Source organism: Schistocerca piceifrons, chromosome 4 (genome assembly GCF_021461385.2).
Source record: "Schistocerca piceifrons isolate TAMUIC-IGC-003096 chromosome 4, iqSchPice1.1, whole genome shotgun sequence".
NCBI classification, from domain to species: Eukaryota; Metazoa; Arthropoda; class Insecta; order Orthoptera; family Acrididae; genus Schistocerca; species Schistocerca piceifrons.
Window position 1 is genome coordinate 297,363,873 of NC_060141.1, and position 72,089 is coordinate 297,435,961.

A 72,089-nucleotide genomic window follows, 5' to 3' on the forward strand; every position below is an offset into this window, starting at 1 on the left:
TCTGAAGGGGCTGTTCTCTATTACGGTGCAACGATCAACTGTGAAGTTAACTGTGCTACCCTCCGGAAACTGAAGAAACGTCACCGTGTTCGTTGCCACAAAAATGCGAACGAACTTCTGCACGACAGTGCAAGGCCTCACACAAGAAGCTTACAAGACTTCATTGGACTCTTCTTCCTCATCCACCTTAAGCCTGTGTAAGCTTGTTTGTCCGTCGTTGACATAGAAAACTGCACACCTTCTTTCCTTCCCGTCTGAGCAAGCTGTGCAATGACTACAGTACATGTAAAGCTTAGTGGAAAAGGGTAAATGCTAGCTAAATGAAGTCGATAATTCGATTGTAATACTGGCATTTTAATTTGATATCCCCCACAATTGTCAAAGTTTACCAAAAATTGTGAATTTCCTTGTCCACCCACACACTCCTAAGAATGACACATTAACAATTTGTAATTACACGCCCTATTACGGGCAGCTACGTTGATAAACACTCGGCACCTCCCAAGGGTATATACCAGATCAAGAGTATTAGGTAAGTTGTTGGAAGTGGTTAAGCGTTGGTGAAAATCTCACTTCTGAGCACACAAAGAGCTCTAACCGCAGAACTCTGCACGGACACGCGTTGGTGCAGTGCTGCGATACAGACCGTATATCTTCCTTCGAAGACGATGGCCAATACGCCGTCTCCTAGTCCGTAGCGCTCGATGGCTGAAGGCGAAGTCCTCTCTCCCCAATTCTCCCGTCTCCGACGCGTACGAAACCGCGGCGGAAGAATACTCAGTTTCGGCCAGTGTCGAACACTTTATCAGCACGCAAATCCCTCCAATGCCATTTATGATATCTACCCAATGATCGAGTAGGTCATAACGCCCCTAGGTAAACGAAATTCGCGTCTTCGCCACGTGTTACCCAGTACAGGCGGCTCCGGATGCCGGGCTATCCCCAAAAGCGTCGTATTGTCCCGCGTTTCCGGTGACCGCTACCTGCCGCCCACGGCGGCCCGGCGAGCTACGGTGAGATGCATACTTTATTTTCCACAATTCTCAACTTCCGACACTTTTCACCAACGCTTTAAGTTAGTAACTTAATCATGCAGACATGCAGGGAATACTGCTCGAGAGTCCCTCATATTTATCATAATTCTACACAGTCATGTTCTGATGCCCTTGCCAGTCCCTTTATTATTAATACTACTGTTGGTAAGCTAGCGTGTAAGTGCCCATATCCTGGCACCTTACACCTGGACCTCATATCTTCCGACCTGTCAGGTCCAATGAAGGATGCACTCCTAAAGAAGCAGTACGTGGGTGATGGAGAGGTTACTGATACAGCATGACGTTCGCTCCGACGTCAACCAGTAGAGTGATACCATGCATGCATGCAGGCCTTCACAGTAAGGTGGCGTAAGAACATCGTAGGGAACGGAAATTATGTTGAAGAATAGGGTTTTGCAGTCAACAGACTGGGAAATAATATGGTGTATTGGAATCTTGAATAAAACCTACCTGCTTTCAGAAAAAAAAAGTTACATTTCTCACTGAACGCCCCCCGTACATGGAGCTTCAAAAAGATTCATCCGATTACTCTAGACTACAAATGGCTCTGAGTGCTATGGGACTTAACATCTGAGGTCATCAGTACCCTAGAACTTAAGGGCTACTTAAACCTAACTAACCTAAGGACATCGCACACATTCATGCCCGAGGCAGGATTCGAACCTGCGACCGTAACAGTCGGGCGGTTCCAGACTGAAGATAGAAGTTTGTGGCGAACTGTTAATAAAGCATCGAAACTAAAAGTTTACTCCAGTGTCAGTTGCTTTCGGTTCGTCTAGTTGTTGCTATTCGTGGAGATAGCTTTCTCGCTAGCTCACTGCTCAAAGCAGCAATGTTGCCAGGTTTGTAAATTAACAAGTACAAATCAGGTACAACAGTGCGACCCGATTTTCGTTGACAGTATGACACTGTACCTTTTACAGTTCTATGTATTTGACTTTGTGCACCGGCAGTTTCAAGTCACTGGCTGATTTTGAAAGGAGATATATGCAAGTTCTCCCGTAGACGTTCAGAATGTCTTACAGGTAGTCAAGAGAAGTGTGTTCGCCGTGCTAGCCGACAGTTAGCCGTTCGTCAAAGGTGTGTCTGGCGTGTTATGTTGTGACTTTTCTGATACAAACCACAGGTTTCTGAGTAAAATTTTATGGGCTGTACTTTTATTGCGGAAAAGACAATTACGGTAGTTACACATCTGTACACAATAATTCCCAGGAGGAATGGTCAATATTCAGGTACACGACAGGAATGCTGATTTGAAGCAAAGAGCTTCATTTGGTGATATTCCATATTTCAAGTGCTTTCCAATACAGAACACATTTAATGTACGTTTGTGTTTGGTGCTAGAGGCGTGCACACGCATCTTATTCTAATCGCTGAATCGGTCCTGACACCGCAGTTAACTGGCGACTAAGATCACCAGACCCTACCCCATTAGTTTTGTTCATGGGGTTGGATGAATTCTGCGGCACACAAACGAAAAGCGTTTAGGCGAGAAGAACTTCTTGGTCACTTCATGGGCGCTCCTGCCCTCACTAGTAACACACAGAGCCACTCCCACAAGCAACCAGCATGTTCTCCTTGGCGTGCACAAATGCACTGAAGTTGGCAGTCCAATATTCGAACATCTATTGTGAACTATATAACAGCTGTAACGTGTTAAAAACACGTACTTTTCAAGTGATAGTTTATAAAACGCATGTTATAATGTTTATGATTGTTGGAGATATGCACTTTCTAAACCCAACCTGAAGATATATTGAATAACAGAGAAAATAAAGAACAATGTACATTACCTCGGGAACCATTTGGAATAGGGAATATGTCCATGCGATGTATTTTTCTTCAGCGATCGTTCACGTTGTTTCCCAGAATACTGACCATTCCGCCTGGGATACCCGACGTATTGGAGATCTGGATTTTTCCACAATTTCGGGAATATACTAAAACATTCTGGTGGCTGGATGTAAGATTATTTGCTAGCAGTGGGCTACCCGAACACTGGATCGGACGTTAGGGACGTCGCATGATTAGCTTCCAAGGACGCATGGCACGATGTTACGTGATGTACTCTCGTGTGTTTTGTGAAACACTCTGCTTCGCTTTCCAAGGGACGCCAGCCAGTAACCCCACACACACAGGCAAAGTTATTCGACGGGAGTGACTATCGCCTAGGTATTTGTGATGGGTCTTATGGACTGCACATCTGAAAGATAAATAAAAGCTTTGACTGTAAACATAATTATAAGAAGTTTGACATGGTATTATGTGCATGTATTTAACGGATACAAAAATAGCGTTGTAAAATGCGATGGTTCTTTTGAAATTAAAATACTTGAAAATACTATGCTATATTCTCTGTAATGACAGAGTGGAAGGATGGACTTCAACAGGCCTTCAGCACCGAATGTCGTTTGTGACTGAAGTACTTGGAATGGTATGTGGAAAGGAGGAAATCTGGCAGAGAACTGATGAAGGAACCATTCCGACGTCCATCAGTACTAGCTATGCGATGGTAAGAAATTCGTCTCTGAGTATGCCGAAATCAATACTGAGTCCCCTTCCTCCGTATCATACCGATGTCCTCTAAATGATCCTTTAGTGTTTCCTCCACAAACTAGGTCACACAGTTACGAACAACGCTGAAATTTTTATCTATACCCATTCAGCCAGGTCATTGATTTCTTGCCAGTCAACAGTTCATGTAATGCCTGTGTAAAAGGGATGTATAACGGAAGACGATAGCTTGATACTTCAGAATGCTTTTCTGTGACCAAAGTAAATTTCCATGGTAGGCCTACTACCTTCGCAATCTACGTTATGAAAGTCGGAAGAAATACAGTACAATTTTGTTCACGTTACTAGGGAAATAACGGAAGTATGAGTTTATCAACTCGTTCCTTAAATTTTGTGGCGATAAATAGGAAAGAAATTAAGTAAAAGCGAAGGAATGAGATATCTAACAAGAGATTCAGAAATCTAGCATGGGGACACCGTCTGCTAGTCATCGATTTTGTCCAAATTTATAGTGTATGAAGGGATGGCCAGGGAAGAAAGTGACGAGCGTGGGAGCTCCACATGACCCAGAATTTAGAAAAAAACATGCGGTTTAGGTGCTGGTCGGGCGAAGCATTAGCCTTTTACGTTAGCGTCGTCCTCAGGCCTCGGTTAGCGAAAGCTAAAGTGCACGGAAGGATAACCCGAGGGTCACGGACGGAGAAATTTCGAAGAAATGATTATACTTACAGCGTCCCCGAGAACTTAGTAAATATCTTTCCAAGAATGCAATTAATTAAAGCGCTCTTTGAAACAGGTACGTCGAGGATTCGCATTCGTCAACGTCAAACGAAATACTCCTTTTGACGCCAAATATAATAAAATATTTTCATTCCTATGTCCTTTCAAAGTTCTAGTACCTGTAAACTTTTGATCGGTCCCTGGAGCATCCAGGACTACAGTAGTTCTCGTAAAACGATAGGATATCAACAAAGTAACACACTCTCAAAAATATACTATAACCCGTCATGGAAAATTATTGCCAACAGTCTACGTATGCCTACAGGAGCGTTCTGGCTTTTTGGACGAGGCACTGCAAAAACGGTGGATGATTAGCATGCGTCAAAATACAGGGATGCCCTCTTCATAACATTAAAATCTTGGAGATTTTCAACAACCTTATACAAACACTTGTTTACTGACATGATGTAGTCCCACGTGCATGGGAACAATTTCATCCTTTTAATTGAATCGTGGGCAGGTCAAACAAATCCACAATTATACGAAGGGTTTGGACAGCATTAAACCGATTTTCTCCCACAAATGCACTCCGCTAGTGCAGATCTGCTACTTTAAGATCAGGATAAGAATTTGGTGAAAAAGCTTTAAAACTGTTCTTATTTCATCGAAATCAAACTCCGAAAAGTCTGCATCAGCGTAGATTCCACTGTACATCACCAGCTGTCCTTGTCAGTGCAAGGCGTGTTAAACGTGGTTTGCTGCCAAATTATGTTGTGAGGAAATTATGTTGTGAGGAAATCAAACTCCGAAAAGTCAGCATGAACGTAGATTCCACTCTACATCACCAGCTGTCCTTGTCAGTGCAAGGCGTGTTAAACGTGGTTTGCTGCCAAATTATGTTGTGAGAGGGAACCTTTTATGAATGTAAAGGAAATTTCTCTTCCTACGTAAACTTTAGATAACAATGTAATTGTAAAACTGTGGCCTTTATAATGCGTTCATGTAGCCGAGAAAATTACGGTGAATGTTACTTCAGCGAGTTTACATCATCCTCAGTAAAGTAGTGAAAGTATTTAATTTTATATACTAAGTTCTCATGTACGGCTTACAACCCCTTCCTGCGAATTTGCTTCCAATACCAAATTTTGAAATTCCTTTCTGAGCATTTTAGGGAAACACCAATAAATGCTATATATTGACAACCATTTCAGTTTATTTCAACGTCAATATAGTAAAAAACGAATATTAGAAATAAAGAAAATCTTTCCAAATAGGGATTTGACACCGCGACCCTCCGAAAGAACACTCAATCGTAATTCGGCATAACACAGAGACTGCAATATCATATTTATCCGCCGATAACGGGAGAGCGACTTGTAAAATGTCTATTGTGTACGGGACTATACATAACGGATTTACGAGCACAGAATGTAGACACATGGTTGACTACAAATGGAAGTTTGGGTCTGGCGGTGAGTCGTGCTCGGATAGTCAAATGGTAAGGCGACCGCTAGCGATAAACGGGAAATTCGGAACCGAGACCCGGTCCGCAAATATTTTCGTTGACCTCATTCCATTGTGCAGCTGACGATCGCTCATTTTCGCAAATGCGAATACATTTCCTGTATTTCACTACTTTCGTCTTTCTTTTACTCTCAATCTGTATTCTGTTCAAACAATTTAGCAGACCATGCAATTCTTCTTAGCTTTCACTGAGGATAGCAATGTCATCAGCGCATCCTATCACCTGATATAGTTTTATCTTAGATTTTAGTTCTTCTATTAAACCCTTCATTTATTTCCGTCATTGCTTCTTCGATGTGTAGATTGAACATTAGGGGCGAAAGGCTACATCCCTGTCTTATGCCCCTTTTAATCTGAGCATTTAGATCTCGGTCTTCCACTCTTGTTATTCCGTCTTGGCTCTTGAACATGTTGTACCTTACGTGTCTCCGTCTGTAGCTTACACCTATTTTCCTCATAATTTTGAACATCTTGCACCTTTTGACACTCTCGGGCACTTTTTCCACGTCGACAAATCCTATGAAAGTGTCTTAGTCTTCCTTCCATTATCAACAGCAGCATCATAACTGGCTCTCAGGTGCATTCACCTTTCCCAAAGCCAAACTGATCGTCGTCGAACACATCTTTAATTTTCTTTTACATTCTTAAGCCGATTGTGCGATAATTCTTGCACTTGTCAGCTCTTGTAGTCTTCGGAAATGTGAGGATGATAATTTTGGTAAAGTCAGATGGCATGTCACCAGACTAATAAATTCTACACACCAACGTGAATATTCGTTTGTTGCCATTTACGCAGTGATTTTAGAAACTGTGATGGAGTACTGTCTATGCCTTCTGCCTTGATCTTAAGCATTTCAAAATTCTTTTAAAAGCTGATTCTAATACTAGACCCTCTATCTCTTCTAAATCTCCTCCTGCTTCTTCTTCTATCACATCAGGTAATTATTTCCCTCAGAGGCCTTCAGTGTATTCTTTCCACCTACCCATTCTCCTTTGTATTTAACTGTGGAATTCCCATTTTTCTATTAATGCTATCACGCTTGCATTTAAATTCACCTAATGTTATTTTTGCTTTCCTTTAAGCCGCGTCTGTCCTTCCGATAGTGATTTCTTCTTCGATATTTTCACATTTTTCTTGCAGCCGTTTTGCCTTAGCTAACCTTCACTTCCTATTTATTTCATTCCTCATCGGCTTGTGCTTCTGTAATCAAGCATTTCCCTCAACATCTTTATACTTCATCTTTCTTGGATCAACAGATGTATTTCTTGCGCTACCCCGTTGTTTCTTCGGAGTTACCTTCTTTGTACCTGTGTTTTCTTTCAGTTTCTGTGATTGTCCTCTTTAGAGAAGTCCATTCTCCTTCAACTGAATTGCCTACTGAACTATACGTTATTGCTGTATCTATAGCCTTAGAGAACTTCAAGCGTATTTCGTCATTCCTTAGCACTTCTACAGCCCACTTTTTTGCGAATTGATTCTTCCTGACCATCGTCTTACACTTCAGAGTGTGCGTGCTCTCTACTATAGTCTGACCTCAGTCAATAGATGCTCCTGAGTATGCCTTATAATCTAGTATGTTATTTCGGAGTCTCTGTCTGATCATGGTGTAATCTAACTGAAATCCTCCTGTATCTTCTGGCCATTTCCAAATATACCTCCTTCTCTTGTGCTTCTTGAACATAATATTCGGTATTACATGCTGAAATTCATTGCAGAATTGAATTAGGCTTTCTTCTCTCGCATTCCTAGTGCCAAGTCCATATTCTGCTGTAGTCTTTTCTTCTACTCCTTTCCCTACAACTGCATTCCATGAGTATTAGATTTTCATCCCCTTTACGTAATGCATTACCCTTTAGATATATTGATATACCTTCTCTGTCCCTTCATCTTCAGCTCGCGACGTCTGCATGTATACCTGAATTATCGTTGTTGGTGTTGGTTTGCTGAAGATGTTGATGAGAACAACCCTGTCACTGAACTGTGCACAATAATACTCACTCTTCCCTATTGCCCTATTCATAACGAATCCTACTTTTAGGCTTTCATCCATCAATGCTAATTGTTGTTCAAAATTTATGCGGAGGCGGAGTTCGAACCCGGGACCGAGGATAATAAACAAAGACGTTTCCATCACTAACTACGCTATAGTGATAATATCATATTCAGCCAAAGGACAACAAAATTATTTAGACTTTGTTACATCAAGTTCAGGACGTCAAGTGCCACAAGTCAAACTACAATGAAATGAGTACCCCTAACTGCATACAGGTGTGGATATAAGTCAAAGGGGACAGTTGAAAATGTGTGCCCCGACCGGGATTCGAACCCGGCATCTCCTGTTTACGTGGCAGACGCTCTATCCACCTTAGCCACCGAGGGCACAGAGAGTAGTGCGACTGCAGGGACTTATCTCTGGCACCCCTCCCGTGAGACCCACATTCGGAATTTATTGCCCCATACTAGTGCCGCTGGCCATTATACTCATTACTCACGACTTTACTGCCGATTCCCGTAAGAGTTCGGGCACTGTTTGTGCATCCACACAGAAGAAGATGGTCAAATGGCCGCTGAGCCTTAACTATATATATATGAAGACGGTATCTGTTCTTTCGGACATGTCCGAAAGCACAAATCTTCATATACACATCAAACTGTACCAAAGTTAAGTGCCGTTTTGTAATATACTGTTAATAAATGTTGATTGTTATTTTGTATTGCGTTTCCTCAGTTCAAATGGTTCAAATTTCTCTGAGCACTATGGGACTTAACAGCTGAGGACATCAGTCCCCTAAAACTTAGAACTATTTAAACCTAACTAACCTAAGGACATCACAAACATCCATACCCGAGGCAGAATTCGAACCTGCGACCGGAGCGGTCGCGCGGTTCCGGACTGAAGCGCCTACAACCGCTCGGCCACACCGATCGGTGTTTCCAGAGTTCCGATAGAATGTACCCTGTCTGAGAAGTGTTTAGTTATTATAGTGGTCAATGACTAATTACAGCAGCCAGCAGCAGGGAAACGCTTCTCTGCTACCATGGTTGTTTCTGCTGAATTAAATGGCTCTGAGCACTATGGGACTCAACTGCTGAGGTCATTAGTCCCCTAGAACTTAGAACTAGTTAAACCTAACTAACCTAAGGACATCACAAACATCCACGCCCGAGGCAGGATTCGAACCTGCGACCGTAGCGGTCCTGCGGTTCCAGACTGCAGCGCCTTTAACCGCACGGCCACTTCGGCCGGCTTCTGCTGAATTAATATTTTCATCCAGTTATTAGATTCACAATAGTATCTCAAGTGAACAAGTATACTGGACGAATTTTGCTGATTTTCTGACGGTGGCCCTTAATTTGATATGATTTTGTTTTTGTACGATGACTAAAGGGCCCGCCGGCTCTGGTTTCTTGGCCACTTTCTCAGTTGCTAGGCATGTGTCGGAAGTACACTGTCGCACACTTCTTTACCCATTTTTAATGCCACTCCGGCTCGAACCTGGTGGTACTGGTGTATTTGTCGCACTGGAGGGAGAGCCGTGTGGGACCCGTATCGGAGTGTGACAGCTGTCAAGAGGATAGTGGGAGGCAGAGTGGATCCGGAAAGCGACCCCCACCCACACCCCTCTCCACAACTGCGGAAGAGGTCGCTTTCTCAGGAAGCGGAACTCTCCGTCCCGTCCCTTCCTTTGCTTTCCTCGCAAGGGCCCTCTGGTAGGCATCTCAGAGGGTGCGGTGTGGCGTGGCGGTGACATCGCTGCGCAGGTTGTCGAGGTCCATTCCTTGCGCGTAGCGGCGATATTGCTGCCAGTGCAAGTACACCTGGCGGCAACTGCGTGTAGTGCCGCTCACCTGACGAGCCACCTGCTGTTTTTCCCTCTGCTTACTGCATCCACCACATTCATCACAAGGCACTGGGGGTCTAGGGAAGGAGCCATAATTTCAGGACTAAATCTCTCAGGATCTAAGATCGATAAACGAGTGCATCAGACGGTGTGTTTATTGTGAGATCTGTAAGAATTTTATGCAGAAGTTTCGAAATACACTCCTGGAAATTGAAATAAGAACACCGTGAATTCATTGTCCCAGGAAGGGGAAACTTTATTGACACACTCCTGGGGTCAGATACATCACATGATTACACTGACAGAACCACAGGCACATAGACACAGGCAACAGAGCATGCACAATGTCGGCACTAGTACAGTGTATATCCACCTTTCGCAGCAATGCAGGCTGCTATTTTCCCATGGAGACGATCGTAGAGATGCTGGATGTAGTCCTGTGGAACGGCTTGCCATGCCATTTCCACCTGGCGCCTCAGTTGGACCAGCGTTCGTGCTGGACGTGCAGACCGCGTGAGACGACGCTTCATCCAGTCCCAAACATGCTCAATGGGGGACAGATCCGGAGATCTTGCTGGCCAGGGTAGTTGCCTTACACCTTCTAGAGCACGTTGGGTGGCACGGGATACATGCGGACGTGCATTGTCCTGTTGGAACAGCAAGTTCCCTTGCCGGTCTAGGAATGGTAGAACGATGGGTTCGATGACGGTTTGGATGTACCGTGCACTATTCAGTGTCCCCTCGACGATCACCAGTGGTGTACGGCCAGTGTAGGAGATCGCTCCCCACACCATGATGCCGGGTGTTGGCCCTGTGTGCCTCGGTCGTATGCAGTCCTGATTGTGGCGCTCACCTGCACGGCGCCAAACACGCATACGACCATCATTGGCACCAAGGCAGAAGCGACTCTCATCGCTGAAGACGACACGTCTCCATTCGTCCTTCCATTCACGCCTGTCGCGACACCACTGGAGGCGGGCTGCACGATGTTGGGGCGTGAGCGGAAGACGGCCTAACGGTGTGCGGGACCGTAGCCCAGCTTCATGGAGACGGTTGCGAATGGTCCTCGCCGATACCCCAGGAGCAACAGTGTCCCTAATTTGCTGGGAAGTGGCGGTGCGGTCCCCTACGGCACTGCGTAGGATCCTACGGTCTTGGCGTGCATCCGTGCGTCGCTGCGGTCCGGTCCCAGGTCGACGGGCACGTGCACCTTCCGCCGACCACTGGCGACAACATCGATGTACTGTGGAGACCTCACGCCCCACGTGTTGAGCAATTCGGCGGTACGTCCACCCGGCCTCCCGCATGCCCACTATACGCCCTCGCTCAAAGTCCGTCAACTGCACATACGGTTCACGTCCACGCTGTCGCGGCATGCTACCAGTGTTAAAGACTGCGATGGATCTCCGTATGCCACGGCAAACTGGCTGACACTGACGGCGGCGGTGCACAAATGCTGCGCAGCTAGCGCCATTCGACGCCCAACACCGCGGTTCCTGGTGTGTCCGCTGTGCCGTGCGTGTGATCATTGCTTGTACAGCCCTCTCGCAGTGTCCGGAGCAAGTATGGTGGGTCTGACACACCGGTGTCAATGTGTTCTTTTTTCCATTTCCAGGAGTGTAATTCGAAAAGCTGTTAACAGATGGCTCTGTAATTGCAATACGTGGGGACTATGAATAGAGCCCCGCTGTTTAGAGCGATCAGTTCCATCGGTGAAACGTGACAGGCGGTAAGATTAGCCAACGATGAGGTTCAAATTATGTATTCCACTAAACAGTGTATTTTTCTGGAACTTGAATAACACAGGTCAGAATAGTTCTACTGCAACAAGGTGCTGTTTTCAAACACGATTTAATATTTTAAAGGATCCAACCCGGAAGCCAGTAGCAAAGTCTTCGCCAAATTCCAGCGAACAGGCAGCGTGGTTGATGGTTTAGTGGAGAACATTGACCTCAGGCAAAACCGTAGTAAAACTGAAAATGTCGTCACATTTTTTGAAATTATTCAGCAAAATCCAAGAAAATCAGTACGACCAAGTGCAGCGTAGACTGATTTGAACCGTTCCGGAACACAGAAAATACTAAGAGCCTATACATGTTTCTATTCAATAGCCTTCAGTCCATAACTCTGCCAGCGGTGAGTCGGGGGGCTGTCTTTGCGAACTAGCTTCTTACAAAGATTGGTAATGAAGGATTCGATGTTGGCTGCATCTAGTTCACAGATGGAGCACACTTCCACATGAATGGAGTCGTGGATAAACAAATCTGGCGATTTTGGTTTTCCGAAAATCCCCATTTGTATGAAACAATACCACTGTATTCTCCCAAAATTATTGCTTTGACTATAGCATGCAGCAGAGACATTATTGGCCTTTTGATCATGAGAGAAACGATTAGTGAATGTTACGTAGCAATTTTGTAACAATATGTCGCCAAACAGCTATCGTTGAAGAACTACCCGCGTGGTTCATGCAGCATGGAGCCAGACTACATTATACAGCATATTGATGAAGCATTCGCCTTCATGGACGACAATTCGCGCCTCTATCGTGCACATCATGTGAATGACTTCCTTTAGGATAACGACATCGCTCGACTAAAGTGACCAGTACGTTCTCCAGACATGAACACTATCAAACATCCCTGGGATAGATTAAAAAGGGCTGTTCATGGACGGCGTGATCCACCAACCGCTCTGAGTGATCTACGCCGAATCGTCGTTGAGGAGTGGGACAATCTGGACAAAGAGTGCGTTGTTGAACTTGTGGATGGTATGCCACGACGAATACAGGCATGCATCAATTCAAGAGTTCGTGCTACTGGGTATTAGAGGTACCGGTGCGTACAGTAATTCGGACCACCACCTCTGAAGGTCTCGCTGTATGGTGGTAAAACATGCACTGTGTGGTTTCCATGAGCAATGAAAAGAGCGTAAATGATGTTTATGTTGATCTCTATTCCAATTTTCTGTATACGCTCCGGAACTCTCGGAACCGAGGTGATACAAACCATTTTTGATGTTTGTATTAGGCTATTGTTAGCTCCTCTTAAAAATACCATTGGTCGCTCTGGAGCATTAAGATGATATACAACTCGTACCACACGCTCTACCTCTGATGTGAAACATGACAGTGAAATGGTGCGTAGTCGCGTAGAAGACTCGCAGAAGATTGGCCAAATGCAGACGTGATAGGAAGGGATTGGATACGCCGATGACCCGTCGGCGAATGAAATCACCCGATTTGTTAGTTTGTCAGCGTGTCTGCATGGAGTGGTGTACCAGTCACATACTTGGCGGAAGGACGGTGGCCGTAAGAACATCCTTATTGCCAACAACGATCAAAAACATCTATTCAGTCCCTTGTTGACAAGTCTGGTGTGGCAGTTGAAGACAGAAAAACGAAAGCCGAAGTTTAAAATTTATGTTCGAGAAATCGTTTACACAGGACAATCGTACAAACATAGTCATTTGATCATCTGATAAGGTCCCGTACAGACGACATAGTAATAAGCTTCCCTAGCGTAGAGAAGTAACTGAAAGATTTGAAACCAAATAAAACACCAGGTTCGTATGGAATCCGAGTTCTGCTCTACAGAGAGTACTCTATTGCATTAGCCCCTTACGTAACTTGAATTTATCTTGAATCTCTCGCCCAGCAAAAGGTCCCTAGCGACAGGAAAATGCGCATATAATTCCAATGTATAAGACGGATAGCAGAATGGAACGGCAGAATTACAGACCAAAATCCTTAACTTCGGTTTGCTGGAGAATCCTTGAATATATTCTCTATCAGAATATAATAAACTTTATATAGATTGGAAAGCTTATGTCCACGAATCAGAATGGTTTATGAAAGCCTTGCTCATGCGAAGCTCACCACTCCCATTTTTATATGGTAAAAAGCGAACAGTGGGTGAAGGGTGATGCCATATTTCTTGATCTCCGGAAGGCGTTCTACACGATGCCCCAATCTAGGCTGTTCTCGAAGGTATGATCATATGGAATACGTGAGTAGCACGAAAGCTCCTTAGGTAACCGAACCTAGTATGCTGTACTCGACGGCGAGTGTTATTCATTGACAAGGGTATCGTCAGGAGCGCCCCAGAGAAGTGTGAGGAGATCACTGCCGTTCCCCACATGAATAATTGATTTGGCGGACAGGGTAGGCACCAGCCTGCTGTTGTTTGCTGATGATGCTGCATTATGCGGTAAAGGGTCGACGTTTAGTGACTGTAGGAAGATACAAGACGACTTAGACAAAATTTATAGTTGGTGTAATGAATGGCAGCTAGCTATAAATGTGAAAAAAATGCAAGTTAATAGCAGTTGGCTCTCCATGTGGAGAAATGTACGTTTATGAAAATGAGTAGAAAAAACAAGTCGTTTAAATATCTGGGCATAACGTTGCAAGGCTAGTTTAAATGGAATGAGCAAGTGAGAACTGTGGTAGGGACGACGAATGGTCGCCTTCTGTTTATTGGAAGAATTTTAGGAAAGAGTGGTTCACGTGTAAAGGTGATCGCATATTTGACGCTGTTGCTACAATTTCTTGAATACAGCTAGAGTGCTTGGCATCTGTACCAGGTCAGATTGAAGGAAGACATCGAAGCATATCAGCGGTCCGTTGCTACTTGATTTTTTCCGGTAGGCTCGAACAACACGCAAGTGTTACGGAGATGCTTCTGGAGATCGACTGGGAATTCCTGGAGGGAAGGTGACGTTCTTTTCTGAAAATACTTCTCAGAAAATTTAGATAACCGTCATTTAAAGCTGACTGACAAACTATTCTACTGCCGCAAACATACGTTGCTTGTAAGAACCACGATGATATGAGAAATTAGGGCTCCTAAGGAGGCGGAGTAGAGTTTCTCTCTTGCTAATGGAAGACAGTTTTGAACCTGACAGGAATGGCTGCTGTCTATATGAAGGCATTTACGACACTCCTAGTGTGCGAGCTAAGTGTTCTAACGTGTCCTCTTCCCGGATTCATGGTGGTGAGCCAGCTCCTGATCGACTCTGGCTGATACAGAAGGCCGCAAATTATTTAGAAAACATTCCCATATCTGAACCTGATATTAAGTTTCGAAGCAGGCAAATGGCGTACATAGGTTCTGTTTAGGGCGGGAGGGGGAGAGGGCGAGGTGGAAACGGGGGCGGTGTGGTATCGTCCAAAGATCGAGGAGTCCACCAGTCAGCAACAGACGTCGATAGCATAGACATTAGCGATGTCTCACTGCAGTCCTCAAAGACAAATTGTAGGTGCTTCTGAAGACACACCCTCTCTCTCAGCACTGCAGTGCCATCGTACTGAGGTTGACATAGATCCAAGCATGGAATCTTTCTGCTCAGTTTGCTCCCTCCAATGAAGCAGTCAGCATCATCTAGTTATGACACCACTGCTATTCGTGTCTCATATTGAGCTCTACTTTTGTAAATATCTATGTTGTAATTCAAGAGGAGGGTTTGTAATTGTATGCATCAAGTGATGCTATACCGATCAAAGACAACTCTAAATTTTCGACAGACTCTTTGTAATTGCAGGAACCCGTATAATAATGCCCACTCAATAGCAAAACTGGAAATGCGCAAAGAGTGGTTCCAAGTCGAACCAAATAAGTTTCCCAGGTGACATTCCGAAAGGGACTAGATGCGGCGGTCATTTTAGAATCTGGTGCCTTGCGAATGCACCGTTCACAGCAGCGCCTACAGCTTCACGTCTTCAGTATGCCAGACAGAACCGAAATCGGACAGTAGCTGACTGAAGGCGTGTAATATTGTTTGAAATGACGCGATTTTACCTGTGTCAAATAATGAAATGCGTCAGGCGCACGAACAGTCCAACGAAGGTGCATAAAGCGCTGGATCTGGTAGGTGTATTTCACACCCGACGTGTTCTGTGATACTTTACATTATAATGTGCCCCTCTTTTACATTTTCGTGATGAATATACTGTGGACACGTCCATCTTCCATGTTGGTAACAAACGCGATTCAGAGGGCTGTACGAATAACGTTCTTGTTTTCGCGACTATTCTGGAACACCATCACACCTCAACTGGGCCACTGAATCTTAATGCAAGAGAAAAAGTAATTGTGAGAAACGGCGAATGAAACGTAGAACTCAACATCAAGCTTTACGTGATCTACCCACGGATGAGTGCGATCAGCTGGCCAGTATGACCTTACGAAACTTGCGAACGCTCTACGTCACCGAATTGTGTTCAATATTGAGACTAAAGGCGATATTAGTGAGATGTCTCGTGGAAGTGGGTGTTAGTGTCTAACAGAAAGTTGTTGGTAGTAGGAAATAGCGAATACTGTGTAATATAAAATGATACAAATTGTGGATTTTCAACAGGCAACGAAGAGAAAATTCACACTCTGTTTTCTTCTTAAAATATGCTTTTCCCCGCAACAGTTCATGACAGTGTAGATTAATACTCTTTTAGATGTTTCTCATCACCTGCAGCTCTGAACCTACAGATTTAAGAAACAAGAATTTACCATTAGCATATTTGTTAACTGGGTAATAGACCCCTAAAAATAATTCAAAACAGACACATGTAAACACAGAAACACTGTCATCTTTTCCATTGCTTATCTGAAGTTGTCATGATCGGTGAAGAGTATGCTGGTGTGTTACGGAACTAATTGTTTCGAAAGCTTATCCATCTGACCCTGCGACTAACACACGTGAGTCGTGTCTCAGTTTGTTTGTGACGCTACGTTTCTCACGACAGTAAATCTGATGCAGAAATGAGGTATAATTAATACGTTGACAGGGGTTTGCTTTAGAACACTTTCATGTTATTTTTAGGCTCATAGCGGTTTATAGTTTCTTTAGTCTCACGTATTGTTGTTTCAGCTGTCTAGTCGAGTGTTTCATGTGAACATGGGAAACCAGAGCGGTGGGGCGATCTCTCTTTACCCTTTTTCAGATTAACAACCTCTTCCTTTCTCCTGCCACCATTTCAGTGATATGTGATATGTAGATGTGCGGGTGAGTGATTGTAAGTGTACCGCTACAGGCTGCAGAAGTATGAACCTCAATGAGTCATTTCCATAGATGTTCAGTAACAAGGTGTGATGTAGACTCAGAGTTCCCTCCTTTTTTTTGTTTTTTTTTTTTGTTTGGTTGGCTTGGTCCACGTTACGTCCTCCTCCCCAATAATGCGAAAAGAAGCCGTTGGCTTTGTTTTTAAGACCCACTTGTTCAAGCCCTCAAGTCGTGAATTTCTCTCTTCCTCGGAATACCGTCCATTGAAAGTTAACATGGTTCTGTGCAATTTAAAATGTAGGTTTCATGAAGGAACCAAAGCGCAAAAATCGGTTGAACAAACATCAATGCTTTAATGAAGACAGCATTTTGATTCCGATAAAAATTTTGAATAAAGCCTAAACTGGAACTGTGGTTTTTTCGTAGTCTGCATCAAATATGCTGCCCTCAGCATGACCGATTGGGTTATTTTCCATGTTTCGCCTATGTCTAATAATAAATGCTCTTTGCGGGGTGTGACTTCTACCGGAGTATGTAATAGCACTCAAATATCTCGGATATAACAGGATTTGCGTTTAATGAGCGACGGGGGCACTATATTCATTCGTGGTGGTGTAAGGTTCCCTAAACATTCTGTTAATTAGTCGTCTTCGGCGATTTCCGAGCAACATTTGCACGCGATTACCACAGATTTCTCTTGTTTTCGTTTAAGTCTTCTAAGTAGCGCTTATTCTTTGTGTAGTTCCAACCATTACGGGTAACCGAATCGGTGACTTGCTGTCGGGAACGTTCGGATTAGATTGGGCTAAATTGGTTGAATAAACCGAAGCCTATACTTATGGTTACATTTATATGAATCGAGTTTTATCCTCAGTATTACACTTGTACGGCTTGTCACTGAACTCACTTTCTAACGTCAGAAATTCTAAAATACGTACCCCAAACAATAAATTAGTGTATCTCTATATTGTGATTTGTAAGAAGTAATGGCTTTAGTCTGGTGTTAGTGACTTCGGTTGCCACCATTCGCAGTCATCCTTGTTCAGAAGACTTTCTTGGTAGAGTGTATATTACTTATCGTAGTTTCCTGTCGTATGAGTAATCACTCGAGGCCCAGCACAAAATTCCTTATTCCTAAAAAATTACTGGAAGTTATACACTAACGTTCACGTCAGGTGCCAATACTAACAATTAACGTATCATCGAGTGTAAGGTACTTTATAGAATCATTACTTATCCGATTATGTAACCCTTCGTTTTGTGAAGTAATACATAATCATTTTAATAATTATTCATATGCTAGTATATTATATAATATTGGTGTCAACCTCACTCAAGCTAATCTTTCCTGGTAATTTCTGAAAATAACAACCTTGAAGAGATTTTCTTCGCCTTATAGGATTTGGAAGGGGGTAGTTTGCTCCTCCGCGTATTATAAACAATAAAGGAATCGACAGTCACTACGTGGTTGTGCCCAAGTCATCGGGATTTCCATTGTGCACCTTAGATGTTAAGCTAATATTTAACCAGGGCTTTGTAAATAATCTCACTGCAGTCGCGTGTGCCATTACAAACACAGTGAGTGACGACAAGACAGAGAGGAAACGAAAAGCTTTCTTCCAAGCTGTCCATGTTATATGACAAATGAGGTACCTTAATGAATCACGTCAGTCGGTCAGATGAAAAGATAGAATTGAACATTAGATTTGACGAACCTCTCACAAAGGATAATCTATAAGCCCGCCTGGCTAACCGCGCGGTCTAACGCGCTGCTTCTCGAGCTGGAAAGCGAGGTGGTCGCCGTCACGAATCCGCCCGGCGGTTTAGTGTCGAGGTCCGGAGTGCCGGCCGGCCTGTGGATGGTTTTTAAGACGGTTTTTTATCTGCCTCTGGGAATGCGGGCTGGTTCCCCCTCATTCCGCCTCAGTTGCACTATATCGGCGATTTGTGTGCAAGCGTGTCCACGTACGAGTACACCATAATTACTCTTCCACGCAAACATTTGGGGTTACACTCGTCTGGTACGACACGTTTCCGGGGAGGTCCACTAGGGGCCGAACCGCACAATAACCCTGGGTTCGGTGTGGGGTGGCGGTGGGGTGGGTTGACTGCTGTGACCTGTTGTGGGTTCGTGAACCGCTGACGGCTACGACGGGACGAAGCCTCTCCGTCGTTTCTAGGTCCTCGGTTTAATACGTAGTACTCAACAATCGATAAAGTAAAGGTAGAGAACTTTTTCAGTAAGTCTGACATGAACCAATGACAATATACTGTATGCTGATATATGCAAGTGATTAGATTTTCAGAGCATTCACACAAGTTTGGCGCCGGTGGCGACACCTACAAAGTGCTGACATGAGGAAAGTTTTCAACCGATTTCTCATACACAAACAGCAGTTGACCGGCGTTGTTGTGATGCCTCGTGTAAGGAGGAGAAATGCGTTCCATCGCGTTTCCGACCTTGATAAAGGTCTGATTGTAGCCTATCGCGAATGCGATTTATCGTATCGCGACGTTGCTGCTCGCGGTGGTCGAGATCCAACGACTGTTAGCAGAATATGGAATCGGTGGGTTCAGGAGGGTAATACGGAACGCCGTGCTGGATCCCAACGGCCTCGTATCACTAGCAGTCGATATGACAGGCTTCTTATCCGCATGGCTGTTTACAGCATCATGATGGTCGCATCCGTGTTTGGCGACATCGCGGTGAACGCACATTGGAAGCGTGTATTCGTCATCGTCACACTGGCGTATCACCCGGCGTCATGGTATGGGGTGCCATTGGTTACACGTCTTGGTCACCTTTTGTTCGTATTGTCGGCTCTTTGAATAGTGGACGTTATATTTCAGATGTTTGACGACCCGTGGCTCTACCCTTAATTCGATCCCTGCGAAACCCTACATTTCAGCAGGATAATGCACGACCGCATGTTGCAGGTCCCATAGGGGCTTTCCTGGATACGGAAAATATTCGATTGCTGCCCTGGCCAGCACATTCTCCAGATCTCTCACCAACTGAAAACGTATGGTCAATGGGGGCCGAGCAACTGGCTCGTCACAATACGCCAGTCACCACTCTTGATGAACTGTGGTATCGTGTTGAAGCTGCATGGGCAGCTGTACCTGTACACGCCATCCAAGGTCTTTTTGACTCAATGCCCAGGCGTATCAAGGCCCTTATTACCGCCAGAGGTGGTTGTTCTGGGTACTGATTTCTCAGGATCTGTGCACCCAAATTGCGTGAAAATTTAATCACATGTCAGTTCTAGTATAATATATTTGTCCAATGAATATCCGTTTATCGTCTGCATTCCTTCTTGGTGTAGCAATTTTAACGGCCAGTAGTGTAGCTAGCAACTTGCCTTCTCTGTCTTTCGCTATCTGTAATGTTACAAGGAAAAAAAATAGCCTTTTTGTCTCACAGTACACAATGTGCAGGTGATTTAGCACGGAATAGGTCACAGTGACTCAGTTCTCATTTCAATGTTATCCGCGATACCTATAAGCTCTGTAATTTACTAAATGGGTTTTACCATCATCCATAATGAATCGAACGTAACAGGTATATGCCTAAAATCTCATCGGACAAAATACGAGGGAGGGCTGAAAGGTAAGTCTTCAAATTTTTCATATGGAAACTTTAAAACTTTTTGAATAAAACAGACGTTATTAGTATTCTACGTCCCTATTTTTTTTGTCTACATACACTGACGGAAAAATATCGCAGCTCCCAAAAATAGTTAAGGTAAGGCAGCAAAATTTCGGGATTATATTTATCAAGGTAACGTATTTAAGTGATTAACACTGTGAGATCACAGGTTAATGTAAATGATACATAAGCCATGGTATATGTGAAATTCTGCCCCAATAATAACTGAAGATACTACCAGAAATCAGAATGCTAGCACATTGCTGCAGTGTCTTGCACAGGTCCCGCATATGAGTTTGTTGGATGGTTATCTACGCCTATTGCTCACTGTCTTCTTCCTCATCTACCCTAAGCCTAGACCTCGTATCTTCCGACCGCTCTGGCCCAATGAAGGATGCACTCCTCAAGAAGCGCCGGCAGGAGTGACCGATCGGTTCTAGGCGCTACAATCTGGGACCGCGCGACGCTACGGTGACAGGTTCGAATCCTGCCTCGGGCATGGATGTGTGTGATGTCCTTAGGTTAGTTAGGTTTAAGTAGCTCTAAGTCTAGATGACTGATGACCTCAGATGTTAAGTCCCATAGTGCTCAGAGCCATTTGAACCATTTGATAAGAATCAGCGTATCTATTTGCACAGTCTAGGGCACCATAATTTGCAGTTTCTGTTACATCTTCACGAAGAGTATGCTGTTCACTCTCGCCGTCTAAAACGAACACATCCATGGACAGAAGGATATACATATGCATTCGTGGTTCGACGATCAATCAGGTACTCTACCATATATCAAATGGCCTCCTTAATTAATCCACTCTTTAAGTTCATGAAAAATGTCTGGTACTAATTGGAAGAGCAGGTGAAAAAGAGCCGTCGATATCCTCTCAGTACAGAAACTAGGGATCTAATCATCGACTGGCCTCACTTTGTTGTGGTGTACTTGAAGGAACTTGGGGCTCTCTTCCTCCCGACACTGAGGCCATTATCAAGGCCAGACGCAATGTGACACCATATTTGGGTGTTACCTCCTAGATGAACTTAAATGTTTGTGTAGTGTGACTATTTGATAGCGCTGTTTCCAAAAAGTAAAAATTTTTAATCATTCTACAAGAGGTTCGTGCTATTATCAGATGACCATTGATTGTAATAATTTTTGAACAAGGGGATCCTGATCAGCACGCGATTTTCTTGGTCAAGAAGTGAAGATCTAAACAGTTACCAGTGTTTGTTGTTGATGCATCATAGAAGGCACAAGTGGATTAGTCTAATAATTATAAATGTGACTCAAGAAAAGGTGAGAGCAGATAGTGACTGGGGGTTATGTGGGTGTAAGTCTTTAGCAATTTTTAAATACATTTGTTAACGAGATTCCACAACTCTGACCACATGCGCAAGTTGAACATAAGTATTCCGCATTCAAATTACCAAATTAAAAAACTTAATATCTAACACAATAGAGAACACGCTGAAATTCTCTGTCCCTTCCGTTTACTTGGGTCCCAGAACAATATAGCACAGATAATAATAATGGATGAGTAGAAGTATGAAGACAGAAACGCAATGATCAAATCTTAAACATGAATACAAAATTCTGAAATCCTCCTCGTCAGAAGCTGAAATCTTAAACTAATAATAAACATCCACTTAACAATAGATCAGTATATAAATAATAAAACGCACTAACCCTGGTTATATTAATTTGATCACAGCCACAATAAACTACAACAGCGTATCAGTAAGTCTCAGCAATTACGACAGACCAAAATGTCACTGAACACAACAAACAACAAAATACAGCTTCTCAAGATTTAATACAGTAGCGTCTACAATGGACCTGCACCAACTTCCTACTTCGCCTCTTCGAGCCGTCTTCCCTTCAGGTAGTTGCCTTCTGTGTTGCCTAATTGATGGTTATCATGATACTACCAACTGTCACGTGTGGCTCCCTCTGATACAAGCCGCCGACCCATCCTCTTAGCACAGTGGGCCATTATCACTACCCAACTACTTGCGCCGTCCATGCCGGGACATAACGAGACTGACTAGCACGCCATGCATCTCCTGGCGTCTTTCCTGCCACTGTCGACGGTTCCTGGCTCTGGTTCCAAGTTGATGCCGCTAAGCTCGCTCAGCAGCGGTCCTGATCTTCGTGACACGTCGCCTCGCTTAGCCAAAGCGCGGCCCTGTGTTCTGCAAAACTATCACATACGTGCGCTGTCTCCCATGGAAAGAGCGCATGACCGGTACCTGCGGCAGCTGTTGAAATTCAGCTGTGCCCTTAACTTCCATCTCAAGAGACGATCATGAAGCTGTCATAATGAACAAACAAACAAAATAATGTACGATAAGTAATGCATCTAATTTTCTGAATGCAGGTAGGTTTTATTCCGAATTCCAAGACACCATATTATTCCCCATTCTTTTTTCTACGAAACCCTATTTCTCAATATAATCTCAGTTTAGTGTGACAGCCTTACTCCAGCTTACTGGATGGCGTGAATGCCCACTTGGTATCACTCTACCGTCCGCATGGGAGCCAAAGTCTTGCTGCTTCAGTAACATCCCCATCATCCACATATTGATTCCGCCGGAGTGGATCCTTCGTTGAACGAAACAGACGGAAGTCGGGAGGTTCCAGATCCTTGCTGTAGGGTGGATGAGGAAGAAGAGTCCAAGCAAGTTTTGTGAGCACCACTCGGTTGCGTAGAATTGTGTGACGCCTTTCGTGTCCTGGAGAAGACGTTCGTTTGCATTTTTGTGGCGACGTCACGCTGACGTCTGTTATTTAGTTTCCTGAGGGTAGCACTATACACTTCAGTTGATCGTTGCTCCATGACGGAAGATATCAAACAGTATATCACCTTTAAAGCTCCAGAAGACCGTCGCCATGATTATACCTGCTGATGGTGAGACTTTGAACGCTTTCCTCGAAGGAAAGGTGGTGTGGCGCCACTCCATTTACTGCCGTTTTGTTTCCGGTTCGGAGTGACGAACCCATGTTTCACCGACTGTGACGACATTCGTAAAAAAAATTGTCACTATCAGCTTCCTTACGAGCAAGCAACTCCGCACAGATGATCTTCCGTTGTTCTCTATAGTCTTCTAGTATCACGCCACTGAGTAACCCAACCAGTGGACGAGTGCGTCAGCAGTACCACCAGAGACGTCCAGTTGTGTAACGCGATGTTTGATTGTGATCCATCGATCCACGCGAATGTAAGTGTCCACACATTCCATAAGGAATTACATCAGGAATCACAGCCGCGTGTGGCCGTCCAGGAGGCTGGAGATGGGACAGGTTTGCGCCACCTTCTTGCTGTGATGACAGAAGCCTCGCCCAACGACTCCACAGACATTCTGAAAGCGCCTATGAATTTCTGCGCTGCTTTGGTTTTCCGTCACAAGTAGCTCAATGACAGCTCTCTGCTTGTAACGTAGTTCTGTTCTAGACGCCATTTTGAAGGCTATGTGTAAACCGCCACCTATCAGAACTTCATGAGACTATACGGGCTGAAGCAGGGATATTTCACTATGTCCCACAACAAAGTCCTCATTTTTTGTCAACCGAAATTGGTCAAGAAAAGTAGTGTTGCATTACTTATTAAACGCCCTCGAACATTACTGACCTGTGTGCTTTACAATCAGAAAGATTTTTTTGGTTTTTTTTTTTTCTCGTGGATCACTGTCTTACAAAAGTGATGCCTAGCAGAGACATTTATTTACTGTACGTTAGTATAGGCGAATGTTTGGAGGTTCCTAATAGACGTCGCTTCCTGCCAATTCTTTATTGACTGGTCTGTTTTTAGTGACTTCGAGTCGACGTTACGTTTCATTCCAGACATAGCTTTTCCCTTGCTTTCAGTCATACGAGACACGTAGTCGGCCGAGATATGTACCCTTTCACTTGTGTGGATACATGGATATTAGGGCGATGTTAGCAGGTGTGGTTCGGCAGTGGCGCCTATTTGCTGGAGCGGTCACGCGCCGGCCCACGTGGTCTCCGCCTAATGAGCTTGTTGTTGCACGTGCAGCTGGCGCGTAGCCGCCGCTCGATACGCTGAATGCGGCGGTGATCAGCCGCCGGTGGCGCCGCCACAATCGCCGCTAATGACCGCCGCCGTCGCGCCCGCCTTTGTCACTTCCTCTGCCGCTCCCAGCCGAACTGCGCGCTGGACCACGTCTCCGTCCCTACTCCAGTTTTACATACGTTGTCCAGCAGGTGCCGGCCTTCGTTGCGGTCTTCGCTACTGCAGTCATGCTGGAAGATCACCGGTTCAGTGAAATAAAATTTAGAGAAGAGTGACAAAAACGAGCGTCTGGAAGATTTGGCTATGTGGCCCAATAACAAACACCATTGGCTCCCTAACGTATGAATCATTACATACCTAGTGTGATTACCATAACGTAGGAAAGTGCAGCCACCCAAATACAAGAATCTATATTTACACGGCACCAGTTGTCATCATTCCTCGCAAACCACTTGTCTCCATAAAAGTTCGAAGCATAGGGCACACTGTGCCTCAGAACAGGTAGCTAGCAACAGGTTTGCAGGCTGTGACAAGGTAGGCCAAGGATACAGGTACGTGGTCAGGAAGACGGTGATGAGGTAACGTGCTCGGCGGAGGGCGCTTTGAAAATTTTAGAAGCCTAAATGAAAACTTCGATCCTAAACGTAATTTAAAAAATGAACCACAAGTTTGTATGTGGATGTATGTAAGAGATATACACTCGTAAGATCGTATGATCGTTTATAAACAAATCACGGGCATGGAAACTGAAAATTAGTTCCAGGTTTCTGTCTTTATTAATGTGGTAGATATTGTTTTGTGAAATAGTATGAATTTTTTGAAATAGCTTGTACTTCCGAGACAACCACGTGTCTGCGTTACGGGCGTGCTGTGAACTCACAAGGCAAGTTGCCCCTTGGCTGATCCTGGGAGGGAGGTTTTTTTTGCTCACGGCAGTTCCGAGTGCACGACCCTCTGCCGAAATTACCGCTTTGCTAGTAATGCGAAACGCCAACGGTTGTCAGTGTCGAATCTACCAAATAATTTTCCTCCAAGCTACGGACCCACCCTTAAGAAAAACTTCTGTAATCTGCACGCAAATGGTTTCAGCAACGCTAATTAAATAAATTATGGTCCAGTAGTGGATCTTAAGTTGGAACTTCGACATAAATCGTAGAGGGAGACCAAGAGACGAATACACTAAGCAGATTCAGAAGGATGTAGGTTGCAGTAGGTACTGGGAGATGATGAAAGTTGCACAGGATAGAGTAGCATGGAGAGCTGCATCAAACCAGTCTCAGGACTGAAGACCACAACAACATCATCATGTGTGTCCTACAAATGAAATTAGAACTGCAAAATTAAGTGACTACTGGAATTATTATTGTTAAAATGACACAAGTTTCACTGTAACAAATAGCACCATTTATGTAAAATACGTGGAAAATTATGTTTTGACATAATTAAAAATAAAAAAAAATAGTTCAGATCAGTGAATCAGATATACAGGAACTGAAGCGTTCAGATGGCAGTGCTGATATCAAAAGGGCTCCTGTTTGAATGCACTAAGCAGTGAAGTGGGGATTTTCCCGTACGACCATTTCAGGAGTCTGCCATGAATATGAGGAATCCAGTAAAACGTCAAATCTCCGACATCGCTGCAGCTGGAAAAAATCCTGCAAGAACGGAACCAACGACGAGAAGACTGATCGTTCAACGTGACAGAAGAACTACCCTTCCTCAAATTTTTGCTAATTTCAGTGCTGGGACATCAACAACTGTCAGCGTGCGAACCATTCACGAAACATCATCGATATGGGCTTTGGGAGCCCATGGCCCACTCATGTACGTTTGATGGCTGCACGACTCAAAGCTTTATGCCTCACCTAGGCCCGTCAACACCGACATTGGACTGTTGATGAGAGACTAGTATCGTGTCAAATTCTATAGAGTGGGTGGACGTGTATGGGTATGGAGACAACCTCATGAATCCATGGACCCTGCATGTCAGCAGGGGATTGTTCAAACTGGTGGAGGCTCTGTAGTGGTGTGAGACGTGTGCAGTTGGATTGATATAGGATGCTTGATTAGTCTCGATACGACTCAGACAGGTGACAAATAAGCACCTATCTGATCACCTGCATCTATTCAAGTCCGTTGTGCATTTCGACGGACTTGGGAAATTCCTGAGGACAATGTGATACCCTACAAGTCCAGTATTGCTACAGAGTTTAAATACCTCCGCTGGCCACCAGACATGAACATTAGTGAGCATATCTGGGATACCTTGCAACGTGCTGTTCAGAAGAGATCTCCACCCCCACGTGCTCTTCAGGATTTATGGACACCCCTGCCCGTTTCCTGGTGTCAGTTCCCACCAGCACTACTTCAGACATTAGTGGCGTCGTGTTGCGGCACTTCTGCGTGCCCTCGGAGGCCCTACATGGTATTAGGGAGGTGTACCAATTTCTTTGGCTCTTCAGTGAATTTGCTACAGACCGTTGTCGTTGTGTGGACCCAGTCCTCAGATCCGTGATGAGCTACGAAACTGCGACAAAGGCCAACTGCATTCGTTTATAAAATCCACGCTCTGTACACCACCCTGTGTCTTCGCCGTGGACTCTCTCCCTGTGATCTCGCCTCCGATACTTCGCATCAGCATCATGCCACCGATTCTGCCCAAAGTCTTCTTAGTGACTACCTTGCACTCCCAAATTACTACACGTGGACTTAATCAAGAACGTATCACCACGAATAGCATTCGGCGATAGATTACCACAACAATTGTGGGAATTCCTCAAGTCTTTTCCCTCCACATTGCTCTGCCAGTAGTTACGAGCAGCCAAGAAGTTAGAGGTGCCTTGTTAGGTCTTCTGACATTACCATCCTATTTTCAACCAAAGTGCTCGCATGTTCCACACAGGAATTCACTAGTCGTGAGAACCAAAAGGAAAACAGAAAGATATGTTGCACACGTCGGTGACTCACTGTCGGCAGGCCCACTGTGCTGGTCCAAGTTTTACTTGTAACTTTCACACTGTAGGATGATACGGACCTCTGAAGCCAGATGTTCGTCCATTCCGACTGCAAATGCCAAGAGAGTTTGATAACAGTTGTCTTCTGTCATAAAACGTTTTTGAACGCAGTTCCCTGTTGCCGGAGCCAACCCCTGTTGCTTGCTACGGACACAGGTCTTCCATCGGACAAGGCAGCCAGGTGCCGATAACAGCTGGGCCCCATTCGGGTAAGCTATTGACTTACTCTCCTTGCGAGAGGTCAACTTTGAGTGAAACAGCATCTTAGCCGCCTAGCCCTGTGCGGATGACCGATCCTTCTACGAATACTTGCCCGGTCGTCATACTCTGAAAATACCTCACAGTAATGCGTTTCCCTCTACATGTAGCAGCAGAGAAACAGACCAAGGAAATAGCAGTCAAATAAAGTAAGTATCTATAGCTCCCTGATTAACCTCAACAGCTAAATGCTGACGCTGTAAGTGCGCAATCGCCATTGTATCAAACATACCTCGTCACGATCTTGATAAGTAACCACATGAAGATAGGATACTGATAGGATGACAGTCGAAGTGGACCTGCCATCTTCCAATATTACGTGAAAAAATAGTGTATCTGAAACAAGTGGGCCTACATAAGAAATGAAGATATAAAACTGTGCGTCTCGACGTCAAGATCTCATTAAAGCATTGCAAAATGCTGTGTAAGCTCTAGTTTTTACTGGCATTATTTTTAGATACAACCATAGAAAGGACGCTTTAATGGTGTTGGATAATCGATAATTTCACATTCATAAACAATATAAAAAACTGGATCTGAACTGTACAGTGAATACATACTAATATAGTTTACCTGGAACGTAAGCCTTTAGCCTTGTCCTAAGTGTATTTTTGATTTCATGTGTAAGTCGCTTTTTTCAAAATTAAGTAGTAGGTAATATGAGTCTGGTCACTAACTGAATTAACTGTAATTCAGAGTTTGTGTGGGATACATAAAACCAAGAGCACCTTATAAAACAGCAGAAAACTTCACTACGTTCTGGTATGACACACTTGTGCATAAATAAATATTTTCTTGTATTTTCTTGTTTTAAAAGTTGTGCATGAAGGCACTACATTATGACTTTTTTTCAAATTTGCTGTAAAAGAATGTTTTGGCGGGACGGAAAGTGATCGGCGTGAGGAGCTACTCATTTCAGTATGTTTAGTTGTAAAAACAAAGGTGGTGAACCTTCTTGGGCTATGTTTTTGATTCTGTGATATTTAACTGTGGCAGTCCAGCTGCAACTATGTGTTACACTACTTATTGTAATTGCTGTGTATCTATAAGCTTTGTAGCCAGTATACTGTGACATGAACGTAGTATGACAGTACAAATTTCTGAATATGGAACGTGACCGTATATCACCACGAATATCTAATGGGACAGAAACTTCTGAAAGCGAAATACTAATTAAACAGGAAGTTTGACCAAGCATCTGTCACTGATAACTTTCCAACAATCAAATTTGTGGTACTGACGTATAGAATAGTCATGTGCAGTTACTGATGCTAAGCTGAATGTATAAACAGAAGTGTAATTGCTTGCTATTCCCTAAATACTTCAAATAAAGTTTTGTTATGACTCTAGTGTCAGTTCTTAGGTGAACAGCAAACATGACGAATCTCATTTCTGCTCTGCCTACTTACCCATACCGCTCTGCTGCAAGATTGCCCGAAAGACATTATGTGGCTTTCGCAAAAAAACGTTTAAATAAATTACGCAATATGTAATGTGTGTGAGCATACATTGGATCACGAAACAGTGCAAGAGTGTAAACCTGTCAATGCTCAATAGGTTTTATTCGACAGGAGGAAAATGTAAGGGTCCAGTATTCAGCAAATCAAAAGTCCTAACTCAGTTAAGGTATTGTATTTTAACTAATAAAGCACGAACGACTATCAGTTTTAGTGTATTTTAATTGAGAAAGCATGAACGACTATCAGTTTTAGCATTTACAATTATAATCAAACCTTTGTTAAATATTATAGTTACTAATAATTACTGGAGACGAATATGTTACAGAAATCTCATTTGTAAAACGATTTTTAGTTGCTAGTTATTCATGTGGCACGCTTTGCAGGGTCACTATAACCAGATCGTTGTTTAGGTTTGAAAGAGGGAAGTGCATCAACCCAATCAGGCGATATACCCTCCCTTACGATTCTACCCCACACATCACAACTTTTCCACCCTCTTACGCCCCTGGAACACAATTTACCACTTAATAAGGCTCTATTGCACTTACGCATTGTACAAACATTTATTATTTGTTTTTGACGCACTTCATTTAAAGATCAGTGTTAATTTTATATCTTTAAACAAATATTTTTAATAATGTGTGATTTTTCCACCCACTGCGTCGCGGAAACTATTAGCCTTAAGGCTTAGAGAAACAACGTGAATATGATCTTTATTGGTAGAAAATTTAATGTGGCTTAGTTTTGTATCGCGTAACATTATCGCTATAGTTGCCACCATTCCGTGTTATTCAAGAGAAAACATAGGAAGTGACCCTTAAGCGGCCCTCTATCCCAATTATCACACCACACCGGGCAGAATTTTCACTATGTTGTTCATGGCACTCCCGGTTATCAGTGAAAAAAATTGTGACTACACTATTTTTCCCCAGTACACTACTTTGGTCTTCGTCGACTGGACTACTGTATATTCAAAGCAACTCACATTTTGTTATTTGCTATTCTTCTACCTACTGAAATTTTTGAAGGCCGAAGTATTCTAAATTTGTTTATCTTTTGGTAAAAAAGTCTAAGCGTATCAAACAGAAATGTGCTTGAAATTTTGCTCTGTTGTATACACCACGTGCTTGAAAATATCCATGAGATATGCAGAAGTTTGTTCCTAAGCAAATTCAGAAAGGGCTACTGGCAAATACATCTACGCACCAGAAATTATATACATCACTTACAATGGGTGCAAGATAACCTCACCGTTGTTTAATAAAGATCCTTTCATTATATGGAAAAGAAAGTAAATTTTTTTTATTGCTGTGAAGTCATATTTGTTTTTCATGTCTTCAGTTCGAGGCTTACTCATGGAATGAAAACGTTTGTTCATACTGCTGTATCACTGACCATGGATGACGTCTCTTACAAAGAAATCTATGAAGTTTACCTTCATTATCGTATCGCACACCGACTGCTATAGAAACTTCATAAAGTGAAGAAACAGATTACAGGATTCCTGCGCCCCCAGGGGATTAAATTGTAATATTAAGCAAGCGCTGCACGGAAATCCTGCTAACAGCTATCAATGGGAGATTATTAAGGGAACTTTAATTAAAGCTTCAGCAGAACTTTCTCTCGGAGGGGAAATAATAAGAGCGTCTCGAAATCATAAACAAGAATGAACTTCCAACTAGGAGAGATATGCTTTTCTCAGAAAAATCTTTCGTCAACTCCGTGACTAGGTCTTTGATAATTATTAAAATCACCATAGACTTGTAGGACCGTCATAAACTGAAGTGTCACGTTGTAATAAACATTTCACTGAAGTTTCTGACGTTGATCTTCATGATTTTTTAGGGCTTGGACCATTTTAAATGTGTCAGGCAGGGCAGTAGAGAGTGCACTGTTTTATGCCTACTGTACTGAAAATTGACAAGACCGAAGTTTTATTCGCAGTTTACAACATTTTAAAGTAAATGTGATATGACACTCTGCACGTACCCTGGAGGGACAAGAAAATTGATGGACTAGTTTAAAGTCAAACGTAATACAATAAAAAGGTCGGTTACTTATGTATCAATCACTAGTTTTCAATTTAAGTGTCCCTGTGCGTCTTATGGTTTACCAGCACTGAAGGAATCTCGATAGCTGCTACATCGAAACCCAAATTTTAGTTTCACGTAATATGCTGCAACGCTAAAGTGAAGGAATGTTAGCTGTCGAGCAACATTGTTTATGTGTTGGGCTCAAGTTTTTAAATCAAATTGTTCATTCAGGATTAAAATTTATAGAAATCCTAAATTAAAAGCGTTGAGGTCTCCACACCAGAAAACACCGCAGCGAAATGGGAATCAGCAAGTGAAATATTGTTATTTACGTATTAATGACTTTGGTAAGACGGCTCCATGACATGGATGTTTATGACGAGTATGGTTAAAATATTTGAGAATTTCTGCTCCCAATCTCATCTCTTTTAACATTGCTTGGACTTCATTTGGAAGGAAATTGTGTATAATACTCCACTTTGAAAATCATCAGTTCGTATTTGTAATGGAAAACATTCACACTTCCCGATTCATTAATTATGCACTGCAGGTCTCAAATGCCAGGTTACAAGAGTAGATATCTTAGACGTATCATGTTAAAATTATACATGCGGCAAATGATGCCGGGAACCACATGTTTCTCTCGTCCATCGTCTCATGTGCTAATCTCATGCGTCTCATTTCAGAGTAGTACTTACCCCCAACGACCTCAGTTAAGTTTTTCACATGTTCTAATCTCTGTATTTACCTACAATTTTTGTTCTATCCATTCTCATTATTATCGTGTTTTCTACAGATTCAAATCGCTCCCTTTTATGTGGATACTGTTGTCATTTCGCATCTTATAATTGGCATGAGAGTGTTATATTTTTGAGGTAAATATTTTTCTATGGGGTTACATGAATGCATTTTCGTGAGAAACTTCAGAAGAAACTGAAGAGAAACTCATTAAACTGCTTATTAGGTTCTTACACCCAAACCTCCAGTTGTCAGACAGTCAGATCGGTACCAAATCTTGCGTATCGATAGAGTAACAACCAAAACTCGGACATAGTTCGTGGTATGTGATGTTGTCCAGGAGTACGTGCGTGAACGGCAGTAACACCTGACGTATGTAGTCTAGAAAAAGTATAACTGTGAGCGTTTGCCTCGTAGAGGTCCCGTGAAGAAATAGGTAGAGCATTAGTTTTCACACCCAAGACTACAGGTTCTGGCGCTGGGCATGACATTTTTTGTGGTCTAGTTCGTGTGAAACTCTTGCATGTGACAAGGTATTCGGAGCAATAGCACAACTACTGCCAGTCTAGTTTCACTTCTTTTATTTGAAAGTAGCAAACTTATAGACTGCATCTGTAATTAACAGAATAAACATAACTGATTCTTTATTCTTCCGTTCCGATCGTTTGATTCTTCTGTGAAATTACAAATGTACTCTATAGGTTATCTGCTTTCAAATAATAGAAGCGAAAGCGGACTGCAAATAGATCATTGCTATAAACTTCGAACACTCCTTTCACATGACAGGAACATGTTGTCTCTTAAGACATTTTCACACGCACGAAAGTATAAAATGGGATGATCAGTGTACGATGACTAACACTCTACGGAATTCCATGCGGGAGCTCTGCACGGCAGATGCTCATAGTTAAGCATTCCATGTGTTCCTTAGGTCAGGTGTTACTTATTACTCACCGTTTCCGCACATTCTCCTAGGCGGCAGCACATAGCACAAACTAGATTGGAGTTGCGGTTGATACCCTGTAGATATACAACGTTTGGTACCGATCTGACTGTCTGACACCTGGAGGTTCTGATGTAAACTGCTGGTCTCCTTCTTTAACTCATTGCTGACGCATAGTGAAGCTGCAGCGAAGTTTTATGTACTGTTATAATGTAAAAATATGAAATGCTCCACGTTCTGGCCCTAGACGGAGCGGTCGGGACTGACCAAGCACCGTGTTATTCGCTGACAAAGGCGTCGCCGAATGCAGCAGGCGTGTAGAAATATGTGATCAGCGCACTGATCTCCCCGTCGGTGTCGAGTTTATTGGCCTTGGGACCGCCTGGGTCATGTATCACCGTTTTAATGCGTGAGTTAAGAACTGTAGTCTCCACCTCGAACATATGCTAGTAGCTGAAATTGTTACCGTAACGTGTAAGTTCTTTATGTGAGCAAAAAACCATTTGACCGTTATTTCGTAATCCCAGAGTACTCAAAATCTGTAAAGGTTGGGATTCCTTGCCAAATCTGTGTGTTTAATCACGATCAAATCAAATTGAAAATCACAGTTGAGTGACAGACGCCCGAGGAGAAAGTGATTGCTTAAAAATATGTAGGGCAAATATTCTGCAGCAAGTAGTGCGCAAATGAGCATTGGTAAGTTATTTATAATGTAGTTGCTGCTTCGCAGCTCATTGGGCAACTGGCGTGAAATTAAAACAGAGTTGCACAAAATCCAGAGGCTATTGAAACATATATAATACATAATACGAATGTAATCATTGTAAAATAGTAGGTTGCGCATTGTAACTACTGTGAGACAATGTTCTCTTAAAAAAAGTAAAACCTAAGTCTTTACGTTACACATAGAGCAAAAACAGACACTTATAAACTTCTAAATTGCATAATTATTAAAATTTTTTAGCTGTACAACGCGTTGAAAAGAAAAATGGTGAGCCCGGAAGCGACACCTAATGCCGTTCTGCTTCCAGGTCGACTTTCCCCAGAAAGCTTCAGGACACTGAAAGTCATAGCTGCTGCATTTTTCTTTGCGGTTGTCAAAACCGTTCGTATCAAGTGTTTTCCTGAGGTCCAGAGCTGTCGAAATTGTGGCCTTGCCGTTGTATATGGCATGTTTTTGGTAATCGATTACCATAATTATTGCAATGTTTGTTTTGTATTGTTCATGAAAATCACAGTATCGTTTGTTATATAAGTTCCATTGGCGTAAGGAGTCAGTTGATCAGAGTGTGTAAAAGGCTGATCAGCTTGTTATCATATTTTGTTTCCCTTCTTAGGACAAGCTTTGAATGTGCTTCTTTACCCTAGGGCACGATGTATCCTATTCAAGAAATGAAATAAATTACATTAGTCAATTGAGGCTAGTAGCAAGATATCCGCGGCGTTTTTCGTCTTGATTCGGCTAGCTACTTAGTTTTACGTACCGTGCTGAATTTTACGATTGTCATAATCACTTGGAACGAGTCATTTTAGATTCATATTATATATTCTAACGTAAATATGGACTACATGCTATCTACAAATTTTTTAAACCCAGATGTGTATTAGTAATTCCTACCCACCACCTTCTACGTATCACATAAAAGGAAATTCTGTGGAGTTTGAGTTCTTAAACTCAGGCCTTTTTTTTTTTTTTAAGATGTCAAATTTAACTTTACAGTCTGTCAGACATTTTATTTCACTGGACAAGACATCAGAAATTTCAGTGGCTGCTTTGTGCACCGTTCCTTTCGCTATGACTGCTTTAATGTAGAGTAATGAATGTAATTGTTCTTTCTGCTGTTACAATTACGTACTTCATTAACCCTTTGGAACCGTTGTGCGTTATCTACTACAAGTTCCGCGAGGGAGTGCACATGTATTGAGAAGCAGTAAAGCACAACTCCTTAAAAACTTGTCTACAAGACGATAGTGAGTACAACATATTTTCGTACTTCACGTTTTCCGGCAAACGAAAAGTGTTTCCTAAAAATAAACTACGCCAGAACATTATCCCACTCAACATTGTTGAACGAAATGCGCAAACTATGTTAAATCACTGTTTTTTGCCTCTTTTCAAGTTTTTTTATGATTCAATGTGCGTATTTGGCTGAAGTGAGTTTTTTTTCGTAGTTCAAATATGATTTTCTAAGTTTAAATCCTCGAAAATTTAGACACCTCAGATGTTTTTAGCTATCATTCCACCTATAATATCCTCGCCATGTGATATAGTTATTACTGTTTTAGTTCTTACCATTTATTGCTTTTTTCGTAGATAATTCAATATTTTCTGTCGTTCTGATATTGAGATTGAGATCATTTGCAGAACCAGTTAATAACACTTTTGAAAACAATATTTATCGTTTCTTCTGTTGTTGTACATATGTGTTTCAACTGATTGCAGTACTAGAGACATGATCAAAAAGAACTAATTCTGCTTTGTGTATAATAGATGAAAGATTTTGTTTACATACATTGACGGCAAAAAATCACAACGCCAGCAAGTAGTTGTGCGATATTATGGGAGTTGGTAGGTGTGTTTCTACATCTGAAAGATAATATCTATTTATATTTCACGCCAGTTGCATAAGAGCCACTATTAAGATGAAAATCGGATTTTCTTTAAATACACACCGTAACGTTGCTGAACGTTAGTTATCTTTGAGATTCTGTGTGGTGAGCTGATGTTGGTCTAGGATGCACATAATGGCCAAAGACGTCATATCAGCACCTCGCTGAGTTTCAACGCTACGAGAAGGTCGGTGTTCATTCCGCAATATTGCAGAAAGACCTGATCAGGAACGTAGCCACTGTACATGATTGCTTGCAGCGATACTCAAGAAACGATACGGTTGCAAGAAGACCGGGCTCCAGATGTCCATGTGGTATTACCTCGTTGGAATACCATCACGTTCAGCATATGGCTCTGGCGCGTGGTACTGCATCTGGAGTAGCAGTGTGAGCAGCAGCTTGCGCCACAACGACAGAACGAAATGTTACAAATCGGTAACTTCAGGGACAGCTCCGACCTAGACGGCCTATATCGTGAATCCCACTGACCTCAAACCAGCGCTGGTTCGGCTTCGATGCCGTGTGTTGGTTAGGAGGAGGCCAGTTAAGGGCCTGCAACCGACCTGTCTGTGTGCTAAACACACTGGAATTACACCTTGAGCTAAGGTCTGAGTTGCGATTTCGTATGACAGCAAGAGTACTCTAGTGGTTAATCCACGCACTGTGATTGAAAATTCGTATGTCACTCTGATAGTTCCACTTGTTGTGCTCCCATTCATGAACATATTTACAAGGGGTACTTTCTAACACGATAACGCTGGCCCACATATCGCTATTGTAACCCAACATGCTGTACATCTGCGTGATCATCAGATCTGTCTCCAGTCAAGAACATAATAGGATATCGTCGGACGACAGCTTCAGCGTCATCCAAAAACACCATTAACTGTTCCGATATTGACCGACCAAGGGCAACAGGGATGGAGCTCCATTCCACAAACTGACATAAGGCACGTGAACAACACAATGCATGTAAGAGTACACGCTTCATTCAACCTTCTGTCAGTTACGGCTGTTGTTAAGGTACCAGCATTTAGAATTTAGAATGGCCCATCTCGCATAACATTAACTTGTGGTCTACGAATGTTAATCACCAAATATGTTATCAAGACGAATGTATTCCCAAAATTTCATTACTCTGTATGCATTATTTATCTGGTGTTGCGTTTTTTTTTTTTTTCGTTTGGTCATTGCTTATGAAAAACAGTAATGGACCTAAAACAGAAGCTTGTGGAACACCATAAGTAATACTTCCCCAGTCAGATGAAAATTCATTGCTTACACATTTTTCGTTTGCTAGTGCTTTGGAAGTGAGTTTTATTACTTGTTTTCTTGTTGTGTTTATGGTAGCTTGTTTTAGATGTGAAGTGGCTCTTACATTTTCGGAGGCTCTGCATTACAAAATGTGGTCTGCGTGGTTCAGAAACAATTATTATTTCGTCAGCAGAGACCTGTATATTTTGGGAATATAAATGTAGAATACCAGCTTCCTGTCGCCGTGAGCTCCAAATCAGACAGGAGAAGTACTGGCCGAAGGTAGAAATTGAGACAGGAAGGCCGGCGCCAATAGGGAACTTGCGGAGGAGGCGCTCTAGCGCGGCAGCGCTGTCGATACAGTGGCGCGCTTGGGGACGGCACGCCGAGGAAAAATCAGCCCCGGCAGTGGCGGCACCGGCGCCGGGGGCAGACGCTGCGGGCCTAATTTGTCAAGGAAGAGGCCCGGCTCTGCATGTATAGCGCGCCTCGGCTGTAGACGTCGCATGAATAGCTGACGAGCGGCGGACGTGTTCCGCATGGCGGGCCCGCGGCTGGGCCGGAGCGGAGCGCCGCGGCGGCCATCAGGGCGCCGCTATCTGATGAGGGCTCGCCAGCCAGCTGGGGCGGGGGCGCCGGCACCCTTATTACACTCCATTATGAGTTTGTCTGCTGCTTAATCAGCCCGGCGGTCAGTGCGCAGCAGTGGTCTTACTGAAAGGCTCGAGGGGTAGGAGCGTCAGATTCAGCGACGGGCGCTCATGTGCTCCATACCCATGTTGCTGCAGGCCCCACATATACGCACGAGGCATCATTTAGCACAGTTGTACTTATGTCGCAATGGGGAAGATTTAGCGCAAGCATTTTAACCAGTAAAGTGGCGTGAAACTTGGAGGATTCTCGAGTATGCTCCAAATTTGTTCCCACTTGTAAAATGAAATATGCGTGCTAGACAAACTGTTCGCTTTATCACACTGAAGGTGTTACAGGACTGCTACTAAGAGGTCAGGTGACGATTCACCGCTAGCGTGCGTCATCAGAGTAGTAAGGTGGGTCAACATGGAAACTTGGTGGCAGGACAGTAAGAATATTCTTATTGGAACACGCCCACGAGCACGCAATGAAACAACCAAACACTGATAAAACCATACATAGCTGGAATTGCTACACAGTTGTGTAGACCGAGAGTCGAACAGAAATGACACTTTCATTCAAAGACAATAACTACACTGGACCAATAGCCTTCCCGCAGTGGCAACACCGGTTCCATTCAGATCACGTAGTTAGGCGCTATCAGGCTTGGTGAGCACGTCGATGGGGGGGCCGTCCGGATCTGCCGCGGGCTGTTGGCAAGCGAGGTGGACACAGACCTTGTGAGGCCAATTGATGAGCTATTTGTTTGAGATGTAGCGGCTCTGGTCACGAAAACTGTCAACAGCCGAGAAAGCAGTATGCTGACCACATTCCCCTCCGAATCCGCATTCACTTACGCCTGTGGGCAGAGAATGACATGACAATCGGTCGGCACTGTTGGGCTTCCCAAGGCCTTTTCAGTCGGAGAGTAATTAGACAGGAGTCTCCTCGATTCCCGGGGGGGGGGGGGGGGGGGGGGGAAGGGGATGGTCCCTGGACACCTGGGCATTACAAAGGATGGAAAGGATGGGACATATTTTTTATAGGGCAGCAATGTGATGACTATAACGTTGGTAAGGGCTATGTGTGGTAAGACGTTCCACTCCACCCATAAGCGCCGTTGACAATTGATGCATGGTCGTTGGTACATGTGGACGCGCTGTAGTACGTTTCATCAACGCATCCGACACGTTCTCCTGGAGGGGGAATTATATCGTGGGAATTCGCGAATTTCTGTTTCCTGTCACTCGTCATTAATGTCTGTTCATCCAGACATGCAAGTGAATATAATATGCCGAGGCGGGCAGAAGAGGATAATATCACGAGTCTCGATTCTTCGTAGAGTGATTCTCACTGGTGTGGGACTGCAGAAGAAATCTGCAAACATTATGTGAAGAACGTAGTGGTATACGGTATAGTGATGTAGACAGTGTGAACATGGATGTTTGGGTAGTGCCGGTAGGGGTGTACGGATAGTCAAAGTTGTCGTCATTAATGCCTCTTAGTCCAGATATGCAAGTAAATAAACTGTATTTGCGTTATTATATCTGCGTTATTATGAAAGGCCATAACAGCCTTCCAAATAGCGTGTTGAAATCATGGCGGGCCAATTTATTTCCGTTGCCAGCATTTTGCAGACAAGTGGATTAAACCTAGTGGTCAAACATTATGACCACTACCCACAGCGACGTTCGATGCCTCCTGGTGGTGTTGCGGATACGTGAGGCCATAACGAAAGTATGTAAATGGAGCAAACATGGACGGGGGACTACCCTAGCGAAGATATGGGCTCTGCATGGCGTAATCCGTATTAGATAAGCGACTTTGACAAAGGACAGATTATTATTTCGCAGAGCTTGTGAGCGACTATCTCGAAAACGGCGAATTTGGACGAATGTTGACGTACTACTGTCGTAAGCATCTACGGAAAGAGGTAGGGCAGCGAAACTACCACTAGGTGCTAAATGGTTTGACGTCCACGAGCCCTCACAGAACGTTCGGAGGCGTGTCTGCTCTGTAAAGTAAGAGAGCTGATGACCTGTAGCATTTCTAGCGATAGAGCACAACGCTGGTGGATGCAAAAACGTTTCGGAAGACACTATTCATCGTACAGTGTTAGACACGGAGCTCCGCTGCAGACCCTACGCGTTAGCATGTTGGCCCAACGACATTGTCAGTTCCTTCTGCAGTGGGCACGGCTCTTTGGATTATTCACATTTTTGCTCGACAAACGTCGTCACCGAGATGAACGGCAGCTTCAAACCTGCAGCGAGCCACGGACGTAGGCTGGCGGGAGCCGTATTATGCTATGAGAGATATTCTACACTTCCATGCCACCTGTGGTAGTAACCGACTACACGCTGACAGCTGCGAACCATCTGCATCCCTTAACGACTGTTGCCTTCCCCGACTATAATATCATCTTCCAGCAGTGTAATTGTGCATGTCTTGGAGCCAAACCGTGCTGTAGTGGTTTCAGAAGCATTATAGTGCTCACACTGCTGTCTTTACGACCAAATTCGCCTGATGTGAATCCTCTGGAACCCATCTGAGCCACTATCTGGCGCTGTCGCCGCGCACGCGAATCGGAGGCCCATTATTTACACGAAATACATGACCTGTGCGTAGACAACTATCGCAATATACCTCCACAAATCTATCATCACACTGTCGGAACACTGATGCGCAGATTCAGTGATGTACTTCGTTTCAAAGACGAACAAACGAGCTATTAAGCAGTAATGATTTGGCTCATTTGTGTAATTCGTTATCATCAAATTGCGCGTCAATGGTATGTATTAATTGCGAAATAATTTCAGACTAACAGTGAGATCGCAATATAGGGTTCCAACAGGCTTGAGCTGTAAGTTTGGATTTGGCGTTTCAAGGGAGGTAAGCAAGTTAATTTGAACAACTCAGTAAAAAACAGATATAAATTTTTAAGCACCATTTCACGGAGGCTGAAACGCAAATTAAGGCCAATAAAGACAGCAGAGTCTCGATAAAGCTGGGTTACGAGTAACAGAAGCCCATAGACCATCGTGCACAATCATGCACCATCATGAAGACACTGGAGATGAGTAGGTTCGAACAATTTGAAGATGGAAACCGATCGTAGACTTTTGAAAAGGACAATGACACCACGTGCAACTTGCTACGTGTTGTGAAGTGAAATATTTTATGGGAAAGGTAATTCGCGTAAAATGGGCTTCCCTGATGGGCAAAGTTTGGTAATTTGTGGTAAGGTTCTATGGGACCAAACTGCTGAGGTCATCGATCCCTAGTCCGCAGCTCGTGGTCGTGCGGTAGCGTTCTCGCTTCCCACGCCACGGTTCCCGGGTTCGATTCCCGGCGGGATCAGGGATTTTCTCTGCCTCTTGATGACTGGGTGTTGTGTGATGTCCTTAGGTTAGTTAGGTTTAAGTAGTTCTAAGTTCTAGGGGACTGATGACCATACACGTTAAGTCCCATAGTGCTCAGAGCCATTTTCATCGATCCCTAGGCTTACACACTAATTAAATTAACTTAAACTAACTGACGGTAAGGACAACACGCACGCCCATGCCCGAGGGAGGACTCGAATATCCGACGGGGGGAGCCGCGCGAACCGTGACAAGGCGCCCAGAGCGAAAGGCTGACCTGCGTGGCTCCTTGATGAGAGAGTAGATTAGATTTCGGTGAGGGTTTCATCGATTAGGAGGGTAGTATCTATACTGTGCTGTGGTAGAAAAGTTGGGTTATTCTTATCTATATGACAGAAGGGACGGTGTATCCCAGAGTTTTAAGCAGTCAAATATTTCGATATTTCTCCCGTTTCCTGATACCACCCTCCCACAAATGACCTCCCATTTTCTTCGCCACAATCTGCTAATTTGTCCTTCTGAAGATTATCCCAGGAATAGAAAGTTCCTACAAATAGTCCTATTGAAAAAGCAGCTACTGTAAATATTTGGAAACATTAACACATTCAGACAAGCTATAAAGTCAGTCTAGGAAACAGTAATATACAAGAAATGGATAATATTAAGTTTATTGGATTACAGATAGATCATGAGTTTGAGAGGAAGAACCACACGTAAGAGTGCCTTGTTGCAGCTATATTTGCCATACCTGCAATTACATATGTCATTTGAATATAAAGCTATGTATTCTGCAAGTTTATAATCCTAATAAGTTACAGAAACATTTTCTCGAGAAAATTTATCTGACAACGTTAGCATTTTTAGAATACAAATGGGTCTTGTAAGAAATAACTGTGGTGTTAATTCTAGATCATCTTGCTCACATTTTTTTCAAAACTTGTTACCTTGGTAACTATTTGACAGTAAGCATGTACAGTACCTTAATGTCCTTCGTCGTCACCAATTTTTCTCTTTCTCAAAAAAATAATGTAAAGCTTAAATATGTGTCTCTGAGAGAAGAGAATGGCTCCACTCATTAGGCGATAATTTGCAATTTTACTGTTTCGCGTTTGCATGATTTTCCGATCACGTGAGGGACGTGGTCCACTGTCGCAGCTTTAGTTGTTGCTTCTCGCTTGAAAGCAGTGTGAGTGTCCCTTCGATCATCCTCTAAGATATTTGCGCAAACTACGCCGTATTCTATGAATGTAAGAATGTGCATAGCTGAAACTTACACACATATAGGTTCATGTAAGTTATATTTCATGAACAGTTTACAAATTCCGATACTCTTGCAAGTGGTAGTGTTTAGAAGTTTATAGCAAGTTTCGGTTCACTGGCGATGTCGCTAATTCTACGCGTTATCGTAAGCCTTCAGTTCGAACTCGGGGAGAAATTTCAAATATTTTCCAGAAAAAAAGGCCAGTTCGAAACAATCTATCAGGTAGTATCCACGTAGCAAAATTAAACATTTTCTAATTATGTACTTCAGAACTTAAATCTGAAACCTTATCGCGTTTTATGTTATCAAGGGTCAATTCCATCTAATAGAGGAAGGAAGTGTCGCTGGCGGCTAGACGGAAAGAAATACAGATGGTGAACTTGACAAAAATCTGCACATTATGATTGATGATGCTTGGGTCACCTTTCTGTACCTAATGGGTACAGTCGGGCAAATCACTACTGACATACCAGAAACACTCACTTTGTTTATGTAGTTGCTCTACAGCATGTAAAAATTAGAAGCTAATGCATGGTTTCTAATAATCATATTATCAGCCTGATTTTCTCAGAAAACACTATCAACAGAGAAGTTAAAAAAATTCAGAATTCCTATTCTCAGTTAGAGGCACTAGTGTTGTTATTCTGTTACGTGGTAGTACGTGCCACAACTCTCGTCACTCGTTGCCTAGTCTTCGTGACGCGCTGACAGAAAAACGTGCAATATCGAGGGGTTTGTAACCAATTCTTTCAGCGGACTTGTCTTCTTTTGAATTTGTCTAAGAGGGTGTATGTATGTTTACATCTATGTATGTAGGTATGTATTTAGGTATGTACTTTCCACAAGCAAACTTTTTACACATGTCATTATATTGTCTGGAAAGAGTCACTGTGGTGTTAACAAACATGCACATATTAAAGGGGTGAAGGTAGGGGTGAAAAATCTGTGTAGTCCAAGACGCGAGGATACCCTATTTCAGTCATCCGGTACTTAAGAACCTGAAGACTTGCAACAAACTTTAAACATAATTTCAGAACTTTAAGAAGCTTCTTCTCGCTGACGACCCCAAAAGCGTGACGTTTCAATATCTTACTTCGCTATTAACTGTATTCGTGACACATTTGTAGACGGTATTCTCATATACCATTGAATGTACCGGAAAAATTACATCATTGTACGGCTCTTAGTTTATGAGACATGATGCCATAAGCACTGAGATGCGTGGAAAACTACTGCATATGGCAAGACGTTTAAATTTATGACTTCGTTGCTACCAACTCTATTTGAACATGATTCGCAGACAGTATCCACATACGCAGCCTAATGCACGTACAAAAATATGTCACTAAGTGACACATGGTTCAGGAGATAAGACTTCATAAGACCTACATGTATGAGAAACATCCACGTCATGCAGGACGTTTTAGTTCATTACTTCTTTATTAGTAATTCTATTCACAACGCACTTCGCAGACATTAGACGCATACACCGTTGGATTTACCCATACAATTATATAAGTGTGCAGTATATTGTTCAGAGGATACTTTGTCGTAAACTGCATGGCGAAATTCGCTAGACACACGGCGAAATACGTTAAATGAGCGTGAAATGTATTTGACATGTGCATAAGTGAGCAAAGCCATGGGTAATAAAACTCAACCTAAGCCCCTGGATGGATTTCAGTCAAGTTTTGCCACACATATTATTTACAATCTGGAAAGAAACACTGTGAGGGAAAAACACCAACCTATTGGGGTGAGTGGAGAACTTGGAGTGGGAATGGAGCACGAGGAGCTGTACAGACAGAAGGGCGAACGAAGAGAAAGGCACAGATAGGAGGAGGAGGAGACGGACAGAGATTGTGCAGACGTAGGAAAGAGGAGGAGTTGGAAAGAAACAGGGAGGGGGGGGGGGAGAGACAGGCACAGAAAAGGGAGAGGAGGAGATGAATTGTCAGAAGGGAAGGAGGAGGTGGACAGAGGTAGAGGAGAAGAGGAGATGGACACGGGAATGGGGAGGTGATGGAATAGGGGGACAAGGAAATGGACAGAGAGGCAGGAGGAGAGAGCAAAACGGGGGGGGGGGGGGGTGGAGGAAATGGAATTAGAGGGAGGGAGAGGAGATGAATAGCGGGTTATGGAGGAGATGGAGAGAGCGCATTAGGGTTGAGAAGAAGTTGGGCAGAGAGAGGTCCAAAAGGCAATTAACAGTGAGTGGGGAGTGGAGGAGGTGCACAGACAGAGGCGGTGACGAACAGAGAGGGGGGGGGGGGGGACGAAGCAGGTGGTGGATTGTTATAGGAATCGAATAAATGCATACCCAGGCTTATCTGGTAACTCAGCTAGTTTAAAGTAAAGAAAGCACAAAAAAATCGACATATGTAGCTGAAGGGAAATGTACGTCGTCCTAATGAAACGAACAGCATCTCAGTTAAAATTCAGTCTGAATATTATTTCACGAGCAGGAAAATGCATAAAGGTGAGAGCGACACGTTCAAGCGTCTGTTTTAGTTCTTCAGTTACTGTAATTGTTTAGAATGGCATACACACACGCACACACTCTCATACACAGTAGACAAACGTTAAGCTACACCACAAATACAGACACAGAGGTATATGGCAAGAAACAAAAATCACATTTTAAGTTTTGCCTGGAAGGATGGAAAACATATTCCCAGATATAATAGTAGTGCAGTCCTCAGTTCCAATCATAGTTTTCGGGAGTTTCCTCTAGGTGGTAAGGCGAATATTCCTTAACAGATATCATCTCTCCTTTATACTTTCAGCCTACCAAGATAAAGGATAAAAAATAACTATGCTTCATGAACAGACCAGATCTCAAAGAGCTCACTCTTCTCCTTGGAGTATAGAATGGTACGAAACAAAGGTGGAAGCTCTACTGGGTAGAGGAAGAGCTACAGCGGCGCCTTGTGCCTTGGGAGAAAAGTGATCGAGTGCCTCAGTACCGCCAACTTATCGTGGCATACTACGTTGATTAGCAACAAAACTTCATTTTGGCGAAGTGTGAGATTCAGCTGAAATTATCTCACGCTTGTGAGACTGCTGTCTGTTCACGCTGTTTCTGCCGGTAGCGCGGGGGCGCTCGCGGGAATCTGCAGTCAGTCTGCTGCGCGTGGTGACGAGGCAGTGCGCCCCTCTGTATGCAGATTCGCCCAGCACGGCGGCTGCCGGCGCCGCCGCCTGACATATGCCTGCCAGCACAATCGTCAGCTGTCTGGCCCGGCCGGGCTGTGGGCTGTCCAGCCGCGTCCGGCCTGCGAGGAATGTGGCTGTCTGCGCCCTGCGACTCCGCGCCCACTGCCTGCAGGCCCGTAGCGTCGCACTGAGCAGATCCCGCCCAGTGTCCATACACAGCCAGAGTAACTGTTTCCCAACCTGTATAGTTCCATCAATTCTGAAAAAGATCCTGTATCACACCAACTAACTTCCCGTTCGGAAAAGTGGACATCATTCCATCAGCTTTCGGTTATGCATCAGAAGCAGCAGTACTGCAATATGACAATTGCTGGGCGTACCGGACAGCAGGTGGGGCGCCCTAGTCTGAACGCCGGCGCTGGTTTTCCTGTTTTCAGGGTTGGGAGCTATCTAAATCCTGCTCATAATGGGCGGCTTTCCCTAAGCCCATCTAAATGGTGACAGTTATGCTCGCCCTACTGATATCAATGACATGTGATTTCTACACTGTTTCTTAATACACTTTGGAAAATAAATTTCTCAGAGGGTGTTAAAATACATTGGTGTCCGAAACTACAAAATTAAATTAACTTCCGCATGACCTGTTAGAGCGATGAAAATTGGGTCGCACATATGAACCAATGCTGCAGTGTCAACGGCTGTGCAGGGGTGGCTGTCACTTCCCGGTACTGAATATTAGTATATAATAACTGACGTAATTCATAAGCAGTATGAGATCTTGCGATCATTTGGTTCATTTTGAATTTTGGTACTGTTTTTTGTAAATTTTGGATGTATTAATTTTATATATGACTGTTGGTGCTCTGGCAACGAACTTACCTGTGACGCACGCGTCTTTTACAGCAGAGTATATTTCTTGCCTTATACCTAGACATACGCCGGACACTTCTGCTTACAGCACAACCTCCATGACAGGCAGGTAGTGTGCTCCCGTGCCATAGGCGCTCCTCCTAAGGGGACAGTCACTTGTGGAGCACCTGTAGTACATCGCGTATTATGGGAACATTACTGCAGGAAAATCACAGCACGCCGACCTTGAGTAGGCACCACCAATGGCGCCAGCCTCGCTCTCAGGCAGAATGCACACTGGCGACCGCGCCCCTGCCATCAGAAGGACCATATTCCATCAATGATGAGTTTAAAATTATTTTGCCAGAGAAACTGCTGAGTGTGTACGATTTTCCATTTTTTGAAGATCGACAAGTTAAACTAAGATACGAAGGGATGATGCACAGCGAAACTTGCGCACAAAAAAATAAAGAATTTCGTGACACTGAATTCTTGACATAAATTACTTCAATTCTTCCTTAATTTTCTGTGTTTATCATCATGATTCGTCACCATCTCTTGATCTTTTTCCATCAAATACGTTCCAACCTTTCTTTCTTTTAATATTGGTTTCGCACTTAGGCCTTCAGACAGTATTCTATTATATTCTTCAAATCCGTCATCAGAAATTGGGATTCTTTGATGAGCTTTTAGTTCCATTGCACGAAACCATCAACTTTCCTGTCATGAAACATTATTTTCTTTCAACTCTTCAACAGTATAACACTGTGTGTTGTTTGGTGTGTCTCTTTATAAGAAATAAATTGTCATTAAAAATATTTCAAGACAAAATTGGTTATTGTTATTTATTTTTTCTTCGGTTTGTTCATTTCCTTTCATGCATCACCTGTTCCCCTTATTTATTATAAAAATTGAGCTTTGTAACAACGCTATGTTTTTTGCTTGAAATTGGTTGGTTTTGTCATATTTTAGATATATTGTAGAAGATATTTGCCTTTTCACTCAGTTACGCCTGCTGTGCTTGAGCATACGATCTACTGACGTTCGCTGTAATCGGCAAGTGCTCTTGCTACCAAAAACTGGACGAACGTCGCCTCGATAATTTGCACGCCTTCAGTTATGCTGCCTGGAGACATATACACAGTTTCTGACTTAAATATTGTCTAATTGTATTAAAACTTTAATGTAAGATTATACGTGTTAGTGAATAGAGTGTGACACCTTTTAGATTTGGTCTATGAAGTATTGAAATAAACTTTTTATTGACCCTGGAAGACTTTGGATAGGCAACCTGCCATTAGGATGCGGTGACAGTTTTTACCATTTACTAATATACGAGGCCTGTTCAGAAAGTAAGCTCCGATTGATTGCCAAATTGAAACCACAGTGAACATCAGAAATGTTTTACTTGTAACAATTAGCTACACCTTTCAGCTACTTCTCTACGTAGTCGCCGTTCTGACTTAGACTTTTGTCATAGCGTTGTACCAACTTTTCAATAGCCTCATCATAGAAGGCAGCCGCCAGTGCTTTCCGCCAATTCTCCACGCTGGCCTACACCTCGTTGTCTGTGTCAAAATGTTGTCTTCAAAGACAGCGGTTCATGTGACCAGAGATGAAACTCAGGGGGAGACAATTGCGGACTGTATTGTGGGTAATCTTACATTTCCATTTGAAAACGATGCAGGAGCATCTTCATTGCCCCTGCAGAATGCGGCTGAGAATTGTCTTGAAGAAGAAACAGCACGACAGTTATGTAATGTTAGCTGCATAGCTTCAGGCGAAATTTCTCACCAGGCCCTCGTACTTGGCGGCAGACACTATTTTCTAGACATCTTCACTGCGAGCTCAGAAATGAGAAGAGCGACGTGATGCTAACTGGGGTTATACTAGAGACACTACCCAACACATCTGTGCAAAGCTTTATCGGATTTTCATAGTCGTTTCCATTTCGCGACCGATCGGAGCTTACTTTCTGAACGCCCCTCGTAAATTCGGAGATGTAAAGGTTGCAATGGGATTGCCGTCAGGTAGCTAGTTGATCCGTGACTGCTGTGAACCATGACACTGAAGATCCAGATGACAGCAACAAATAACTGGTAAAATACTGAACGTACTATGGTAAAAATATCGTGTAAAGTTCCAGTATAGGGCAAAATTTCATTTTTGTACACATACAGCAACATAAACAGGCCGTAGTGTTTTTATCAAGCTGGTTTAATGAAATTTTGAATATATATTGCAATCTTAACCCGCTTTATCCTGCTGTTCATTATCGTAACAGAAGATAAATTGTTTTGTATTAAATAAGCTACACAGTTCTTCATATCACATTACACATAATCTAGGTTTTGTTTAACCACAGTATATGCCATCAGTTACATTCCTAACTATAGCTTCAGATAAATATTGTAGGAAACATTACTATAATTCAGGCTTTTAATAACTTTGACCACGACTCATCCTGTTGTGTCATAATTATTGACATTTCACTGGACACCAATGTCCCGCTAAATTTTTTCCAGTAGTCAACAAATTCAATCACGTTGTTTGGAGAATACCTAAGCTCCTTAAGAAAGCATTTTCTACAACTTTTCCTTGTACCATAAAAGCGTGAACATCGTCAAAAACATTCCTTTTCCCGTAAGAATCCTATCTCAATGGCCAGACTAATATTCGTCTTTGTTTCGCAATACCTAGAAATTCCGGAAAAAAACTCATGGACAGTGGAGAATATGTGAACCATTACCTCCTTTCGTTCTTTATACTCACGTTGAGAATACAAAATGCTGCAAGTGGTACTATAACATCCTCGTTACACTGTCGGTCTAAGTACGTAACCATGCTGACAATACAAAATGCTGCATGCGGCGATTTAAGGTTTCTATTACGTTATTAGCGCAAGTATATACGTACTCATGTTGACAATGTAACACGCTACATGCGGTGGTGTAATGTTCGCGATACGTTGGCAGTGTAAATATAAACTCACTTTGACAACATAAAATCCTGCAAGCAGTGAAGAAAATTTCCTGTTGCGTTGTCGGCATAACTTTATATTAATGTTGACAACACATCAGTTAAATTATCGCTACGCATGTGACAGCATGTGCTGCCATTATGTTCCAAAACGTCACACATAAAAACGGGATTTTTGCCGGGCTTATACCTCGGATTCTACTGGTGATTGAAGGGTAGGACCAAGTCTTGCGGCTAATAGTTAGGCTAGGCGACATGTGTATATCTAATGAAGGGTCATTTGACTGCAACTATTCTACAGTACGGGGTCTAAATTTGAATAATACACTCTTCCTTCACTTTAAGTAAACGGAGCAGAACGGTTCTTCCCTCATTAAACGGGGTCCACCGACGGGTCTTAAAGGGCTTATGGATTCACTGTTTAGTTCATGGGCGTTCCCTGAGATAATAAAGGTGGTTTTACCATTTTTCGCCGTAAGCAGCGGATATAGAAATAAGAAAAAGTAGGAAACTGCTAAGATTTTGACGGTATAATCAATAGGCACGTACTTAGAAATGCCATCGCGCTGTTTGAAGAAATCTTATCTAGAAACAAATAAAAAAAGGGGTTTTTTAGTAGCAAAACAGAGCCGACCACTCCAAGACGGCTGTGCTCAACAAATGGCTGAAATCTTTATGATATTCCTAAGATCAAGATCTCGAAAAACCTTGAACATTTCCTTGATACCTTTATCCGTTTCCAAAATACAGAAGTTCAAAATTACCCTACATGTTCACGTAAAATAAGCACGTAAAATCGGGTGTGAGACGAAAAGGAAGTTTATAAAGAGATGTATCGCTGAGAAATGTGTTGCAAATTGTCCTCGTTATCGTCAGAATAGTTCTGGGAACCCCATGTCGTAGTACTGAAACACAGGAAAAACTTCTGTGCATCTCAAATCTCGTCTGAAGTGCGAAATCAGATTTGCGTTATTTACGTTTCACATAAGTAAAGTAACAAATAATAATGACCCACAAAGTTATTTTCGTATGAGTGAGATTCGCTACTCTCAAAGGGAAAAGAAGGGAACCGATGGAAAAATGATTCTATCGGAGCACAAAAATAGGCGAAAAAGTCCTGTTAAAAGGAATGACTGACAGACAAGTGGGTTATCAGCTGCCTCACTCTACCTTCTACAGCATTTTCAAAAATTTCCCAAAAATTTTGGCATGCGGACATATTCGGAGTCTTTTGTGCTGAGAGAGAAAGAGACAGTGGCAATGGGAAAGACACGGAAAAGTGATAAATACTAGAAGATAGTAGACATTGGTTGCGGTATAGCAAGAGCGAAGAAGGCGGGCAGTGTGAGAAAAAGGAGATGCAGTGGCAGTGGAACATTGTCGACAACGAGAGAACAGTGCTAGTATAAGAGTGCAGGAGACATTAGCATTGCGAGAAGAATACTGAGAAGGATATAGAAGAAGTGGGTTAGAGCCATTGATAACGCGAGGTAGTCTATGGCAATGACAACGAATAAGAGATAGGCAGTGACATTGAGAAGAGACAGCAGCACTGGGAAAGAAAGCAGCGGTAAGATAATTCAAGACGAAAACAGACAGTGAAAAGAGACAGTTGTAGTAGGACAGAACAAAGGAGGCAGTGACAGTTAGTTAATGGCAGTAAGTTGAGCTGAATGGGTGAGGGAGAAATGGCAGTTGGGAGTGGATTGGTATGAGCGATTTACAGCAATTGAGAAGTGGGTGTGAGTGAGTTGCAATTAAGGAGAGATTGCGCCAGTCTGAGGTGAGGTGCGTGTTAAATAGAGCGCAAGGCAAAATACTTCGGAAAGTCTTTAGAGGTCGTGAGGAACATAGAATCAAGCAGGAGGCACCCCCACCTTTCTGTCAGTCCTTTACTTCTGACAGGAGCATATTCACCTCCTTTTTGCTCCAGTACGCGAATTTTTCCGCTAAGGTGCTCTTTGTTTGACGATAACAACCATGGACTAGGTCTTTTCGAAGAGGGCAGAGGAGCGGGCAGCAGTTCTGGGCACTCTCTTGTCCTTGTGGTGGAAAACTGACTCTAAAGGCGGAAGAATCAGCAATTATCAATGGCATGAGAATGCAGAAGGCATAGAAAACTACTCTATTAAAGACACATACGTTTACCCACAGGACATGTGACTTGTAATTGAAAAAGTGTCATGATGAGCTCAGCATCAGCAAAAGATTCCGGAATAGTCCGCCACTCGGCTTTCCTGGAGGGTACTGCCAAGGAGGAGGTGACCATGAGGAAAAGATCGAATAAGCGACGAAAGGCTTAAGCTCTACGAGTTATAGATTGGAATGTCAGAAGCTTGAACGTGGTAGGGAAGCTAGAAAATCTGAAAAGTGGAATGCAGAGGCTCAATCTAGATATAGAAGAAGTCAATGAAGTGAAACTGAATGAAGACCAGGATATCTGGTCAGATGAGTATAGGGTAATATCAACAGCAGCAGAAAATGGTGTAATGGGAGTAGAATTCGTTATGGATAGGAAAGTAGCGCAGAGAGTGTTTTGCTGCGAATAATTCTATGATAGGGTTGTTCTTATCAGAATCGACAGCAAACCAATACCGACAACGATAGTTCATGTATACATGCCGACGTCGCAAGCTGAAGATGAAGCGAGAGAGAAAGTAGCCTATATGACGATATTGAAACGGTAATACAGTACGTAAACGGAGTCACGGGGTGCTGGAATGCAGCTGTAGGGCAAGGAGTAGAAGAAATGATTACAGGAGAATATGGGGTTAGGACAAGGAATGAGGAAGTAGAAAGACTAATTGAGATCTGTTATAAATTTCAGCTAGTAACAGCGATTACTCTGCCCCAATATTGCAAGGGGAGGAGATAAATTTGGAAAAGGCTGGGTGATACGGAAAGTTTGCAGATTACATCACGGTAAGTCGGATACTGGATTGTAAGTCGCATCCAGGAGTAGATATAGGCTTACGTCACGATGTAGCGGTGATGAAGATTAGGCTTAAGTTTAAGAGGTTAGTCAGGAAGAATCAATATAGAAAGAAGTAGGATACGAAAGTACTAAACAACGACGAGATACTTTGGAAGTTCTCAAATGCTATTGATACTGTTCCGGCGTAAAGTCAAGCGTCGGCACGCCAGGCGGGAACGTTAGAGCGGTGATGGCTCTCAGAGTATGTCAGCCAATTGTGCGATGACCAACCACTGTCCAGGACGAAAACGCGACGATAGCGTGCTCTGCACGAAGAGGACTGGCTGCAGCCCAATTCTACGAGATTCTAATAGAAGCGTGAAGACCACCGAAGTAGACAGAAGCATTCATTGTATTACTTCACTTATATTACAAATTGTACATACTGAAGTGATTTCTTATTTTGTCCGTCACCCACTGCTTGTGACATATCTGTATTTCTCAAAGTTAAGTATTGTCTTTTAATTTCTGTAGTAAAATTCTTTAATACGATTTGCTTGAACTGTTGTTTAGCGATCCAAGAAGAAGGTTTTCTAGACGCCCCATATTTGACGAGTAGGCAGGATACAACAGATACAGAAATAAGTAGTAGTGCAGTAGACAGTACAGTTGAAGAGGGGCAGACGTCTCTAAAAAGGGCAATCACAGAAGTTGGAAAGGAAAACATAGGTACATAGAAGGTACCTGCGAAGAAATACTTTGTTGATCGATGAAAGAAGGAAATACAAAAATGTTCAGGGAAATTCAGGAATACAGAAATAAAAGTCGCTGAGGAATGAACTGAATAGCAAGTGCAGGGAAGCTAAGGCGAAACGGATGCATGAAAAAACTGAAGAAATGTTAAGGAAATGATTGTCGGAAGGACTGACCCAGCATATAGGAAACTCAAAACAACATTCGGTGAAATTGAAAGCAAGGGTGTTAATATTAAGAGTGCAACGGAAATTCTGATGTTAAATACAAAGGAGAGAGTGGGTAGGTGGCAAGAGTACATTGAAGGCCTCTACGAGGGTGAAAATTTGTCGGATGTGATAGAAGAAGAAACGGGAGACGATTTAGAATACATGGGGCATCCAGTATCAGAATCAGAATTTAAAAGAACTTAGGAAGACTTAAGATCAAATGAGGCTGAAGGGAGAGATAACATTCAGTTGCAGTTTCTAACATCACTGGGGGAAAGGGCAACAAAACGGCTATTCATGTTGATATGGAGAATGCGTGAGTTTGGAGATATGGCATCTGACTTTACGAAAAATTTCATCCACACAATTCCGAAAACTGAAAGACCTGACAACTGCTAGAATTATCGCACAATCAGCGTAACAGCTTGTGCATCCAAGTTGCTGTCAAGAATAATATACAGAAGAATGGAAAAGAAAATTGAGGATGCGTTAGCTGGCGATAAGTTGGCTTTACGTTAGGTAAAGGCACCAGAGAGGCAATTATAATGTTGATAACGAAAGCTTGACTAAAGAAAAATCAAGACACATTCGTATGATTTGTCAACCTGGAAAGAGCGTTCAGCAACGTATAATGGTGCAAGATGTTCGAAATTTTGAGAAAAATAGGTGTAAACTATAGGGAGGGACGGGTAATATTCAATAAGTATAAGAGTGGAGGGGTGATAATAAGAGTGGGAGACCGAAAGATGTGTTCGGATTAAAAAGTGTAAGACAAGGCTATAGTCTTTCGCCACTGCTGTTCAGTCTGTACATCGAAGAAGCAATGAAGAAAATAAAAGGAAGCTTCATGAGTGGGATTACTTCAAGGTGATAGGGTATCAATGTCATGATTCACTGATGACATTACTATTCCGAGTGAAACTGAGGAATAGTTACATAATCTGGTGAATTGAATGAACATCAGAACAGAATTGGCATTGAGGGTAAATTGAAGTGGACGAAAATAATGTGAAGTAGCAGAAATGATAATAGCGAGAAACGTAACATCAGGTTTGATGGAGTTAAGGAATTCTGCTACCTAGGCAGCAAACTAAACAATGACGGACAGAGCAAAAAGGACATTAATAGCAAACTAGCTATGTAAATAAGGGCATTCCTGGCCAACAGAAGTCTACTGGTGTCAAACATATGCCTTAATTTCAGAAAGAAATTTCTAAGGATGTACACTTGGAGCACAGAATTGTATGGCAGTGACACGTGGATTGTGGGAAAACCGGAAGAGAACAGAATCGATGTGGCGGTGCTACAGACGAATGTTGAGAGTCAGGTAGATAGATAAGGTAAGGAATGAGGAGGATCTGTGAAGAATCGGAAAGCAAAGAGATAACAGGGAATTTGTGGTAAACACAGGCAGGGAGAAGGAATAGTATGATAGTTCAGGATATCTTTTAAGACATCATGGAGTGACTTCCATGGTACTAGAGAGAGCTGTAAGGGGCAAGAACTGTAGAGAAAGGCAGTGACTGGAATATATTCACCAAATAATTGAGGACGTAGGTTGCAAGGTCTACTCTGAGATGAAGAGGTTAGCACAGGAGAGGAATTCGTAGCGGACCGCATCAAACCAGACAGAAAAGTGATGACTGAAAGAAAAAAGGAAAAGCCACTGGCTGGTCGAAACCAGTAGTTGTATTGTGAAAAGACATAGAGATTATGTCTACATCCTGCGTCCAGTGTGGTTTGTTCTTTGATAGGAGACTTGTCCTGGGTGGAGCAAACGCGGTCGTTGTTAGTGTTATTCACGCTGAAGCGCAAGAGACGGAGAAAACTAGCGTCTGTTGGTCAGGAACTGTCGCTGTGAGAGGACTGGAGCGGACGTTTATTTCCGTGTGCCTGTTTGCCTCCGGCGGCCATAAGAAACGGCGGCCCCGTCGTTTAATTAAACAGCCGAGCCGCGGCGGCGACGACTCAGACGTCGACGCCGTAGACAGTGTAATGGCGGAAGCCGACCTTGACAGCAGAGACACACTGCGCACCGCAGTTCCTGGAACAGGAGGCGCCACCAGTGCGAGGTCTTGGAATCAGCTCTGACGCCAACACGTGTGCAACTCTTAATTGAATGCCAGGAAGCGAGCACTCTGTTGTTTTACAAAAGCCGCGACCTTCCTGTTACAAAACCGTGCTGTCTCTGTCGTGTTATTTATTTTTGTTTATCGGTTTCAGGCAAAGCTCACTCAGTTACGCAGTCAAAGAACCGGAACATTTGTCTAGCCACATAGAAATCTGTAAAGCACAGTGTACTACAGAACCAAATTGTACAGTCACTGTGCTCTTGTGTACGGGCTACGGACGTAGATTACGTTGGAAGTTCGAAACAAAGTTGACAGGACTGGTTTTCCTAGATACGCGTTCGGTTTTTTAAAATCGTTCCACTCATGCGTAACATTTGACTGTTATGTTTAGTTTATAAAAGCTATTTTATGCCGTAGGTAGTATTTAAATGCTCAATTTGCTTTTAAATTACGGTGTTTTTAACAGAGTAGTGTATTTTTCTTCCTGAACATGTGTTTAGATAAGGCAATAAGTACGCAAATTCAATGCAGAAGGCATTTGCTGAAAAAGTTCAGAAAAGAAAGCTGTACCCCATCATAAAGGAGTTCGTCGACTTATTGAGAAATTTCGAGACACAGGTTAGTGTTAGATGCCGAACGAACTGGCGGATCACCTGAACTGAAAGATGTTAGATATTTTTGGTTCTGAGCAGAAGAGCCCAGAAAACTCGGTCCGCAAGATGGCACAAGAGAAAGATATCGGGTTTGCTACTGCGCATAGAGCAGTTACGCAAATATGAAATTTTTCCCGTATGGAGTGAAAGCAGTTCAAGAACTAAAAGATGCGGATATTGAAAAGCAAAGCAAATGGTTTACATCTTTTATTGAGAGGAAAGTCCCTTACACTGTTGATGTCACAGTCCATAAAAACATGGCTGGTTTCACCCTTTTGGTCATATTAACAGACAAACACAGAATTGTGGTCAATGGAGAAGCCTCGTGCTGTGCTTTAAACACCAGTGCCTGATCATAAATCTGTACAAATCTACAGATACCCGCCTTAGAATGCTGCACTCTATTGTGATCGGAACCGATGTTGGAATTCACCATGTCGGTCAGGGGGCGTGAAGGTGGCGTAATATATCGCTGAAACTGGCAACCAAATAAAATAACAATTTGGAAATTTAGACTGCTGAAAGGTGTTTGATTCGACATCCAAAACTTCAATAGTATAAATCGTAAGTGAAATCTCTTTTTCAAGAATGCTTGTTGAGGAACGCAGTGTTTTAAAATGGAAGGCAGCATTTCAACTGATGCACTTCAAAGGAACCACGTGGTACAGACAACCTTGTGGGTAGGGCAACCTCAGCTTTTAGTGGTCATCTTGGGTATTAATAAACCGCTTTATTATTGGAACACTACCGGTTTCGTGGCACCAAAAGCCATATCTTCAGGTGAACATATCTTCAGGTGAACAAGTAACTGAAATGTTAGAGCTAAAAAGCTCGAAGTTTGTACCCAGCATCCGTTTTCCGTCTGAACAAAATACCGCTTAAAGGCGGTATGTCATAGAAAGAAACTGGTCGATTCCAATATGGTGGATGGGTTCGCTTCTCCGGTCTATACGCAGTCGTGAAGAGGGGACGCGGCAGCGTTCTGCGTCATTCACATATCGTGTAACACAGGCCAAAATTTTGATAGTAAACTCAGTTTGGCATGGAAGAAGTTCTGTAACTTTCTTCAAGTATGTCACGGCCAGCTGAAGAAACTCATAGATGTTTAAATTCCTTGGGACTGCAAGGAGACTGGTAATGATATCGGTATGATGGACGGTGAAGTCCAGTGGAACAGCCTGGTCGTTCCGCTAGACACTGATGGTACAATATTAGCGAACAAGAATTTATTACTTTAAAGTTTACAACAGTGTAGTCTTCTCCGTATCAGCACCAAAACCTCGAAAAATGCTAACGCTATCTCAGCAGTCTGAGGAGATCGTCACCCTGCGGCGCCCGGATCACGTAATCAAAGTGTCGGGCGGGCGGGAGGCCCTCTCAGGGGCCGGCGTAGCCTGTTAAACATGCGTTGCTAGTACAGCGATTGCGTATTGCCACAGCACTCTCGTAGACGAAGAAGGGTTGGGCCTCGCTAGTCTCACAGTAGCTCGGCACTGAGTGGCTATGAACGAGAGCGGGGCCCTTCCACAAAGGTACTCCAAGTATATCGATGACTGCTTACCAACTAGTCAGAGGCGTTGGTTAATGCGGCTCCCGAATACTGCAACAGCTAGATGGTGCGTCAAATACCTTCACTTCAGCTTAGCAAACTGAAGGCAGGAGTCTTCAAGTCTTCTTACCAGTGGTTACGAGGCCGACAGCTCAGAGCGACAAATCACAGCAGACTTGAAAGGAGCAGTCTGTAAGGCGGAAGTCATGTAGTGGAGTGGTAGCAGTGCATAAAGTGTTCGGCATCATAGCTGGTGTACTGCTGTTGAGGATCAGAAGCCAGAATATTTGTTGCTGCTTTCTGAGGCAATGGCGTTATGCCTGGCTGGCGATGATCAAGTGTAGTCTACTCTTCCGGTCTCATAAGCAGTCTTCACCATCTGTCTCTTCTGGGCTCATAAGCAGGCTTCACCACCTCTCTATTTCGCAAGAATATTTTGAGGGCTTGAGCTTGCTGCGTTTCCGCCTTAACAACAGTCAGGTAGTTGAAACTTCCTGGCAGATTAAAACTGTGTGCGAGACCGAAACTCGAACTCGGGACCTTTGCCTTTCGCGGGCATGTGCTCTACCAACTGAGCTACCTGAGCACGACTCACGCCCGGTCCTCACAGCTTTACTTGTACCAGTACCTTGTCTCCTACCTTCCAAACTTTACAGAAGCTCTCCTGCGAACCTTGCAGAACTAGCACTCCTGAAAGAAAGGATATTGCAGGACATGGCTTAGCCACAGCCTAGGGGATGTTTCCAGAATGAGATTTTCACCCTGCAGGGGAGTGTGCGCTGATATGAAACTTCCTGGGAGATTAAAACCGTGTGCCGGACCGAGACTCGAAATCGGGACCTTAGCCTTTCGCGGGCAAGTGCTTGCAAAGGTACCGAGTTAGAGTCTCGGTCCGGCACACAGTTTTAATCTGCCAGGAAGTTTCATATCAGCGCACACTCCGCTGCAGGGTGAAAATCTCAGTCTGGAAACACCCCCAGGCTGTGGCTAAGCCATGTCTGCGCAATATCCTTTCCTTCAGAAGTGCTAGTTCTGCAAGGTACGCAGGAGAGCTTCTGTAAAGTTTGGAAGGTAGGACACGAGGTACTGGTAAAAGTAAAGCTGTGAGGACGGGGCGTGAGTCGTGCTTGGGTAGCTCAGTTGATAGAGCACGTGCCCGGAAAGGCAAAGGTTCGGTGTTAGAGTCTTGGTCCGGCACACAATTTTAATCTGCCAGGAAGTTTCACACCAAAGGAATGATAAACATCATACGTAACCAACGTGCATAAAATGGATGACAGGAAACAGTGCCCAACCAGTCGAGGAGTGCGTGTAGCTAATGCAGTCCCTAGCGATTATGAAGGCACGAATCGAAACGCAAATTGTGGACGAAGAACAAAATGGCTTCCGTGCAGGCACAGACAATATATTTTATCTCAGACAACTTGTGGAAAAAAGACTATCTAGGAAGTTGGAAAATCCATTTGGTTTTAATTTGTCTTGAGGAAATCCATGATAGCTTTCCCCTCTGTAAATTGTGGACCACAGTGTTAGAGAATTCAATTAGTCGTTTATATGTTGAAGCTATTAGAGTTTAAATAGTGGCCGAACTCTTGTAGAATTAAAGAAGGTACAAAAATACCTAGAGGTAATCCGGTAACCAAGAGACACGACAAGGATGGGCGATACCATATACAATATTAAAAAAAAACACTCGGATAAGGTTATGGAAACATTCCTGTTGTAGTATGTGTGTCCCTGTAAATGATAATCTATTCAGTTAACATTTTCATGGTGACCAAGTCATTTTTGCAGAGGATGAGGATGATATGAACCACATGTTTAGAAAGATGCAAAGATAATACAAAAACTATGGTTTCAGCGTTAATTTAGAAAAAGCGGTGTATTTTGTTACTGGAGGAATGGGTCAAGTAAATTCCTAAAAATAACGCTCCTGGATTTTTAAACATTATAAAAGGGCATTAATAATGTGTTAATTAAATATGTTTCTCGTTTTCTTTTAAGGTTATTTTATGATTCGCTTGGGACAGTTTTACAGGCAATGAAGTATTCTCTGTGCAGTGACCGAAGAACCAAATCCAGGTAATGTTTAGCGTCGGCTAAAGTCAATTTGAATTTCAAATTATCAGAGAGCGTTTGGATCGCATGAATACAAACGAAACTCGTTATGCATCTCACTTCTACACCAAAAACAAACTTGTTCTTACCGAGTTAAACGAAAAAGTTTACAGTTAGCAGCAAAGAAATACACGTTTTAGATTTGTGGAAAAAAACAATTTTTGATTTTCAAGCAACGTGGTGCAGAGATAAATTACGGAATTCAAGTACATCATATTACTTTCCTTTATCCTTGCCCCTCTTAAATGATTTCGTGCTAATGTTGTAAGGGGTTTCTCGATATTACCGCGTCGATTAATTTCCCCACTCTTTCTTAACTGCTGGTCACGTAAACAGACCAGTAACAGATCACTCCATATATCCTTTCAAACTACCGCTTGCAGCAACGTCTAATTCCAATCATGAGAGTACAGTGTTAGAAAAATAAGTGAGTGATGTAACGATGCCCTTTCTAAGTGAAATAGGTTGATATCCTTCCATCTGAAATGCACTGAAATGCTATTACGTGTAATGTACTTCATTCTGAAAGATTAGGAAGTCGATCAAGGCAAATGACAGTAAAAATAAATTTTTACTTACAGCATGCCGGTATTGGAGTATCGTCTCTTTGTGTTAGGCACTGTGCAAATTTACACACAGTTTTACGTACCGACCCATTTCTTGCGCTTTCTCGTCGTTAAATATTCGTATAGAACGGAAAGTCCTTCTGTGCGCTCGAGCGAGCGTGTGTGTGTGTGTGTGTGTGTGTGTGTGTGTGTGTGTGTTCTCTGCGTGGGCGGGGGTGTGAGAGTGCGGGTGTGCGGGTGGCTGCATGTTTTTTTGAGCGACTATTTCAGTTGATGACTAAAAATGAGTCGCTGTTATTTTAGCTCTAAAAGCTGTGATTTCTCTGGCCGTTGCAGTGCTGTGCATATGTGTTGGTGGAGGCGTGGTGCATTGTGGGACGCTTGAAAAGCGATCTCGTTTCGATTGGACTTACACTGCTGCACAATCTCACAATCCATTTGCTTTATACAACGCCCGGCTGCATTTAAATTGGTTATCATAGTTTAATAAACATTTATCTCTCAGAGATATACCGCTTCCGGTACTCAGTTTAATCTCGCAGCTACTCAATATGCAGCAGAAATTTCGAATATGTAACTCTTACCTTATTTCAGAAACAACACAAGTGCCTGTTGTGTACGTGAGGGAAGTGTTACAGTACAATGTAATGCAAATGGAAATGCCGTGTGGCTAGGGCCTCCCGTCGAGTAGACCCTTCGCCTGGCGCAAGTCTTTCGAGTTGGCGCCACATTGGTTACTTGTGTCTCGATGGGGATGAAATGATGATGATAAGGACAACACAACAACCAGTCCCTCAGGGGAGAAAATCTCCGAGCCAGCCGGGAATCGAACCCGGGCCGTTAGGTATGACATTCCGTCACGCTGACCCCTCAGTTACCAGGGGCGGACAATGTAATCTTCATGGCATTTTACGAGGAGAAAGAAAGGCCAACAGCTAGTTGTAGATTTGTGCCAATCCGTTCTGTGTGTTCCAACAGCTCCTATGGAAATCTGTTTACTGAGAAACGCAGACACCTGTACTAGTTTCCCGTGTACTGACTTCAGTTTACACATTAGGTAATTTCTTAAGATTATCAGCATAGCAATTGTCCTAATTGTTCGTTAGTAATGGCAGTAAGAGTGTCAGTTGTGAAATGCTAAACCTTCAGCTTGTGTTCGAGAGAAACCGCAGGATGTATTTTTCTCTATTTGTAAATGCTGCAATGAAAATATTTTCAGTTCTGCAAAGTAAAGTACAGAACAATAGAAGCGACATTGTATTTTGCACCGAGTTCCACCATTTTCTCCTACTTCATTGACTCCGCGACGGCAGTAGAAAGGCTTTTTGTGCTACTGTTCCCGTTTCTATAAGCCTATTGTTTACAGTCTATGTAACCTGTACACTAACGTCTAAGTTATTTTAATTGATCGAGAGGGTAACAGGATGAATTATCTGATATTTTTACATACCTATCGCCTAACCTAGACAGGTGTATTTTATTTCTTTGTAAGAGATAAATAAAGATTATCCACGACTGGTCGTATCATTTACTTCCGTATTGCAAGCCGTATATCATTACCGACAATCATGAGCCGTTACCAAATTGTGCCAGTTGTTTTTGTGATTATATCATCTTGACCCCAAAGCGAATTCGACACGACATTGAACCACAGTCACTTATTACAATTTTTAACACATTCATAGTTAGTGCTGGTAAAGGTAATGCAGAAACGTATTTAATCACAACACGTAGTGGAAGCTTAAGTTTTCGTACTTACATCTTTTGTCTCTGCAATTGTATATCATACTTACTTGATACAGTGATGTGGCGCACTGGTTAACCTTTTGTTTACGAGTTGTTCCTGTAAGTAACTATTGTTTTTAGGCCGACTACCTAGCTTACCTGTGGTATGACAGCGGAACACTGCTGTTTGCTTATACCTGCCGACCTGCAGAGGCCAACTGTAGCATTAAATAACACATACACTTATCACCATTCCTGGCTTTCAGATTACCGCTGTGGCTCTAGCTACGTATGTACTCTGCTGTCTGAAAGTTTCTTCTTGTTTAGTTACTATACACATCAGAGAATTTCTGTTTGTGTTGATAATAAATGATGCGTGTTTGCAGTAAGGATAGGAAAAACCGTCTGGGTGAAACAGATACCGGTATTTTAGTTCGGAGTAACCGGTATTTTTCGGTGTTCATTTGATCCAGGTAACAACGGCAGCTTTTCAGTATTTAATAGTATCCGAGGAAAAAAAACGGAGTATCAACTAGCCACAGCGGCAGCGCTAAATACTTCTGTTTTTAAATAAACCTTTTTTAAAAAAGGAGTTACTTTTATTCGTAAAACTTGCATAGATTTCTAATAGTGCGTTATTATAGAAAATGAAAGAAACGCTCAGTAATATTTTAATAACAATGACGACAGAAACGAGCAGAAAACTCATGCCATAGGAACTGGTACAGCAATACTGAGACAATAATGTCCCTGTTGCGGTATGTTGCGTCCTAAGTCACGCTTGTACGTGCTGTGTGCAATAATTGTGCCTATCTGGCCCACACGGCAGTTTCTCGCTGTTGTGCTGCAGAATGGTACCAACTCTAGTCTCGAAAAATTTTTACAAAGTCAGTTACGGGTGAAGCACAATGCTCTATTTGCTTCAGAAGCTTAAAGATTTGTTTCCCATATCTAAGAAATAAAACAAGAAGAAGGAAATTATGGTAACGGTAATATATAAGAAACATCATAACAGTTGATTCATAGGGTAAAATAAAAATAGAAAGGTACTGATCTGCTGCCTTTGTCTACAAAATATGCCTTTATCTTCTTGTAGCCCTTGAAAACGAACAGATTAATACAAAAACAAAACAAAAAAGAAAAAAATGGCTCTTAGCACTATGGGACTTAACATCTGAGGTCATCAGTCCACTAGAACTTAGAACTACTTAAACCTAACTAACCTAAGGACATCACACACATCCATGCCCGAGGCAGGAATCGAACCTGCGACCGTAACGGTCGCGCGGTTCCAGACTGAAGCGCCTAGAACCGCTCGGCCACACAGGCCGGCAGTACGAAAAACAGAGTTCGTCAACCTCAGTTTTCACCCATTAACTGTGACTATTCGTAATGCCCAAATGGTGGCACAATTTCGGACTACAAGAAGATTTTCTAGGAGAGTTTCGAGAAATTAAAGTCAATAAGAGAATACTGGCGACATTTTGCAGTATTCAGCCACTTACCACTTTTCGAGTAAAGCAGCGAACGATGGGCGCAGTAAGTTTCCTTTTATTTTCATATCCAATTTAATATTTTGGTTTCATGTTCAAACCAAGAGAATCAGAATTTTTCAGTCTTCGTTCGATTTTTACGTTTATTACAGGAAATAATAGGAATAAATAACAGAAACCGATTATTTCAGAAACTGTTTATTCTGAGCCGTTTTAAGTCAGGTTAAACTGGCATGGGAAAAAACGATGCAAGAAAAAACCGCTTGTTTCAACGATAACCGACATCTCTAATTTAGAGTTATGTTATGTGTCCCGTATGGTATTATTACACTACTGGCCATTAAAATTGCTGCACCAAGAAGAAATGAAGATGATAAACGGGCATTTATTGAACATATATATTATACTAGAACTGACATATGGTTACATTTTCACGCAATTTGGGTGCATTGATACTGAGAAATCAGTACTCACAGCAACCACATCCGGCCGTAATAACGGCCTTTATACGCCTGGGCACTGAGTCAAACAGAGCTTGGATGCCGTGTACAGGTACAGCTGCCTATTCAGCTTCAACACGATACCACAGTTCATCAAGAGTAGTGACTGGCTTATTGTGACGAGCCACTTGCTCGGCCACCATTGACCAGACGTTTCCAGTTGGTGAGAGATCTGGAGAATGTGCTGGCCAGGGCAGCGGTCAAACATTTTCTGTATCCAGAAAGGCCCGTACAGGACCTGAAACTTGCGGTCGTGCATTATCCTGTTGAAATGTAGGGTTTCGCAGGGCTCGAGTAAAGGGTAGAGCCACGGATCGTAACACATCTCTGATGTAACGTCCACTGTTCAAAGTGCTGTCTATGCGAACAAGAGGTGACCGAGACGTGTAACCAATGGCACCCCATAGCATCACGCCGGGTGATACGCCAATATTGCGTTGACGAATGCACGCTTCCAATGTGCGTTCTCGGCGATATCGCCAAACACGGATGCGACCGTAAACAGAACGTGGATTCATCTGAAAGAATGACGTTTTGCCATTCGTGCACGCAGGTTCGTCGTTGAGTACACCACCGCAGGCGCTCCTGTCTGTGATGCAGTGTCAAGTGTACCTGCAGCCATGGTCTCCGAGCTGATAGTCCATGCTGCTGCAAACGTCTTCCAACTGTTCGTGCAGATGGTTGCTGTCTTGTAAGCGTTCCCATCTGTTGACTCAGGGATCGAGACGTGGCTGCATGATCCGTTACAGCCATGCGGATAAGATGCCTATCATCTCGAACTGCTAGTGATACGAAGCCGTTGGGATCCAGCACAGCGTTCCGTATTACCCTCCTGAACCTACCGATTTCATATTCTGCTAACAGTCATTGGATCTCGACAAACGGGTGCAGCAATGTCGCGATACGATAAACAGCAATCGCGATAGCCTACAATCCGACATTTATCATAGTCGTAAACGTGATGGTACGCATTTCTCCCCCTTACACGTGGCATCAGAACAACGTTTCAACGGCAACGCTGGTCAATTGCTGTGTGTGTAAGAGAAATCGGTTGGAATCTTTCCTCATGTCAGCACGTTGTAGCTGTCTCCACCGGCGCCAACCTTGTGTGAATGCTCTGAAAAGCTAATCATTTGCATATCACAGCATCGTCTTCCTGTCGGTTAAATTTCACGTCTGTAGCACGTCATCTTCATGGTGTAGCTATTTTAATGGCCAGCAGTGTATGAGCCGGCTTTCGGGCTTTCGTTTTATTACCTGTGTTTAGCAAGCCTTAAATCATTTTCTCTTTGCACTAACGCAGACATGGAATGTGCGTGGTAATGTCCTGGCAAGTATCATGCGATAGCTCAATACAGTATGAGTTACTAAAAGTTCGGAAGCCAGTAAATTCCAACAGTAACAAAGAAAGCGAAACTTGTTGCAACACCTAAAGTGGGATTTTCTTGAAATGGTTGTAGTCAATGTCATCATAATTTTGAGATGAATTCTCATTCTGGATTTGAAGTCGTTTAGATTGACTGACACTGCAGGCTTGTAGGAGCATCAATGTATTCGCCAGTAAAAAGAAAAAGGCACAACGTATCAGCTATTACAAACGAAATGTTCTATGTCTTAAGCGACTAAATGAAGTTGCAGTTATGTCGGGTAAATGAAACGTGAACGAAGTATTCATTGTGTAGCAGCAAGAGACATTCCTCTCCCACTAAATGGACGACTCGGATGTGTGGCATCGGACTCTGCGTGAGTAATAGTTAGAAATGTAACGGAGATCTCACAAAAGCGGGACACACCCACTGGTTTACCAGTGGTTTTGCTGTAAAATGAAATACAATAGAAATACCGTAAGATACTGTGTGCTCGAAATAATTGTCCGTATGTTAATTTGACATATACTTGGTTTCTTACCTACGTTAGAAAATTATTAATATTAAGAGAGATTTAGCTGGTGGTAAAAAAAGTAGTAAACCAATGACTTCGTCTTATTTTGGGAGGATAAGGTTCAAATTCACATCCGGCAATCATGTTTTACATCTTTTGCACTTTTTCTTAAATTTTGTTAGGAAGTGTCATGATGATTCAGAGGAACAATCGTTTGCTTCCTCACTCTTTTTAAGTTTAGACAGCGGTCTGTCTATAACCACCTCGGAGATATAAATTCTATCTCTTTTACATACGCGGCTCGTAATACAGAAGTACTGTACCAACAGAATTGAACGACTGCTTTATTAGGCAACCAGTTTCGACATTCCAAACACGTTATCTTCTGCCCTCATTATGTACAGGAACCAGTCGATATAGGGCATAGCAACGACAACTATTCTTTTGTACCTAATGTGGTCTAACGTTCACACTTAGGAGGTCGTTAGGTTCTGACTGATCAGTGTATAATAGGATAACACTACACGGTGGGTGCGCGAGTGCCTCCCACTTGAGTTGGAGTAGGTTCTGCTTCACCACATCTGTGATACGGGCACATGGAATGCCTGCACCCATCGGCGCTCCATTCCACAACAGTAGCTTTAGACAGATGTGATGCACCATACAGTTCTTCATTCTCCGATAGATGCGTATTGGTGTTTGTCCTTCATCATCCAAGCAAAACCTAGCAGCACGTTGGTCCTGTTTGGACACGTTTGGTAACACCGTCGCCGTAGTTCACGTTACCGCATTTCTTGCACCCACGTCGGAAAGACGCCAATGCCATACTGATACCTTGCCTACATGTCGGTGATTTCGGTGTTTATACTCACATGGGAGTCGCTCTACGTTGTGTGTACGGTGCAACATCGCCCTCAAACGAAAACTTTTTGATCGCTCCTTATACTAATCGCCACGTGATGCTCATTTATGGCTTTAACTGTTACTGTAGATGTCATGTACACCTCGTTCATAGTAGACTATAAAGTGAAAAAGAACCATGAGTGAGGACTGGGTGTTGGTGTTTAACTCTTTGGTGGAGGTGGAGAGTAGGTGCAGAAGGTGCAGCCAGACAGTCGGCGGCGGCAATTACTTTACTGATTTGTAGTCTTCTTTTGGGAGACCCGTGGTCTAGGGGTAGCGTCTTTGATTCATAATCAAAGCCGACACAGTAGCTCAGCGTGTTCGGTCAGAGGGTTAGCTGCCCCACTGTAACAAAAAAACTGAGTTAATAGATCAACAACGAACTTAAAAGGGTGTCTTACGACGTCCGCCCCGATCAGATTCAACGAACAAATACGAACAAAATGAGATAAAAAAAGGGGGTAGCGTCTTTGATTCATAATCAAAAACGTCTTAGGTCCCGGGTTCAATCCCCGCCACAGCCTAAATTTTGATAAATAATCAGCATTGGCGGCCGAAGACTTCCGGCATAAGAAGTCAGCCTAATTCTGCCAACGGCCTTGTCAGCGAGGGCGGAGGAGCGGCACTCTCTTCAGGCGGTTCAGGGCACTCTCTTGTCCTAGGGGTGGGAAATTGCCCCTAAAGGTGGAAGAATCAGCAATGACCAACGACATGAGGATGCAGAAGGCAATGGAAACCACTGCATTAAAGACATGTAACGTGTATCCACAGGACATGTGGCCTGTAATTGAAGAAGTGTCATGATGATCTCTCCATTGGCAAAAGATTCCGGAATAGTCCCCCATTCGGATCTCCGGGAGGGGACTGCCAAGGGGGAGGTTACCATGAGAAAAAGATTGAATAATCTACGAAAGGATATCGTTCTACGAGTCGGGGCGAGGAATGTCAGAAGCTTGAACGTGGTAGGGAAACTAGAAAATCTGAAAAGGGAAATGCAAAGGATCAATCTAGATATGGTAGGGGTCAGTGAAGTGAAATGGAAGGAAAACAAGGAATTCTGCTCAGATGAGTATCGGGTAATATCAACAGCAGCAGACGTAGCAGCAGACGTAGCATGTGAAAGTTGCTGAATTGGACGGGTTACTCCTGTAACTTAAATATCAGATCTGAAGATGGTTCTGAATGAACCGAAACCGGTCATATGAATAATAAAAAAAGTTTGCAATCAAGACGGATTTAAAGTAACATTATAAAATCACTGATTGCTGTTATCCCATAAGACATTATGTCTGTTTTTGCAAAGGAGTCACAGTGCTTACCATACTTGATTCACATTCCGGAGGACGAGATTTCAAACTCTGTCCGGCTATCCAGATTTAGGCTTTTCGTCACTTTCCTACATCACTTAAAACAAATGCTGGGATTGACATAAGGGCACAGTCGATTTCCCTCCCTGTCCCTCCGTAATCTGACGTACTGGATGTCTCTAATGTCCCCGTTATTCTTCGTTTTCCATGTCTCCTCCTCAGCCACTGGATCGTTTTCAACGAGAAAACACTGTACTGTAAGAACCACTTCCCTCCATAACGGTGGAGTTTGGGGTAAAACAGGGGTACCACAGAAACATAATTCACAAACACTGGAGAGAATTCATTTTTTTATACGCCCGAGTCATTATTTGCATAATTACCTGTATAAAATCTTGTGAGGTTAATATATCACCCTTGGGGAGGAGAAGAGAGAAACAATGGCATCTATGGAATCTATGACGACCCATGTTTGTATCGAATCGATAGTTTCTGGTATCTTCGGGCTCAATGGTGACAGTCCTGATAACTTTTAACCCCTAGTTCTGGAAGGGACTGCAGTCCCTTGGGCGAGGGGGCAAGGCAGTGACTTATCAGCATAACTCAGTAACTCCTGAAGCATTTTCTGCCAGTCTTGAGGCATTTATTGCTTGCTGTCTGATAAAGAAATACCGTCTCTGTAAGGCACCTCTATGAGTGAGGGTGTGGGTGAAAAGAGATGCTAAACAAGCGTAATTCAGGAATGCCCGGAGAAATTTCAACCAACTTTGGCATATACATGACTCATCATTTGAATAAAAATACTGCGGGAATACGATACACCCACTACCCCTAAGGGTGTAGGTGGAGGTGAGAATTGGTGATATGAAAAACGTTGGAAATCTATCTGTCGGAATGTCTTTCCTGCATTTAGCTGACTTGAAATGCTGTATAAGTACGAAGTGCATTCTGTCTCTTATTTTTGTTGTTCATTGTTTCAACAAGGTCGCGAGAATGAGCGCTGCGGCAGGCTAATACTTTTTCAGCTTGCTCCGGGCCAGAGAACATGGCACACAGCTGAATACCACAGATATCTTCATGGGCCACGCTGTAGTCATTTGGTGCTGAACAGCAGATGCCAGTGTGAAATATATGTGACACAAGCGTATCCGGACATACATCTTTTTGTCGTTTTACATCTAATTCAGAATACAGCACAGTTTACAATGTCTTGTGCACCAATAAATCTGAGTTAATCGGTCGCGCTATTACTACTTAATATCTGTACTGTCACCATACACGGAACACACGCGTTTTCACCAGCCGATCTTTCCTTCCTTCGCGTACACGTACTCCACTGCTTTATATAACTATTTGGAGAAATCTTGTGCAGTTTAGTGTCTTTTATACACGTATGCTCATCTGCTGTTCAGCGCTCTTGCGTGTGGTTTTTCTTTTCCGTAAAGAGTTAATACGGACATTAACTTGTCATTTTTCGTTTTACTCCTCATAGCGTGTCCCACCAAACGTGGGAATACATTAAATACTATCAATGATATCCTAGATAGCCCAGATGTCTTGTATATTTCTGTAGTTTTCTTAAATTAAAGTGCACTCTCCCATGGTGCAGTTGACCCTAGCAGTTTTAGAAAAAGCAGAACAGTTTGATAAATTCGGAAAGGTTACAGACTAAACATTAGATGTAGCCTGTTGAAACGTAAATCTGAAACAACAGCTATTTTTCGTGCAGCAACTTGCTGATAATATGAAAATGCACACAGTTTTCGAAGTTTTCCGTTTCTGCCTAAACTACTTTAGCTAGTAAATAGTTTTTTCACAATGTATTCAAAGATTTTTTCTTTCAAATCACTATTAATAAAGTGATGTTCGCAATCAGTGCATTTAAATACAGACACAGACAACATTTTAAAGGAATTCAGTCAGTTTCTGAATTCAGAAATCTACATCAAACGTATTTATGAATTTTCAGGAAATGCTTAAACTATCACTGAATAAAGCACTTGTGACAAGCAGATACCACAGTAGATTGCAAGATATTCGAAACTTATATGTGACTACTATATCAGTCAAGTACAAGAAAAGCATCATATACATAGTACCCAAACAACTACGCTAAATCTATAAAAATTCTCGTACATAAGCCCAGTGAATATGAGTAAGTTACTTTAGTAACTAAAAGTGCTGTTAAACAAATGTGAAGCAACACAGATCACAAGTCAGTAACTTGGATATTGAGTATGTGATGTAAACAGCAATCACGAACTGTTTAAATTTTAGTGTTTTCCAACTTCATCTTTAAACTGGTAAGATGTGGTACGAGCAGAGTATCACTAAAAAAGCGCACAAACTTGTTTGAAAGTTCAGCCTACAATGTACTCCAGGACAGTTTCATAATAATTAGTTGTAGTTATTATCTTTTGACTTTGGTCAGATATTAACAAAACCTTTTGTTCTTTTTAGGTCTACGAATGCAGCGCATGCAGCGGAGAACTACGTTTGCAGTTTCCACTAGGACTACACAACACTATCTTCCAGGTAAGGTTTATTACTTTGGAAGCGTTCCTTAAATTTTTAAATAATAACGTTATTTTCATTACAAAAAGGTCCACTGCCAAAACAAATTACCTTAATGATAGTAATGGGTAGCACGGCTGCTATATCATGGATCGAAATTCTCTTTTTCCGTCATATTATTCATTACTGCACACTTTCGGCTGTTTATCAATATCAGGTATGTAATGTAACTCGTCTGACAGCCATATTTGGCTTATAGTTAAAACTTATGTTGGTCATAGATTGACTTGCAACTATTCAAGTAACAATCGGTATCATTTTGTTAATTTTATAATCTGTCCCCTCTACTGAGTTTTAACAACGTTTGACTTACGTAGGGTTTCAATGTAACCCGAATATTCCCTACAGACGTGTTACACTACGCATTTGAAACTGACCACACAAAAGACACTTTCCATTAATGCGTTACTTAATCGGCATTCAGAAAACTTCTAGTCTCATTGCGGTTTTACTATGGACATCCGAAATGCTAACTATTAATCAAAGACTAAACAAAGAAAAAAATCAATCGCAGAATAAGTTTCCCCTTAGAATCATGACATATATGCTCCCAGTGATAGCAACCATAATAAATTTTGGCGCAAAGTTCTCTTTCTCACTGCGCATTACATGTCACATTAACAGAAGAGAAGCAGATTGATCTCCACGCATAACTCCACAATCGACAATGCTACTGAAAGCAAACCCTCGTGCTTCATTTTACCCTAAATCTCTGTTACAGGTTGCAAATCCTGCAGTTTTTCTTAGGAAAACGGTAAACTAACTTTTGAGAGCACAACATCCCTGCACATTAAGAGGTCTGTCCATAACTCTTGACCAGTGAGATACACAGTGACAGTTACTGAACTATGTGAAATAAAATCGTCAGAAGTAGTGAACGGTTTGCGTTAGGACGTGCAAACTGCACAGTTTTCCGCGAGTGGTGATGGGAATTAGTATGCGCACGCATGGTTTGGCTTAACATCGAGGCTCCCTTTCATTTGAATGGGTTCGTCAATAACCAAAATTGGCGCATCTGAGGTGCTAAGAATCCGCATTTCGCTGTTGAGAAATCTCTTCACACTCAACCGGCGACCGTGTGGTGTGCAACGTCCAGTCACGGAATGATCTGTGCGATATTACTTGATGGCACGGTGACTACCGAATGGTATGTGAAGGTTTTGGAAGATGATTTCATTCCCATTATCCAAAGTGACTCTGACTTCAACAAGATGTGGTTCATCCACAACGGAGCTCGAGCCCATCGCAGCAGGCGAATGATGTCCGGGAGGATCACTTTGGGGACCGCATTCTGGCTGTGGGGTACGCAGAGCCCACTGGCATCGGGCTCGATTGGCCGCCATATTATCCGAATCTGAAAAGATGTTTGTAGGGCTATATTAAATACAAGGTGTACAGCAATAACCCCAAACCCATTGCTGGGCTGAAAACAGCCATTCACGAGGTCATCGACAGCGTCGATGTCCCGACACTTCACCAGATCATGCAGAATTTCGCTATTCGTTGTGCCACATTGTCGATAATGACGTCAGGCATATCGAACATGTGATAACTTAAATCTGAATACCCGTAGTGACGTTTACATGTTGAGTACAGTATGTGCAGGCCGTAGTGTATAACTAATTTAAGTTTTTTTCATATAGTTCTGTAATTGTCACCCTGCACGTTACAAAGCGTCAGCAGTGAAGAAGAAGGACGTCTATACAAAAATAAAACAATGCAGAATTTATACCTACCAGGTCATTATACATAGACCACTGTCTAAACTTGAGATGGATGGGGAAGCAAATCATTGTTTCTGAGTATCAACATCGCATTTTCTGATGAGAGGCACAAAAAAGGTAAATTATGTTCTTCATGTGTGAATATGAGCTTCATCACCCTCCCCCCTCCCCCGCCCCAAAAGACGTATTCGATCGTTTACTTTAGACATCATTTATTTTTTAATGCAAATCGACGAGCTGGTTTCATCGATCCTAGTGAGGTGGTGCAGCACA